This window comes from Ursus arctos, unplaced genomic scaffold (genome assembly GCF_023065955.2).
Source record: "Ursus arctos isolate Adak ecotype North America unplaced genomic scaffold, UrsArc2.0 scaffold_5, whole genome shotgun sequence".
NCBI classification, from domain to species: domain Eukaryota; kingdom Metazoa; phylum Chordata; class Mammalia; order Carnivora; family Ursidae; genus Ursus; species Ursus arctos.
The window spans coordinates 49,016,488-49,079,191 of record NW_026623067.1 but is presented as its reverse complement, the minus strand read 5'-3'; the positions used below and the strand labels follow the sequence as shown (position 1 = coordinate 49,079,191).

Sequence of the window (62,704 nt, the reverse complement as noted above, 5' to 3'; positions counted from 1 at the left end):
TTTGTTTCCTTGCTCACTTCTGGCAGGGTCTTCTCCAAAGTTGGAGTGCTGAGCTGGGGAGTTGCAGGTGGATACAGGCATGGATGCATTCGATGCATGGAGGCCTCTGGTGGGAGGTTGGGCAAGTGCCAACTGACACTAAAAATGCTCTGAGACATAAATATAACATGGGACACACTCACTTAGTCTATTCAGCAAACATTTATTGATTGGTTGCGGGAGAGCCCTGTAGCCTGGAGCTGGTTTAGTGGGAGAAATACAGATGAATATGTTTTTTAAACATATTCTAATAAATGTGTAAGTACAGAGTAAGAGCTCAGAAGAAAAGAAATGTTGTAGGCATGTGTAACGAAGGAGCCTCGGTGATTGGGTCAGCGGAGGGAAGGGATGCTGGCGCTGAGATCTCCAGTGGGGCTCCCCAGACTTACTGTGATGACAGTCATCTGGGAATCTTGTTAAAATGCAGATTCCTATTCTGAGTCTGGGGTCTGAGGCAGGGTCTGAGGTTCTGCATGTCTAGTCAGCTCCCACCTGCTGCTAATGCTGCTGGTGCATGGATCATGTTTTGAGTACCAAGGACTCTGAAGGGTGGGATACAGCAAAACACTGGGTGTTGAAATGAGTTTCACAGGGAGGGACCAGCATGTACATAGTGTGAACACTGGTTCTTCTCACCGCCTACTGAGTAATTTTTCCCTCCCTTCCATGATCAGTTCTCAGGATGTGTGTCCCCCTGCCGGCACATTTCCAGGTTACTCTTTGTGTTCACTTGAAACTACCTTTTCTAAATACTGGGGCTTTTATTTAAAAGGACATACTGAAGATATTTTTCCATTGCTTCTTAGAAGCAGAAAGAAAAAAGGGCAGAAATATGAATGTCACCTTTGATAAAACTGAAGACGAACTCCCAAAAGATAATCTATGGGGAGAGCTGGTAATACGGTACAGATCAAATATCTGCAGGAAGACTCCCAGTAGACCCGTCACGGTTGGCAGGAAAGCATTTTCTTGCATAGATGGCACCCTGAGAGGCAAAGCCAATTATCTCAGCTTTAGAATCATAGGAATGGCAGCTGTTTGTGGTGGTGAAGGGAAACCAGATCCCTGGGCCCTATTTCATCACACGAAGAAATAGGAAAAAGCAGAGTAGAATAAAAATATGTAGAAATGCCATTTTTGTCTTTCTCCTGGAGAGACAGGTGGACTAGAGGCTGAATTACGTCCTGCTCTCTAGCTGCCCATATTTGTTGGCTAGAGAGAGAGATAAAAGTTAGAATAAGTTGCATATACAACCTCATCATAACGAGTTTCTCCCCAAACCCTGGAGAATGCCTGCTAGCCTGGAACTGCTCACCTCGTTCCCAACATGAACCAGTTCTAGAGTCCAGGAAGGATGCATGTAATTGAAAACGAACACACAAAGGCAAACAGCACAGGTTTTATATAAAGATAATATAAGACAAAAGGAGGGGATCCTCACAAGAACAAGTGACCAGCAAGATGTTGAAAGTTATGACCAAATACATGACTATGAGCTAAGGGAACTTAATGAAACCATTGAAAGCAGAGCAATTGAGAACTTGGGGAAAGTAATAGGGACACGACAGGTGGAGAGGAAACAACTTGCAGAGCTCAGGAAGGAAGCAGAAGAGAAAAATAAAGCCGTCCTTTGAAATGCAAGCATACTGGAATAAACACAGAGGAGAATAGGCACTGTTGACATCAGTGATGGGTAAGCGAACAGGATTAAGAAAAACAAGCAAAAATCAACTGGAAATGAGCAAACTTAGAATGGATTAAAGAGAATGTGAAAGATATTAAAGGCGAAAGAAATGGAACATATACATTATTGGTATCCTTTAAGAAGGAACCTGGAGACAATAATAAAGTACTTTAGGAAATAAGAGATGACTTGAATCTCCAAATGAAAAGGCTGCACTATGATCCAGAAAAATTGGTACTGACACATTTCCAAGTATTTCCAAATGCTGGCCCTCAAAGAAAAAATCTTTCATTTAGGCAACAAAAAGCAAACTATTAAAAGGGAAGATCAGGCTGGCATTTTAACAAAGCAGACTACACAGTGGAACCAAAAGCAAGAGAAGGAAATCATCACATGAAATATGAGTACCAGAGTGCGTTACTTACCTGGACTCTTGGGTTGTTGCGAAGGTAACCCAGACCCAGTGTCTGCTCCTGTCACCTGCGCCTGCTAAGCTGTAGCTGCCATGCGTGAGCGCATCTCCATCCACATTGGTCAGGCTGGTGTGCAGATGGGCATTGCCTGCTGGGAGTTCTCTTACCTGGACTATGGCATCCAGGTCAGCATTCAGATGCCAAGTGACAAGACCAATGGGGGAGGAGATGACTTTGGCATCTCCTTCAGTGAGACATGTTCTAGCAAGCTGGTCCCCAAGGGCACTGTTTGTAAATCTGGAACCCACTGTCACTGATGAATTTCACATCGGCATCTGCCACTAGCTCTTTTACTCCGAGGGGCTCACCCCAGACAAGGAAGATGCTGCCAATAACTGTGCCCGAGGGTGCTACACTGTTGGCAAGGAGATCATTGACTCTGTCTTGGACTGAATTTGGAAACTGGCTGACCAGTGCACAGATCTTCAGGGCTTCTTGGTTTTCCACCGCTTTGGAGGGGAAACTGGTTCCGAGTTCACCTCCCTGCTGATGGAACATCTCTTGGCCAATTATGGCAAGAAGTCCAAGTTGGAGTTCTCCATTTACCCAGCCCCTCAAGTTTCCACAGCTGGAGTTGAGCCCTACACCTCCATCCTCAGTACCCACACCACCTGGGAGTACTGTGATTGTGCCTTCACGGTAGGCAATGAGGTCAGCTATGAAGTCTGCCATAGAAACCTCTATATTGAATGCTCAGCCTGCTCTAACCTTCACTGCCCTGTTAGCCAGATTGCCTTCCATCACTGTTTCCCTCAGATGGATGGAGCCCTGAATGTTGATCTGACAGAATTTCTGACCAACCTGGTGCCCTATCCCCACATCCACTTCCCTCTGGCCACATAGGCCCCTGTCGTCTCTGCTGAGAAAGCCTACCATCAACAGCACAGGTGACCAATGTGTGCTTTGAGCCAGCCAACCAGATGGGAAAATGTGATCCCTACCATGGCAGATACATGGCTTACTGCCTGTTGTACTGTGGGGCGTGGTTCCCGAAGATGTCAGTGCTGCCATTGCCACCATCAAGACCAAACACAGCATCGTTAGTGGATTGAAGCTCCACTGGCTTCAAAGTTGGCATTAATTACCAGCCTCCCATGTGGTGACTGGTGGAGACCTGCCCAAAGTAGGGTTGTGCACATGCCGAGCAGCTCCACAGCTGTTGGTGAGGCCTGGTCTTCCCTGGATCACAAATTTGACCTGATGTATGTCATGTGTGTTTTTGTTCACTGGTATGTGGGTGAGAGCATGGAAGAAGGAGAGTTGTTTGAGGCCCATGAGGACATGGCTGCCCTTGAGAAGGATTATGAGGAAATTGGTATGGATTCTGTTGAAGGAGACAGTGAAGAAGAGAGAAATACCAATTGCCATTCCATTCAGCCCTGCGGCATGTCCTACTCACAGCTTTAGCTTCAACATTAGCTGACAGGCATTCAAGCTTTCTGGTTGGATTGTCTTCACTTATAACTGTGATCATGTCTTCCTTTTCCATGAATACCTGTAAGATTTTCCCATCATGTTTCAAAGTAAAGACTTTAAGAAAGAAAAAAAAAATGAGAACCCAAATTTGACCAAACATATGACCATAAAAATAAATGTTAATTGTCCCACTCACCTATTAAGAGACTCACATTTACAAAGAGAGTGGAATCCAGTTATGTGTGATATAGGACATGTGTGTAAAACATTGAAGCCCATACAGGCTGAAGGTGTAGAGAGCCGGCAGACATTGCTGTAACCTGAATCCTGTCCCCCTCCCAATTCATATGTTGAAGCCCTAACCCCTAATTGCAGATAGGATTTTTAAAGAGTGATTAAGGTTAAATGAGATCAAAAGAGTGGGGCCCTGATCTAATAGAGCTGGTGTCCATACAAGAAGAGAAAGAGACACTAGAACATTGTCTTTGCCATGTGAAACAGAGAAGGTGGCAGTCTCCAAGCCAGCAAGAGAGATTTTACCAGAATGTAACACCTTTGTCTTGGATTTTCTAGCCTCCAGACTGTGAGAAAATAAATTTTTTGTGGTTAGAGTCACCTAGTCTGTGGTATTTCTTAGGGCGGTCCAAACCAACGAACATAGATTAAAAAAGCAAATGACAGTATAGTGAGGAAGAGGGAGAGAGAAAGCAGCAGTCATAACTATATGGTTGTATTCAGAATAAAAAACATTAAATTAGGTAAAAAGGGAGCTTGATAATAGTAAAAGATGGAACTCATGATGTAATTTAATGTGATTAAAAAATTGCCGTGGAAACCACAGTGCCAAACTTAAAGGAAACAGGAATAGATAGAAATGCTTTAATAATAGAGAACTTTAATTCCTACCTCTTAACTACTGACAAAGTTAAAAAAAAAAAAAGGCAAGTAAGAATATGGACTCTTTGAATGATGTAATGAGTAAGATAGCTTTTATAGATACACATTAAGCCATATTCTCAGAAACACTATACTGTCCTTTGACGTAACATTGGAACAGTCATGAAAACTATATATCAAGCTGTAAAGAAAATTGCAATCAATTCTCCCAAGTAGAAATAGACAATAATCTCTGACAATGCAATGAAATAAAAAATTAATAATCAAAATAGAAGAAAAAGCCACCTTAACTTTTGGAAACCAAAGAACACTCTTTAAATTCTTAAAACTGTAATTGTAGAATATTTGGAAAACAACAAAAATTAAAACAACATATTGGAGATAGATTTTTGGTAAAGCAGTGCTTAGAGGAAAATTCATAGCATTAAATACTTATAATTAAGAATTACATTAAGTGATTTTTTTTTGAAGATTTTATTTATTTATTTATTTGACACAGAGACAGCCAGTGAGAGAGAGACAAGCAGGGGGAGTGGGAGAGGAAGAAGCAGGCTCCCAGCAGAGGAGCCTGATGTGGGGCTCAATCCCAGCATGCCGGGATCACGCCCTGAGCCGAAGGCAGACGCTTAACGACTGCGCCACCCAGGCGCCCCACATGAGTGATTTTTAAACATCCAATACCAGAATTTATAAAACAATGTGCATTAGAGAAAATATAGTAAAACATTAATAAAGAGAAAAGCAAAAGTTAATGAATTATAAGACTTTTTTTTAAAAAAGATTTTATTTATTTATTTGACACAGAGAGAGAGACAGCCAGAGAGAGAGGGAACACAAGCAGGGGGAGTGGGAGAGGAAGAAGCAGGCTTCCCAGTGGAGCAGGGAGCCCGATGCAGGGCTCGATCCCAGGACTCTGGGATCACACCCTGAGCCAAAGGCAGACGCTTAACAACTGAGCCACCCAGGCGCCCCATGAATTATAAGAATTTTTTTTTTCTAATGATTTTTTATTATATTATGGTAGTCACCATACAGTACATCCCCGGTTTTCGATGCAAGGCTCGATGATTCATTAGTTGTGTATAACACCCAGTGCACCATGCAATATGTGCCCTCCTTACTACCCATCACCAGCCTATCCCATTCCCCAACCCCCCTCCCCTCTGTAGCCCTCAGTTTGTTTCTCATAGTCCATAGTCTCTCATGTTTCATTCCCCCTTCTGATTACCCCCCCTTTCTTTATCCCTTTCTTCCCCTACTGATCATTCTAGTTCTTATGTTCCATAGATGAGAGAAATCATATGATAGTTGTCTTTCTCTGCTTGACTTATTTCACTTAGCATTATCTCCTCCAGTGCCGTCCATGTTGTAGCAAATGTTGAGAACTCGTTCTTTCTGATAGCTGAGTAATATTCCATTGTATATATGGACCACAACTTCTTAATCCAGTCATCTGTTGAAGGGCATCTCGGCTCCTTCCACAATTTAGCTACTGTGGACATTGCTGCTATGAACATTGGGGTGCATATGGCCCTTCTCTTCACTACGTCTGTATCTTTGGGGTAAACACCCAGTAGTGCAATGGCTAGGTCATAGGGTAGCTCAATTTTTAACTTTTTAAGGGACCTCCACACTGTGTTCCAGAGTGGCTGTACCAACTTGCATTCCCACCAACAATGTAGGAGGGATCCTCTTTCTCCACATCCTCTCCAACAATTGTTGCTTCTTGCCTTGTCTATTTTTGCCATTCTAACTGGCGTAAGGTGGTATCTCAGTGTGGTTTTGATTTGAATTTCCTTGATGGCTAATGATTTTGAACATTTTTTCATGTGTCTGTTAGCCATTTGTATGTCTTCATTGGAAAAGTGTCTGTTCATATCTTCTGCCCATTTTTTGATTTGTTTATTTGTTTCTCGTGTATTGAGTTTGAGAAGTTCTTTGTAGATCTTGGATACCAGTCTTTTATCTGTAGTGTCATTTGCAAATATCTTCTCCCATTCCGTGGGCTGCCTCTTAGTTTTTCTGACTGTTTCCTTGGATGTGCAGAAACTTTTAATCTTGATGAAGTCCCATAAATTCATTTTATCTTTTGTTTCTCTTGCCTTTGGGGATGTATCATGAAAAAGGTCGCTTTGGCCGATGTCGTAGAGGTTGCTGCCTATGTTCTCCTCTAGAATTTTGATGGATTCCTGTCTCACATCGAGGTCTTTCATCCATTTGGAGTTTATCTTTGTGTATGGTGTGAGAGAGTGGTCAAGTTTCATTCTTTTGCATGTAGCTGTCCAATTTTCCCAGCACCATTTATTGAAGAGACTGTCTTTTTTCCACCAGATGTTTTTTCCTGCTTTATCAAATATTAGTTGCCCAAAGAGCTGAGGGTCCATTTCTGGGCTCTCTATTCTGTTCCATTGGTCTATGTGTCTGTTTTTGTGCCAGTACCATGCTGTCTTTGTGATCACAGCTTTGTAGTACAGCTCGAAATCCAGCATTGTGATGCCCCCAGCTTTGTTTTTCCTTTTCAACAGTTCCTTGGAGATTCGGGGTCTTTTCTGGTTCCATACAAATTTAAGGACTTTTTGTTCCAGTTCTTTGAAAAATGTCATCAGTATTTTGATCGGGATAGCATTGAAAGTGTAGATTGCTCTGGGTAGCATGGACATTTTAACTATGTTAATTCTTCCGATCCATGAGCATGGAATATCTTTCCATCTTTTTATGTCTTCCTCAATGTCTTTTAAGAGTGATTTATAGTTTCTAGAATAAAGGTCCTTTACGTCTCTGGTTAAGTTAATTCCAAGGTAACGTATGGTTTTTGGTGCTATTGTAAATGGGATGGATTCCCTAATTTCTCTTTCTTCGTTCTCGTTATTTGTGTACAGAAATGCAACTGATTTCTGAGCACTGATTTTGTATCCCGCCATGTTACTGAATTGCTCTATAACTTCTAATAGTTTGGGAGTGGCTTCTTTTGGTTTTTCCATATAGAGTATCATGTCATCTGCGAAGAGAGACATTTTGACTTCTTCTTTGCCGATTTGAATACCTTTGATCCCTTTTTGTCGTCTGATTGCTGTTGCAAGGACTTCTAGTACTATGTTGAATAATAGTGGCGAGAGTGGGCATCCTTATCGTGTTCCTGATCTTAAGGGAAAGGCTTCCAGCTTTTCCCCATTGAGAATAATATTTGCAGTAGGCTTTTCATAGATGGCTTTTATGAGATTGAGAAATGTACCTTCTATTCCTACACTCTGAAGGGTTTTAATCAGGAAAGGATGCTGTATTTTGTCAAATGCTTTTTCGGCATCGATTGAGAGGATCATATGGTTCCTGAGTCTTTTCTGGTTGATATGATGTATCACGCTGATTGATTTGCGAATATTGAACCACGCTTGCATCCCAGGTATGAATCCCACTTGATCGTGGTGGATAATCCTTTTAATGAACTGTTGGATTCTATTAGCAAGTATCTTGTTGAGGATTTTGGCGTCCATATTCATTAGGGAAATCGGTCTGTAATTCTCCTTTTTGAGGGGGTCTTTGCCTGGCTTGGGGATCAAGGTAATATTGGCCTCATAGAATGAGTTTGGTAGCTTTCCTTCTGTTTCTATTTTTTGAAATAGCTTTAGGAGAATAGGTATTATTTCTTCTTTGAATGTTTGGTAGAATTCCCCAGGAAAACCGTCCGGGCCTGGAGTTTTGTTATTTGGAAGGTGGTTTATCACTGACTCAATTTCTTCATAATTAATTGGCCTGTTTAAGAAATCAATTTCTTCCTGTTTCAATCTTGGTAGTTTATAGGTTTCCAGGAAGTCCTCCATCTCTTCCAGATTGCTTAGTTTATTGGCATATAGCTGTTGATAAAAATTTCTAATAATCCTTCCAATTTCAATGGTGTTCGTCATGACCTCTCCTTTTTCATTCATAATTTTAATAATCTGGGTCCTTTCTCTTTTCTTTTGGATAAGTCTTGCCAGTGGTCTGTCAATTTTATTGATTCTCTCCAAGAACCAGCTTCTAGTCCTGTTGATCTGCTCTACTGTACTTCTGGTTTCTGCTTGATTGATTTCTGCTCTAATCTTGGTCAACTGCTTCCTCATGCGTGGATTAGGCCTGTCCCTCTGTTGCTGTTCCAGCTTCTTGAGGTGAGAATATAAAAACTGCATTTTAGATTTTTCTATTCTTTTGAGTGAGGCTTGGATGGCTATGTATTTCCCCCTTAGGACTGCCTTTGCAGTATCCCATAGGTTTTGGACCGTTGTATTTTCATTCTCATTGGTCTCCATAAATTGTTTAATTTGATTTTTGATTTCCTGGTTTATCGAGTCATTCCTGAGCAGGATGGTTCTTAGTCTCCAAGTGTTTGAGTTTCTTCCAAATTTTTCCTTGTGGTTGAGTTCCAATTTCAGAGCGTTGTGGTCTGAGAATATGCAGGGGATAATTTCAATCTTTTGGTATCGGCTGAGACCTGTTTTGTGTCCCAGAACATGGTCTATTCTTGAGAATGTTCCATGGGCATTAGAATAGAATGAGTATTCTTTGGTTCTGGGGTGTAGTGTTCTATATATATCTAAGAGGTCCAACTCGTCGAGTATGGCATTCAAAGCCTTTGATTCTTTGCTTAGTTTTTGCCAGGGTGTTCTATTTCTGAGAGTGGAGTGTTGAGGTCCCCTACTATTAATGTATTTTTATTTATATGTCTCTTTATTCTGGTTAAGAGTTGGCTTGTGTATCTTGCTGCTCCCCTGTTGGGGGCATATATATTTATAATTGTCATATCCACTTGTTGAATACTTCCTTTAAGAATAATATAGTGCCCTTCTGCATCTCTAACTATAGTCTGTAGTTTAAAATCCAGTTTATCTGATATGAGAATTGCTACCCCAGCTTTCTTTTGAGGTCCATTTGCGTGAAAGATGGTACTCCATCCCCTTACTCTCAGTCTGAATGCATCTTTAGGTTCGAAATGAGTCTCTTGTAGACAGCAAATGGATGGGTCATTTCTTTTTATCCTATCTGCAACCCTGTGGCGTTTTAAGGAAGAATTTAAACCATTAATATTAAGACTGAGTACTGAGAGATATGCTTTTAATGATGCCATGTTGCCAGTAAAGTCTTTGTTTGTATTGGCTGTGACTTTCTGTTCTGTATCACTCTTGGGGCCTTTTTACTTTTATAGAACCCCCCGTAATACCTCCTGTAGGGCTGGTTTCGTGGTTACGAAATTGGTTAGTGACTGTCGATTCTGAAATGTCTTTATTTCTCCATCAATTCTGAATGACAGCCTTGCTGGCTAAAGGATCCTTGGCTGCATGTTTTTCTCTGAAAGAGCTTTAAAAATGCTCCCCCAACCCTTTCTCTCATTCCAGGTCTGTGTAGACAGGTCTGACGTAATTCTGATGCCTTTGCCTTGGTACATGAGAAATTTCTTTGCCCTGGCCGCTTTCAATACTGTATCCTTGGATCTAATATTTGCGAATTGCACTATGACGTGACGTGGCGTAGGTTTGTCGTGGTTGAGCTTGGGAGGGGTCCTCTCTGCCTCTTGGACACGAATGTTTGTTTCCCTTGCTAGATTAGGGAAGTTTTCAGCTACAATTTGTTCAAATATCTCTTCTAGACCTCTGTTTTTCTCCACCCCCTCGGGGATGCCGATGATTCTAACATTGGATCGTTTCGTTGAGTCAGTAATCTTCCGTAGCCAACATTCGTGGGCATGGATTTTTTTTTTTTTTAAAGACTTTATTCATTTATTCGACAGAGATAGAGACAGCCAGTGAGAGAGGGAACACAAGCAGGGGGAGTGGGAGAGGAAGAAGCAGGCTCATAGTGGAGGAGCCTGATGTGGGGCTCGATCCCATAACGCCGGGATCACGCCCTGAGCCGAAGGCAGACGCTTAACCGCTGTGCCACCCAGGCGCCCCAAGGGCATGGATTTTTTTTAAGACCATCTTCTATTTTCATTTTTTCCTCTATTAACCCATCCTCCAATTCACTAACCCTTTCCTCTGCTTCGGTGACCCTGGCTGTCAGAGCCTCTAGTTTTGCCTGCATTTGGCTCATAGAATTTTTAATTTCTGTCAAATTCGCTCTCATTTCTGCCCTTAGGGATTCTGTATTCTCAGTAACATTTTCCTTAATACTTTTTTCAAGTCTACTCATCATCTTGACCATTGTTACTCTGAATTCCATTTCTGATAATTTGGTTACATCCATATCCGTTACTTCTGTGGCAGAGGCCACAGACTCACTGTCTTTTCTTTGCTGGGGGGGGGGGCTTCTCCTTCTTGTCATTCTGATGAGGAGAGGTTGCGGGGTTGTCCAGAGCCCAAATTATTGACTGGGTCCCAGGCCATGCCCCTTGTTTTATAGGGATCTTAGAGATGTGGGCTTCTTCTTTAAAGATTTTATTTATTTACTTATCTGAGAGAGGGAGACAGACAGTCAGCAAGAACGGAACAGAAGCAGGGGAGTGAGAGAGGAAGAAGCAGGCTCCCAGCGGAAAAGCCCGATGAGGGACTCCTTTCCGGAACGCTGGGATCACGCCCTAAGCCGGAGACAGGCGCTCAATGACTGCGCCACCCAGGCGCCTCGGGTTGTGGGCTTCTTGATTTTTCAGTCTGCCTTCTGTGTTCTGGGGGAGGGGCCTGCCGCGCCAATACTCAGGCAACCCTGTTTGGTTAGAGTCTCCGTGTCCCCTGCGAGGGGGGATGGGGATGGGCACTCTCTGAGCCGGTATTTCCAGGCTTTTGTTCTCTGGCAGCTTTCCCTGGCAGTTGGCTATGCCTCTTCTGAGAGTCAGAGCAGCAGAGGCTGCATTGTCACAGAACAGAGGGATTGCGGCCCGTTCTCCACTGATGTTCTGGCCACTTTAACTCTGTTACTGTTGGTGCTGCTCAACCCTGCAGCGTCCCGGGATGTGCGCACCAACCCGGTGTCCCTGCCCTCACTTCCAGGGCCGGCGCGTCTCTGTCCTTTGTGTTTCTAATGCCGCCAGCCACCGGCCGCCCCACGCGCTCCCGGGTCTCCCGGTCTCAGTCTATGCCCGGTGAGCACACCTCGATTCCGGAGTTTCGTGAGAAGCCTGGTGGCACGCGCACCCGGTTCAGGGTCTCAGTCTGCTGTTTCGCGGGTGCCGACCGCGAGTCCGGCCGCTCCCCCGTGCAGGTGGCCCACCCGCCGCCAGCCGCCCCGCGCGCGCTCCGGGAGCTCCCGGTCTCAGTCTGGATCCCGTGAGCACACCGGGATTCTGGTGTTCCGGGAGATGCCTGGTGGCGCGCGTTCACGGCTCACCGGTCTCAGTCCGCTCTCTCGCGGGTGCCCTCCGTGAGTCCGCCCGCTACCCCGTGCAGGTGGCTGCCGCTTCCCTGCACCCAAACGCGGCGGCTCCCTCCCCCTTCCGTTTATCTTCCGATATCTGTGCACGGTTTACAGCTCCCCTCTTGGTACCTCAATACTCAGCGCTGGAGATGTTCATTTGTAGAGACCCAGATGTATCTTCCTGCGTCTCAGGCTGATTCCGTGGTTATTTAGGCTGGTCTGTTACCTATCCAGCTCGACTCAGGGGACCGGCTGAAAAAGGGGTCCCCTACTCCTCCGCCATCTTAACTCCTCCCTATAAGAATTTTTAAAATGGCAAAATTAAATCTACAAGCTGCATCTGAATAAAATATTAGAATTGTTGGCTATACTTATTTTTTGGAATTTAAAAAATTTTAATTTTAGTATGGTTAACACACATTGTTACAGTTTCTAGTGTACAATATACTGAATCAACGATTCCATATATTACTCAGTGCTCATCAGGATGAGGGTACTAATCCACATCATCTGTTTTACCCATCCCCCCATCCACTCGCCCTCTGGTAACCATCAGTTTGTTCTCTGAAGTTAGGAGTCTGTTTTTTGGTCTCTTTTTGTCCCCCTTTGTTCATTCTATTTCTTAAATTCCACATATGAGTGACATCACATGGTATTAGTCTTTCTCTGACTTATTTTGCTTAGCACTATACTCACTAGCTCTATCCATGGCATTGAAAATGGCAAGATTTCATTCTTTTTTATGGCTGAGTAATATTCTGGTGTGTGTGTGTGTGTGTACCACATCTTCTTTATCCATTCATCAGTCGATGAACATTTATTTGGGTTGCTTCCATAATTTGGCTACTGTAAATAATGCTGCAGTAAACAGAAGGGTGTGTATATCGTTTTGAATTAGTGTTTTTATATTCTCTGGCTTGTAGTAAAATATACTTAACATAAATTTGCCATTTTAATTGGCATGTAATTTAGTGTAGCATTAATTATATTCACAGTATTACACAACCATCATCATTATTTATTTTCAAAATGTTTTCATCACCCTGAATGGAAACTCTGCCCATTAAGCAATAGCTCCCCATTCTCCCTCCCCACAGCTCATGGTAAATGCTAATGTCGTTTTGTCTCCATGAATTTGGCTATTCTAGGTATTTCATTTAAATGGAATCCTACAATATCTGTCCTTTTATGTCTGGCTCATTTCATGTAGTATGATGTGCTCAAGGTTCATCCACCTGGTAACGTCGGTCAGACCTTCATGCTTTTCAATATCTGAGCAATATTCCTTGCATGTACAAATCACGTTTGTTTATGCGTTCATTTGTTGGTGGACACTTGGACTGCTTCCACCTTTTGGTTACTGTGAATAATGTTGCAACATTCTTTTATTTTTGCAAGGGGAAAGCAGAAATGGATGAAATAAGAAAACAAGAATCAAGAAATAATTTCAAAGTTAAAGGAGCTGATAGGAGACTTATTTTGTCACCCATATCCAAATAAATTTTTAAAAAACTTGGATTAAAATATTTAATTTCTAGAAAAGGTAAAGTTCTAAGGTTGGCCCCAGACGGGTCTGAAAACTTAAAGAGATGAATTATACTAAAAGAAAAAAAAAGTTAGGGGGAGGCTGCCTCTCCCAACTACAAGGTGCAAGTGTTTTCTCAGGGAAGCTCTTCTGACTCCATTGCTTTTCAAACTTTTCTAGATAAAGAAAAGCCATTGGTTTCTTTTTATGAAGTAAAGGTGATATGGGTGCCAAAATCTGCCATGAAACAACAATAAAAAGAAAGAAAACTATAGACTGATGTCTCTTGTGACTATCAACGCCAAGGTCCTCAGTAAAATGTTAGCAAACAAGATCTAGAGTGACAATAAAAGAAAAATAAAACATGGCCATGGAAGGCCAGGTTAGCTTAGTATTTGGGAAACTTACAGATAGAATTCACTACAATAATGTACTAAAACAGCAAAAGCAAAACCATGCGCTCACACCCGTGGCTGCTGTATATGTTAGAAAAGTTAAATCCATTATTGATTATAGAAAAACACCACATAAAATAGAACAAATTTTCTGTGGCCTTAATATAACATATTTATCTTTCCTCAAAAATCAGCTCACACTTAACGGGCAAATAATAGGGACATTCACATTAAATCAGAATGAAGATGTCACTATCATCACATTATTGACCATTAATATTGAGGTACTTCTCAGCATTTTAGATTTTAAAAAAATGAAATCTACAAACTGGAGAGGAGGAGCTAAGATAACCATATTTGCAAATAATGCAACTGTACCTAGAAAACAAAATTCACTGAAAGATCACTGGCAGCAGCAATCAGCAGAGAATGGAGTAGTGTGGCTTGATTAAAAAAACCAAATCGATAGTCCTTATCCATACAAACAACAACAATTGGTGTCAGGATATAATGCAGAAAAGGACCATGTGCCTAGAGAAGCTGATGGTGGAAAAAATAAAAGGGCAAGAACAGCCAGGGAAAATTCTGAATTCAAATAGTAATGAAAATGCTCTGATGAGCATGTATTATAAAGCTAAAATGATTAAAGCACCCTGGTACTGGGGCACAGATAGTTATGTCCATGGAACACAAGAGAAGATTCATTGCTTTTTGTGGATCACAAAAAAATTTGAAAACTACTCTTCTGCATGTCTTATATAAATGTTCATAAAAATGTGCGTATATACTTGTGTGTGCATAGAAGAGCTTTGGAAATATATTCAAGAAACTGTAAGAGTTGTTGAGTGGCTGGAAGATAGAGGTAGGAGGGGTGTTATATTTCACCGTATTTTCTTGTCTAACTTTTGAATTTTCTACCATTTATGGTATTATCTCTTCACAGATGTTACTCTTTTTTCCCCAAACCAAAGTAGGATACGAATAAGGTAAAAAAATTATGGAGGATGTGTCTGGAATGATGTGCTTGGATCATTCCAGGAAGGGCTCTGAGCTGCCGAACTCCCAAACCCAAACACCTTAAGAGAGACTTCAGAGATTCATACCAGCACAGACACATTGACATTAGAGTTTCATCGTTTTCCAAGTTTCTCCCCCTCTGGCCTTCCATCCTTCCATTTAGTCTCCAGTTGGAGGCCAGAGGGTGCCTTGTTTGTGGAGGCTTAACCGTTACTTCCCTGAACGCCCCTTCGCTGAAGCTGGTGTTCCTTTCCTGATAAAACCCAGTTATGGTCCAATAAACGTGATGAGTGTTTTGCAGACACTGCTTGAGGCAAAGTCCCCCGTGTTCCTCTTGATAGATTCCTGCCCTAATCCCCTTCTTTATGGAAATTCTGAAGCTGCCCACATCCCCGTCTGCTGGCCAGTCTCCAAGACAAAAGGAAGTCATCTTCTGAGAAATCACTACAATTTATTGGTCAGCAGGAGGAATGCTACAAGTGTATTTAACTTTGGTTTGAGATGGTAACTCAAACATGGGTGTGTGTATCTTGCCCTTTACGAGTTCCCATCCGCAAGGCCTTTGATACGTAGTAGCTAAACTCTCCATGCTAAGCAGGATAAATTCCAGTCTCGAAGTTCCTTTCTCATCCTGTCCCTTTGGGGAAAAGGCCATGTAAGCTAGGAGTGGCCGCTGAGTCTTGAGTCAAACATTTGCTGAGAACCTATCACAAACACAGGTCTGTACTCGGTCACTCTGCACACACTCGTACTGGGAAGGAAGAAGGGCTCCAGGATGAGGACTCGCCCAATAAATGCCCTGCCACCAGTTCCTGAAGCAAGAGGTCCTCTCTAAGAGAAGCAGGAATAAGACCTGACTTTTGACTTGGGGAACACCCAAAAAGTCCAAGCTCTCGTGTGCTCAGTTTGTGACTTTGTTTTTCTCTTTTAACAGAAAGCAATTCCAGGCCGTTACATTTGTTATAACCAACTGTGAAAGAACCTCATTTCAAAATCTTAAACCTAAAATGGGTTAAACGCCAGTTAGAAACCAGAAACTTCATCACATGAGAAAAATCACACCTGGATTTTCCCTTTCTGTTGTGTTGATATTTCACTTTAGGTCCTGATAGCCAAAGGTGCCATGGTAAGCAATCTGACATGTTTAATTTCTTGTGTTCTTTATACAGCAGGAAAGATGCTCTTCCTGAAAAATCATTTTGCTTACGTCTCTGTTCTTGCTCAGATCTACATAGCTGCCCACGCCATCGATTTCCCACAGCAGGTTATTCTAAGCCCTCACTCTCATGTCTGTGTCCTCTCCCCCTCGGAACCTTCCTCTTTATCAGCAGGATTCCTGTTTCTCTTCATCGCCACCTAGCTGTGTGGCTACGAGCCAGTCACTGGGCTCTCGCGGTCTCCTTGTCACGGGGTGTATGAGAGGCAGGGTGGAGGTGTCCCTGTGGCATTTGAAAATAAAGCCGCAGAAAAGCTTGCCATTGAGAGTAACCTGCACAGGGCGGATTTCCCCATAACTGAGGAAGGAAAGCTAGTGGTGAGCAAGCCGATTCAGGGCTAACATTGTTGCCATATGATCCAAGGAGAAACATGTAGCTTTCAAAATAGAAACAGATTTTTTTTCCCCCAAAGGTACTCCTGCATCCATCGTTCTTTTCCTCTTCATACTGAGTTGATTCCAAAATTTCAAATAGCACTAGAGGAAGGCATAAGATTTTTGTGGCTTTCCAAGGGCTGCTTTTTTTTTTCTTTTGAGTGACTTAAGGATATCTAAGTTACTTTCCAGCTTGGAAAATCATATGACCTGTGAACATGTGCCTTTCCTCAGCTCAAGAAGCCATTTAAAGCAGACTTATCTGCTTCATGCAGGCTCTGCTCACTCCCCTCTACAGCCATCGCCTCCATCTGAAATATTCGTCTTTGACATTTCTCACAAACCATGAGCCTCCTGGCTTCCCCGCCTGAGATGAACGATTCCATCTGGACTGGACCACTTCATGCAGCCTGGGAGCCTCCTTATCTGTAAGGTATGGGGGCAAACTGTAGATGAAAGTAGCCACGGTGGTAGGAACAGTCGTATTAGTAAAAAGAAAACTAAGACTTGTGTGGTGACAGCAGCTCACATTTGTTGCGCTCCTTTTCTGTGCTAAGCATTCTGTGTTCGTTATCGTACTGATTCTTCACAACAACCTGTGAGGTGGGTATTAGGATTCACCCAGTTTTTTCAGAAGGGGAAACTAAGGCAGAGGGAGGGTTGTGAAAGTTGGTGAAGATGGCAGCTAGTGGAGAAAGGCTTCCAGCGGAGGCCATTTGACTTCCTGACCCACACTTTTACCGCTGTTCGTGTTGTTTTAAACCTGTGTCTGTCCCATCTTTTTCATGAGACTCCTGGAAGGCAGGTCGTGTCTCCCTTCATACCCTGTCACAGCGCTGTAACAATAACTAAGCAAGGAACTTCTTGCTGCCATTACCTCTTAGGGGAAAAGAATTTTCAAGCAAGCTGTTAACTGGGCCAGTTACAGAATTCAGATGAATTTTCCCCAATAGCAGAGTACATGCCCCGGGCCATTGGGGTGATGTGGAAGGTTTTGAAGGTTTTGTTCAATTTGTTTCTCTTTGGCATTTCATGGCCATACTTCTAAGTGTTTGAATTGGCTAATAGGGAATCCAAATATGAAAGTTACGGACAGCTCACTTAGAGTTATGTTAAGAGCTAATAAAGATTTTAGAGTCATTTCCAACATGATAAGATCAGTGTCCTGGACTGAGTTATTTTGCTACATTAATTTCAGCTTGTTTTAATGGCCTTTGGCCTCCTGTTTAATGTCAATTGAGGCAACAGATTAATTCCCCATAAACAGTGGCTTGTCATGTCTTGTTGCTTAATTCTGGGTTTTATGAAGGACTGGGAGAGCTATTTATCAATTAAAGCAAATGACTATGTTGTGTCCTCTAAAGCCATTGGGGTCAATGACTTGCTTTAGCATCTGCAAAACTTTTTATGCAGTCGAGCGAGCAACAAAGGTATCTTGATGATGAGAGTGGTGATGATTGTGGAGTGTTAATTTTAGATTTCTTAAGAAATCATAGTCTTGAGTGTACTCCAGTTATTAAGTGATACTTGATGTCAGAGGGAAATAAATAGAAAGGAACATTTTAATAGTGTAAAATTTCTCTGAGATATTAAAGATCAAAGAAGGCCACAGTTGGATACTGCTTTCTTTAAATCAAGATGCAACATGGCACTTGGTTTCTTACTACCTATCTGGGTCAAGAAGAAGCTGTGACTCCTATCGATTCTTCACCTCTCATCTCATTCAGAAAAATTTGACAATTTCTGGTTTTACTTCTCTTTCAATCTTCTATCAATTTTGGAAAATGACTTTCTACCTATCATTTTAGAATAAGGCAGCCAAGGGGAGGAAAGGACAAGATAAGCATAGGAGTTTGTGTGGTTCCTTCCTCGCTCTGGCCATGGGCACCAGCTCTCCACTTGTTGGTTTTCTGTTGTCCTGACTTTGTGTTACACAGGTCTGGTGGATAGTGAGTAAGTACCTGAGTGCCGGAATCATGCTCTCTGTGTTCGAATCCATTGTGTGCCATTGGCCGAGCTTACCTATGAAATGGGGACAGTAGTACCTCCCGTAGAAGGCTGACATGAGCATTGATGCAAAACACCCAGACAGTGTCTAACTCCTCCGACATGGCCCCTGGTGTCCATGATGATCATTTTCTTTCCCTTTGAAGTTCTGGTTTCTTGGCCTATGATCTCTGCCTTTTTTACTATATTCTACATAATGTAGCCAGATGAATCTTCAAACAGTGCTGCTTTGATGTTGTTTTTGTTATTATTAGCTGATTAAGAAAAAAAAATTCTCTGGCTTCCCATGGCTATGAAATCAAATTTAAATTTCTCATGGTGGCATTCACGGTCTTCTATAATCTCACCAGAACCCCTGGCTTTCACTGACGTTCTGTCTTTGCACTGCTTAGGATGCTTTGAGTTGTACCCACTAGGCTGGTGAGCACCCTGGTGATTCTGATAAATGTGGCCTCAAGCACATCTTGGGCAGTGTGGCTTCAGTGTTAGCCCGCATGCTCGGTCTGCTCTATTGCTTTGCCCGTTTAATGTATACATCTTATTTCTCTAAATGTTATTTGCCTCAAGGGCAGAAACTAGGTCTTTGTATCTTTGCAGAAAAGAGTTAACGTAGCAGACCTCAGACTGCTAGCTTGGAAAGGCCTAGTGGCAAGGCTGGCTCTCGGCTGGTATCTAGGAACCCGGTTCTCTGAGTGCTCTCAGTCAACAGTTAACTGTTGGGTGTGGTGTGTTGTGTCTAGAGTTTTGTGCACAAATCTAGTCTATGCTTGAACACCTGCTTCCCCCTGGGAGTCTGGAATTTTTTAATGTGCTAGGCAGAAAGTACCTATATGACCAGTCCTCAGTAAAAAACCTCAGGCACTGAGTCTCTAAGGAGCTTCCCTAGGCTGAATCATTGCACACATGTTGCTGCATTTTTGTTGTTGGGGGCTGTGTTCTGTCTGTGACCTCTCATGGGAAGGAGAGAGCATAAGACAGTCTGTATATGGACTCCTCCAGGCTCACCCTATCTTTCCTTCTTGTGATCTGGCTTTGTATCCTTACTATAGTGCTGTATAAAATCTCAGCTGTAAGAACAATCAACTGAGTTCTGTGAATTTTTGTAGTGAATGTCCAAATGTTGGGGTGGTCTTGGGTCCCTCGACACAGTGTCCTTTCCAAAACAGTTCTTAGAGTAGGTGCTCCATAAATTTTGTGATTGTCATGAGTCTCTTAATATTGCAGATGCTTAAACAATTCAAACTCTTTTCTTTGTACCATTTCCTGTTCATTTCAGCACCTGTAGGTTGTATCTGTATATGAAGAGGCCAACATTTGTAATGTATGATAGATTCATGGCGTTCTTGCACTATCTACCAAGAATGGTTGTGGTTTTGCTTACTCATTTTCTTTTTCTTTTTTAATTTTTTATTACATTATGTTGGTCACCAGACAGTGCATCCTTAGTTTTTGATGTAATGTTCCATGATTCATTATTTGCATATAACACCCAGTGCTTATTTCAACACGTGCCCTCCTTAATACCCATCACCGGCCTATCCCAATCCCCCACCTCTCTCACCTCTGAAACCCTCATTTTCTTTTCTTTCCCCACATTTCAAGCATGGTTTAATAGTGCCAAACCAGTTCTTTTGGGCTTTTGCGATGCAGAATCAGGGGGAGAGATGGAGGGATAGAAGGAGTGAGCTTTGGGGACCAGGTCTGGAAGAGGTGTTTGGTGGGGGGAATTTGAAGAAGCGAGGTGCAGGAAAGAACTCGTGTGAAGTCAAGTCACCATCTGAACAGAAGGGGGCTTTATGAATTGTTGCCATATAGTAACCTTCCTGGTAACACTGTTTGAGAAAGGGAGAAAGTTGTTTCTGAGTTGGGTAACACTCTTAGAGAAAGGGAGAAAGAGTTGCTTCTGAGTTGTTTGTCTCTGACAGTGACCCATGCCTAAGACCAAATTATGGTTCACAATTGAAGTTTTCAGTTTTTCATAGATTTTGCTTGAGGATAGTAACCATTGCATTTGTAGTTCTGAACTCCATGTGTAAATTTTCATTAAGTTCTTCTTCTTTTTTTTTTTTTTTAGTAAGTTCTTGATGATACTAGTGATTGCTTCATTCCCAACCATTTATCGAGTACTTTCGACGTGCCAGGCACCGAGTGTGGGGAACAGAGATGAACAAAAAGAAGTCCTTGCCCATACCGCAGAGGGGATGCTGGCTTGCACACATGCATTTCCAATCCCATGTGTGGAAAACTGGTGGGAGAATATGGGAGCCCAAGGGAGAGCATCTCTCAAGCTTAGCCAAGCATCATTCCCATCTAGGTCCCATGATGCCCAAGGAAGAGTAAACGTGGTCCTTACCTAGTTTAAGTAACAACTAGAAGAGTTTAGAGTAAAGGTACATGGCATGTGTGGTGAGGAAGGAGGCTTCTAAGAGAAGGAAGGGCATGTGGGTGTGTTTCTGGAGCCTTGGCAAAGTGTCCTTGCAGCAGAATTCTCTAAGGTCTAAGGTTTAGACCTCAGCTTTTCAGGTCCAGAAACTTGATTTGGTTTCATTTGAGTTTCCTGAGAGGGTGTCTGCTGCTTAGGGGAGGAGTCCTATTAGTCACCTAATGGGACTGATGGGTCAAAGAGATTGACATGTTTCTGATGACAAAGACAACTGTCCAGAAGCCACAGTCTCATCAGCTTGATATCACGTTCTATTCCAACTGATAGACCTTATGGCAAACCAGTCAACCACCGGGTTTGCTGAGCACAGAATCAGGGCTAAAGGAGTCTATTAAATGACTCGCATGTTTCACGCTGGGGTAAAGTGGAACACGCACATCTGTCTTCTGAAGAGCCATGGCCCAAAGATGTTAAACTCAAAATCTGGTGATCAAGACTCCTTTGCGCCTGGGGAGAGCTTGAGTGAGCACGATCTACTTTTGCCTCTCTGGCCTCACTTTCCTATGATGATGTGAATGATAAGCGCTCTTTTTGTGTTAAGTCATTTTTTTTTAAGGAGATGTGTTCTTCCTTGTAGTATAAGACAAGTTCTGTTTATCTGTCAGCCATTGATTCTCTTTAAGGTGACAACATATGTCCATTCTGATTATTAATTTTAAAATAGTTGAAATTAGCCTTGGAGGGTGTTCTGATGTTCATTTTGGGGGGTGTGACAGAGGAGGGGCATCCCATAGTATCCATCATGCACCTGCAGGCGGAGGAGCCCAGACTCAGGGACCACCTTACACGTAATGCTCTTGAATGTCACTGGTTTACTTATGTTGTGCTGGTGAAGTACTTACAATTTATTTTTCTCACTGTCTAAATATCAGTTTCAGCTGCTGGTCTTTACCTTTCTTTAGCAGCTGCCTACTTGATCTCCATAGAATTAATCAGCATTAATAATTTTTGCAAATATACTGGCACTTATTAACTAGGAAGTGGCATCCCTTAGAAAAACATGCTATGCATTGGTTAAAATCATCACTTCACAGTCTGCCTATGACTTTTTATTTTATATTTATCAATACTTATTTCACCCACTAAGTGACTTGCCCAAGATCACACACCTAGTTGGTAATGGAGTTGCCACAGCTTTGCAATTCGTATTATTTTGTATGTCTATTATTGCATATTTTATTTGTATTATGTGCCAGTATCTCTGAAAGAGAACATATGTTTATTCAGTGCAGGCGTTTGTGTCTTTTTTTTTTTTTTTTTGGTACTTCGAGTGCCTAGCATGCAGCCTAGGGATGAAAAAAAAGATTTGTCAGATAAACGATTACATGATACCAATAAAAAGGACAAAAACCTTAGGTTTCTTCTTGGTCCTCATGAGATGTTTCTCCCACTTCATCACATAGAAAGAATAAAGAGCATATTCATTATTCATTCAGCACCTGTTACGCTCGAGGCAATCTCCTAGGTGCCGTACTGCGCAATGACAGTTAAGGACAAAGCGCTGTCGCAAAGATACAGAGACCATAAGGGAAAACACAGAAGTGACTAATGCACTGTAAAAGTCAAGTGCCCTAAAGGAGACACAAATGCATGACGATTGCACATCAGAGAAGGGAACTATCACACCTTGTGGGAGATTGAGAGAAGGCTTCTTGGGGTATGTGATTTGACCTGAATCTAGGAGCAACATCTGAATTTCAAAGATAAAAATAAGCTCATAGATTCGGAGGGGAGGGTGGGCCAAGAGCACAGTAGAAAAGGGGAAGGTGAATGAGTTTTGAAGTGCTACAGAAAGTCTCCCTGAGGTGGTATGTGAGGCGCAGGGCATGTCTGTGGAGGGGAATGGGGCAAGAATGGAAAATCAGGGAAGTTCCTCGGCAGTGATGGCTTGTCCAGGCTCAGGGCCTTGCACTTGGTTCGTTCACCTGTATGCTCTTTATGTAGGAGAGTGACCCTGTAGATTATTAGGTAGCAGAAGGTGGGCTGGTTTTCAGGGGCGGGGGAATGAGGCAGGAAGGTAAGTTCGAGGGGACTGCAATAGTTGAGGAACAGGTAAGGAGCAGTGAACCACGAGGTGGCAGCAGAGATGAAAAGGAAGGGGCAGTATGGTAGCCTGAGGGTAGGGCGTGGGAAATGCAGGCTCAAGGAGCCATTAACCACATGCATTTCCTACTTATCACAACTTGCTAAAATTGTCTGTATAAACACTGATCTCATCTGACTGTGAGATCCTAGAGGACAGGGCCCATGTAATGTTCATGTACCGAAATGGACGGCTGGTGTGTGGTAAATGCTTGTTGGATAAATGAATGGAAGTTGGGAGACTTGGAATGGTAATAGCAGCTGAATGTTGGTGGCAATAACATGTTTTTTTGGGGACCTGCTGGAATTTGGGGGTGTGGTCCGTTTTTCTGATGCGCTTTCTGGAAACAGATGACAGAACTAGAGAACACCTACAAGCTGATACATAAATGGGGGCGAGATAAAAAGAGGAGGGGTGGTATACCTGAGTTTAGAGAAAATCCGGTAACTTCTTCCAAGACGCCAGGAGAGCCTGAAGAGAAAGCGCAGCATGCCATCCTTCAGGGGAGCCAGGAATGTGGAACAAAGCTTGGACAGAAGGGGAGGATGTGTCGGATGCGTGGGCGGTGTTAGCCAGTGAAAGCCGGAGGGAAGGAGGAGGAGCCTAATGAGAGGCGGGAAAGAGAGGAGTTGAGCGAGCGTCCAGGGTCTGCAGTCAGACTGCCTGAGTTCAAAGGCTGGCTGTCCTCCTAATTCATTGTGTGGTTTCAGTGACTTCACTTTCCCTTGACTCAATTTCCTCTTCTGCACAGGGAGGATAATAATAATAGCTGCACAAAGACATGTGCTGCCCTCAGAACAGAGCCCGGCAGGTGGTAAGCACTGCATAAGCATTGATTACTTTTCTTAACCAAAACCCACTCTGACTACTGCGATTGTGTGGCCGTTTAATCCTTCCTAACTAAGGAGGTGATCTTGTCCTCAGGCCACAAATGAGGAAACCCGTGCAGAGAGGTTGCATAGTCTGCTCAGATTCACACAGCCACTTAGCGGAGGAGCTTACTTACCACAGAGACACTCTTCCCCAGTCCGCCGGGCGCCACCTCGCGCGCGCGCTCTCTGCTCCAGCGCACTGCCTGAGCTCCGTCCATGAGGTGAGACCACTTGGGACGAAGTTAGATTCGCGCACCGGGGACTGGGGAGCTGTGGCAGACGTTGGAGCAGGGGCATCAAGAGAGCAAAGTATATGCTGCCAAGATTCACCGGGCAGGGCAGTCTCCTAAAAGAGAGTGGGGGAAAGACCGGGGTGCCGAGGATTCAGACCGGAGATAGCTCAGGGACTGGCAAGGTGTGGCGAACCCAGAGTTGGAGCTGTGCCGCGCGAGCTAATTTGTGCCTGACGCGTGACGCGGAACTGTCCATGTGGGATGGAAGCTCACGGAAGGGGCCCGGACGACCGAGTGGAGCTTGGCGTGCCACCGTGCAAGTATCGAGTGCGGGACCCTCGGAAAACAGTGATGGTGTGAACGGTACTGAGGAAGTTGGGAGGGGAGCCGCTTCAGTAGCTGCTCCCTTCGAGAAAAGTGTGTTTAGAGGAACCAGTCCAGAGAATAGCACCTGATCATCAAAGTGGGGCGCGTTGTTATATTTAGGGGCAGTTGTTTCTGCTGGAACACCCTGGGTAGCCTTTACCTCACTTCCAGTCCAGCCCTGCCTCCTCCCTTTATTAAGGAAGAAAGCTGAGGAATGGTTCCTTTCTTCCCTGAAGTAGGATGTTTTCTGTAAACAGTCGGCATGTGATCTTTCAAAAAGGAGGTTTCTAGGGCAATTCGGTGGCTTGGTCAGTTAAGCATGGGACTCTTGATTTTGGCTCAGGTCATGATCTCAGGGTTATGGGATCAAGCCTCCCTTCCGGCTCCATGCTCAGCAGGGAGTCTGTTTGTTTCTCTCCCTCTGCTCCTCACCCGCTTGTGCTCTCTTTCTAAAATAATCTTAAAACAACCCCCCCCCCCCCATAACAAGGTGGTTTCTACCTCACGGTAATTCTCATCCACAATGAGTGAGGGGCTCTGTATTTGAGACTTCAGCAAATCAGTTCTGTTGACTTCCTGTTTTCTATTTCCGGCCTCAGCAGAACTTCCCATTGAAGTGGAAGCAAGCAGCAAACACAAAGCTGGAATTTTCTCCTGAAGTTGATGTGCCATGGGGATAAAGTAAGTTCATGGCGTGATGTGTTTGTTTCGCCCCGCTCTTGAAGTGTGTCCTTGTGCTGCTCTGGTCTTTCTACCACGGGGAGTGACCTGGGCTTGCTGTCAGCCAGCGGCAGAGCGATAGTGCTGGGTTCCATGCTCTCAGGGCCTCAGACCCACTGCTCCGACCGAGCTCTACACCAGGCCTGGCCATCACAGCAGCTTTGCCCTTTGACAGTCCCTAAGGATGGTATACTTTGGTTTATCTTCTTTAGGTTTTGTGTGACTGTTTTATCTACTAGTGTGAAAGGTCAAGGCAGGCAGACATCAGTTTTTCCTCCCCTCCCTTCTCATTATTCTCTCTTCCTCTGTTTATAATTCAAAATTATGTTCCCTTTCATTGTCTCATTGCTTCCTTCATAGTACTTTGTATGGTGGTTACTGTAATCCCTGTTTTACAGAACATGAAACTGTGGTTTAAGTGAATTGTCCTGACTGGGCCAAAATCACTCAGTTAATAATAATGCCGAGACTGAATCCTCAGTCTTCTGTCTTCAGGTGTCTCAGGCTTGCTTTTCCTCATTACGACATGGATTTTCTGGTAGACCCTGGTGTAATAAGGATGCTGATGGAAAGGAGAAGAAGTGGTGGCTGGGCTGGGAATCCTGAACAGCTCTCACCTGCCATTGAATCATGTGCCCTGATTAATAACATAGAAAATGTTAAGTAAATGTATTTCCACCCAATTCTTCATACACACAGGTCTTTGAGTCTTCTCCAGTGTCACAGACTTTAGGATAATGTGCCCAGGGGAGTCATTGTCTTCACGCAAGGAGAAAAACTACACAAGTCAGATGTGGGCCTAGTGGTGGTTGACACCTGTACTCAGGTGACCTGTGTTTCTGTGTTAGTTGTTGAGCTGAGGTTAGTAGCACAAAGATACTTTCATTTCCCTGCTCTCCAAATTTTGGCAAGGCAAATGGGTGTGGGGAGTCAGTTTTGAGTTGGGCTTGATGGTTATATGAAGACTTTAGCATATACTTAGTCCTGGAGGTGTCAAAAGGGGATTGGAATTTGTGGCTACTCGGCAGCAGCTAGCAAGACAGCTTTGCTTCTGGGAACAAATAAGAAATAGGGCAGAGGCAATGAGTGAGGCTCATAGAAGCCTTGGTTGTTCCTTTTGCCTGGCACATTGCTGGAATGATCCCGTTCGTCCAGGCTCTGGGAGGGTCCCTTTCATTTTGGAGGAGTCCTCAGCGCTATACATGTCACCAAGTTGTCCTGATAGACAATAAACTCCAAGGGGCTTTGTGTGCCACGGCCTCGGGCTGGTGGATGTTTTCCTGACGTGGTGTGTGAGTAGTCCCCAAGCCAGATGGCGCCTTGTCCTGAATCAGGCCCCTCCCTTGGCACCACAAAGCAGAAGTTCCTGGGTGGGTGGTGGTGTCTGGACACTGGCCTGGGGCCACTGCCCACATTGCTGCGAGATCCTCACTGTTCTCTCTCTGGACTCACAGATGACAGGGAGTGAATGAGGGAAGTCAAATATTGTGGCAAGGAGAGGCTGGCAAACATGCGCACGGCCAGCAGGTTTCTCACTGCAGTGGGATGCTGAGAGAGGAGGATGTTGAGATTTGGGAAGGAAGCTCAGAAGTCTCAGTCCTAAGGCAAAGTTTTAAACAAAGAAAAAACACATCTGGGCTTGAATATGGTCAAGGTTTGGGGTTGCTATTCTATGTAACTGTCTGAAGTGAATGGGGTGGGATGAGACCCAAAGGGCATCTGAAGATAGAGGACAAAGGAGGTGATAAAGAACATAGTTTCATGATTGACCAGAGGCTATCTGGTTGCCAGCACAGCCTTCTACAGAGGGCTCCTACATCTGTGTTTGGCACCCAAACAGCCGGCCAATATGTTCTCAAAAAGCCTGTGACAGAATTTTTATACACTGAATTCTGTTTTGAAGGCACAAGGGAATATTACCCCTTAAAAGAACCTCAGGGGAATCACTTTGAAAAAGCAAAGAGTCATTTTAAGGCATAGACACTCAACAATTGCTTTTGAATCTCTGAATTTTAATGCATCTGCCCAGAGTGGGGTTGGGCATTTCACCCTTCCACCTGGTTGGGATCGTTTTTCTCTTACATAGGTGGTCTGTAAAATTCTTAACTGAGCATTGTAATTAACTATTTCCCAGCTATTTTTACTTCTGATGTTCATGAGTGGGGGGGGGGGACCATTTGTTATAACAGAGTTCAAACCATATCGAAAAAGTTATTTTCTTTAAAAAAAAACTTCTTTTTCAAGGAAAGGCCTTCTCTAATAGGACTTTCGGTGACAGTTACCAAAGGATAATCCTACCAACAGAGACACTCAGCCTTTAAGTCTGGCTTTTGGAAAACGAACATTAATTCTTTTTTCTAAACAGGACACTGTGAGCTCAGTCATGTACACTATGAAAATAATTGGTGTGTGTTAGTACACTTTGTGCCAGATTTCATGCTTGTTGAAAGGTGATTGGAATCAAACCAGCATATTTAAAGGTCAACTGGTTGTTCTTAAACAGTGCAGAATTTTAACTCTTTCGTCATCATGGATTTTAACCACATGGCCATTTTAGGAAAGAGAAGAGACTGCATACTGTCTTTTAACTTCCTGACCTTTTTTTCTTAGATTTTTAAAAACTTCTCAGGGCTCTCTTGTGGATGAAAAGGGTCTGAGAAATGAGTTCTCAGCTGGTATTTGGAAATGGGTGGGAATAGATATGTAGCTCTTTTAAAACTACTAAATTTAGGTCAGGGGTCCAATGAGACAGTGCACATCCCATAAACCATGTCTAAATGTCATGTTACAAGTTCTCTCTTTTTAATAAGTACTTCTGATTCACTAGTGGTTTCTAGCCCTGTCTCTTTTTTCCCACTTTTGAACACTTTTTTTTTCTTAGCTCCTGGAAAAGCTTGGTGGAGAAACCACTATGTAATCATCAATATGTATCCCAGCCCTTTGATGTTGACTTTGTTTCTGGGTAATTCACTAGGCTTTGGGGTTTTGATGTCTTTTCCCCCAGTGATTTCAGATCCATAGGTTAAATGATTTATTTTGTTGATTTTCAGAATGCCTTCTGTCTACCAGTCTCTTTGCTGAGAGAGACTCACCTCTCTCAAAAAAGTAGGGTGACTTTTAGTCATTGGGTGCTGGACCTTCTTGTTTTCTGGATTAGGTGTCCTGGGGAGTCCCTAGAAACTGTTCGACATTTCATGATGAAGACTCCAGTTTGCAAGCTACAAAAAACAATCTTTCTTAAGGAAAAACCTCTGTGAGATTGACATTGGATGTTTCCACAAATGCCACACATGAGTTTACAGGTAAAGGAAGTTGGAGTCCAAGCACTGATACACGTTGAGTATGTGTGAAGTCTTGCAGTTGTAACTAAAGGCAAACTAAAGTTACCCTGAGAAATCAGAATCTCTCCTTGTCAAGAAGGTAATCAATATTTTTTTCTTTCTTGGTTACTTCATACTTTGCCTTTAGTTCTTCTCTCTCTATATTGTCCACAACTTTTTAGCTGTGAGACTGCTGGTTGCTTAAAAACTCTGATCGTCATTTGCCTCATCTGCAAAGTGGGAATTATCTCATCTTCCTCAGTGTTACTGTGAAAATTAAATGAGTTAATTCATGTAAAATGATTGAAACAATGCCTGGCACAAAACAGACCCTCAAATTAACTCGTTATTATTATCATTATGGTTGCTGTGAATCTAGTCTTTTTTACTAGTTGCTATGCCATATGGACATGCTTGACCTAGAGGGTTTCTTCCATTTGGGGTAGCACAAGCCCAGGAACTGAGGTTAAAGCTGCTTTCTTCCCAACTCATCACCCTGATCTTTACTGCCTAAACTCCAGCTGGAGGTTGGTGGGAGGGCATCATAAGCGAGACGGTGGTCCTGGGCCAGAGAGCTGGGAGAGCAGATTGCCAGGGTGGTTCTTGAGGGAAAAGATGTGGAGCCAGACATGGTGGCGGGATCACTTTTCAGCCACGGAGGGGAATTCTGCAAGACTGAAGCCCACCAAAGACCACAGGCAAGAAGGGTATTGCTCAGGGGTGGTTTTCAAAAAGAGACCAGTAGGTGGGAGCCAAGAGGAGAGCTGGGGAAATTTCTCCTCTGACAGCTGTCCTTTATGGTCCCTCACTCCTTCTAGTACACTCCCTGAGCTAAAAGCTCACTTGTTCTTAAACATTATCTTCCACAGACATTGAGCTCTGTTTACCTCCATGACAATGCTGTTCTCACGTGCTTCTCTAACTCCCTCATCGAAAACCTACAGTTTTCATCATTTACTAAGGTAATTCTCCTCTATCACAGACTTATTCACAAATCTAACAGATGTAAAATCTGAGCTAAAGCAAAATTGATACAGCTACAAAATACATGCTGTGGTAAATACCAAGCCTTAGAATATTAATGACACTTAGAATTATGTTAAGAGTAGTTTTCACAGCATGGTTTTTCAAATATTTTTTACTGCAACCAAGAGTAAGAAACAGATTTTCATTTTATCTTATTTTATTTTTTTTATTATGTTAGTCATCATACAGTACCTCATTAGTTTTTGATGTAGTGTTCCATGAAACAGATTTTTAAATCATAGTCTTTGTCTACCTGTACAGATACTTGGGTATGGGTATATCGCTTAAGCAAAAGTTTCATGAAAAAAATTCTTAATCTTACTTACAAAGTGCATGTAGTGCACTTTGATAATGTCTTTCTGATGGAAAATAAGGGTGTTTGTAACCTACTAACCACATAATCTGCAGTTTAAAAAAATCCTGATTTCAACTACCATCCAGTGGTTGAGTTCTTAGAGACGGTCCACATAATCATACATACAATCATACGTATGTACATATCAACCATAATGTTGTCCGCTCTTCCAGGAAGTCTATCTCAACAAAAACATTGTCTTTTTTTTCTTTTCTTTTTTTTTTTTTTTTACAGAGACAAACATTCTGAACTTTATGTGGAAATAAAGTTAGCTAAGAATAGCTAATAGAGCTCTAAAGAAAAAGAACAGGGTGTGAAGATTTACTTTCTCGGATATTGATACCGGGAATAATTCAGACCAGTGTGGTATTGACCCAAAGACAGAAAAATAGCCCGCAATAGTGGTCTTACATGTCTTCTTTTAGATATATTTCTGTGTGTTTGATATTTTTGATGCTATTGCAAATTATTTAATCTTGTAAATTTCAGTCTCTGTTGCTAGTATCAGATACACATTTGATTTTTCTATCTTGCTCAACTCTCTAATTAATTCAAATACTTGATAGGTTCTTTTGAATAACGCAATCTCATTATCTAAAAATAGTGGTATTTTTACCCTTTTTCCCCAGTCCTGTGCCCTTTGTTTGTTTGGCTTTTTCTTTTGTCTTGTTACTTTGCCTGGGCCTTACATACAGTGTTGAATAGAAATGATGATGGCAAATATCCGTTTCCCTTCCGGATCTCAAGGGAAGTTTTCAACATTACAGTATAAAATGTGAACTTTGCTGTGGTGTTTGGAGAATTTGTTTGTGTGAATATTCTCTGTTAGATAAATAGATGTTAAATTTTACCAAATGTTTTTTCTGAATCAAAATGATAGAGGTATCTCTTTCACTGTATTAATCTGGTTGACTTTACTGAATTGACAGTTTGAATGTTAAACCAACTTTGAGCTCCTGGAATAAACTGAATGTAGCTCTGATATATTACATTACTGTTAATTTTTGTTAATATTTTGAGATTATTGCATTTATCACATTAGAGAGTCTGACCTGAATTTTCTTTTCTTTTTTTTTTTAAAGTAACTTTGTCAGGTTTTGGTGTCAAGGTAATGCTAGCCTCATGAGTTAAGGGGTAGATAGTGGATATTTTTATAACTTTTCTAGCCTCATTTCTTTCTTGGTCAGTCTCACCAGGTTTATCAGATTTATTAGATTTTTCAAAGAATCATCTATTGGGTTTGTTGATATTCTCTGTTGTAGTTTTAAAAAATGTCCACTACTTTGAATTCCCCTTATTTGGGGTTTTTTTTGGGTTTTGGGGGGGCAAGCGAGGATGGAGCAGGGCAGAGGGAGGGAGGGAGGGAGGGAGGGAGAGAACCTTAAGCAAGCTCCACACCCAGGACAGAGCCTGATACGGGGCTCCGTCTTGCAACCCTGAGATGATAACCTGAGCCAAAATCAAGAGTCTGATGCTTAACTGACTGAGCCAGACAGGAGCCCTAAATTCCCCTTCTTCTAATGGCAGTGTTGTGACCCCTGCCTTCTTTTTGTCTGCTGGTGAATCTGTGATTAATTCTTTAATTTCAGGTATGTGCTTTGATGTTGTGTATGGTCGGACTTGGGTTGAATTTACCGAATCCGAGAGTCATTTTCTTTTAATGGATAGAATTCTTTTTCAATTTATATGTACTTTTGTAACAGATATCTTTGGTCTTAATTCCATTTTCTTGTTTTATATTTTATATGCTTCTGTTCTATCTCTTTTTCCTTCTTTTTCCTACCTTCTGCTAATTTGGTAAACAGAACATTTTTAGTTTGCTGTGCTCTGAATGTCTGTGTCCCCTTGAAATTCATATATCGAAATCCTAGTGCCTGATGTGATGGCTTTGGGAGACAGGGCCTTTGGGAGATGCTTCAGTCAGGAGGGGGGAGCCCCAAGGAGTGGGATCAGCACCCTGATCAAAGAGACTCCCTTTCACTGTGTGAGGACACAGCGAGAAGTCTGCCCTCTGCCACCCAGAAGAGGCCCCTCACCAGGACCCAACCCTGTTGGCACCCTGATCTCTGACTTCCACCTTCGGAACTGTAAGAAATAAATGTCCGCTGTTTACAAGCCAAAAAAAAAAAAAAAATGTCCACTAGTTCTATTCTTACTTTTTCATTTTCTTCTCTTTTCTTTGGTTTTAATTTGCTGTTCTTACATAACTTCTTGAGATAGATTGTAAAATAATTGATTTTCAGGCTTTTTTCTCATCCAGTATATACATTTAAGACTATATATATATATATATATATATATATATATATATATTCCTCACAGGTCCGATTTGGCTATATCACACAAAATTTCCTTTGCAGGATTTTAATTTTTGCTTAGTTAAAAATATATTTGAATTTTTATTGAGAATTCTTCTTTGATCCATGTGTTATTTACAAATCTGTCACTTAATTTCCAAATCTATGGGGATTTTCTATTTACCTTATTCATTTCTGGTTTATTCCACTATGGTCACTGAAAAAAAATTATATATATATATATTATATATAATATAGTATATATTATATATATATTTTATATATATAATTTAAATATATATAATTTTTTTCTTTCTGCTGTTATAAGGACTGTATTCTATATGTGTTAATAAAATAAAGTTTTTGAATCCTGTTATTTATATTTTCTCTGTAATACTGATTATTTTTCTGTGTATTACATCTGTTATAAGAAAGATGTGTTAAAATGTTCCATCATGATTTGTGGATTTATCACTTTTCTTTCTAATTCTGTGCATTTTTATATTAAATATCTTGAGTCTATGCCATTAGGAACTTATACTTTTAGAATTGTTATCTTCCTGGTAAATTGAGCCCCTTTTTATTGTGAAATATTCCTCTTTATCTCAGCTTATGCTTTTTGTCTTAAAGTCTACCTTGTGTGGTATGAATATCATAGCCTCAGCTGTGTTTGGAGATGGTGTTAGCATAGTGACTTTTCCCCATCCTTCACCCTCAATCTCTTTAAGTCCTTATATTTGAGGAATGCTTCGTATAAGCACATATCTTTTGTTTAATCCAGCCCAGCAATTTTTGTCCTTTAATTGAAATGTTAAATCTGTCTGTATCTTAAATAGTCATTGATATGTGTTTGGATTTAAATCTATCATGTTTTTATTTGTTCCCTATCTCTTCCAATTTTTAAAAATCTCCTTTTTCCCTTTTTTTCACTTTCTTTTAGTTTGAGGTTTAAAAAAAAAGATTCTTACTATCATTTACTTTTCCCTATCTATGGGCTTGGTAGTTACATACCCTTTTCTATGTTTCTAAGAGATTAACAGAAGTTGTTAATTGCATCGTTAACTCATTGAAGCCTAATATTAAATTAATACTTTGGCATCTCCTGGGCACTTCCCGAAAATACATATTTAGCTCCTTTTTTGGATCTTTATTTTTTTCTGTATCTCAGTTTTCTTTCTTTCTTTTCTTTTTTTTTTTTTTTAAAGATTTTATTTATTTATTTGATGGAGAGAGAGACAGCCAGCGAGAGAGAGAATACAAGCAGGGGGAGTGGGAGAGGAAGAAGCAGGCTCCCAGTGGAGGAGCCTGATGTGGGGCTCGATCCCTGAACGCCAGGATCACACCCTGAGTTGAAGGCAGACGTTTAATGACTGAGCCACCCAGGCACCCCCGTATTTCAGTTTTCTAGCTGTGACCTTTTTCTTTATGCCTGAAGAGTACCTTTAGTGTTTTCCTTCAGTACATGTCTGCTGCTAAGGAGTCTCTCTGGTTTTGTTTTTCAGAAAGTGTCTTTATTTTGTCTTTGCTCCTGAAAGGTATTTTCACGGGGAATAGAATTCTAGGTTAGTAATTATTACTTTTAAGCATTTTGAAGATCTTCCATTGTTTTCTGTTTCTATTGTCCTTCAAGATCTTCTAAGTCTTATCTGGCTAGGTAGAAATACAGTAGGGGTGCAAATATATAACTCAAAGGATGAACAAAAATGCATCTTGGAATTCACAGTTTTATATTCATGGCATTTAAAGTTTACAAATATTTAGCTGAAATTTTTTTTTTACCTGAACATCAAGTGCAGATGATAAAAAGAGTTGAGTGTTTGATTACTTAACATAAAGATCTTTGTTTAATGTAGAAACTAAACGACAGTCCTGGGTTATTGAAACATTCTAGAAATTGTTTTCATACCTTGCAAAAAGAGAGAAGGAGCATAAAAACTTGTAAACCTGGCTTAAATGGAATATGTGAAAGTATGCCAAAATAATGCAAAAGTACACAGGCATGTGTCTTGATCCGAAACGACTTTCAGCATCTCAGAGCGGTTCACTTTCTAAACACACACACATAACACTGTTTCATATCCTTTTTGTTTATAAAGTCAGCCTGATAGATTCTGCCTTGTATTAGCTTTCCTCATCATTTAGTCACAGTTTTAGTTTTACATGGTTGTTGGTTAGCTGTGTTTCATTGCACATTTTCATTTTTGGATATCAGTTGTTAGAAAAATTACTATGTGTGGTATCTTCCTGCTGGGCATATTGGGCCTGGAATTGTGTATTTGACTTATGACTGATTTATTCACCTAGAAAAATATTTTCTGGCTGCAATATTATCTTCCTTCAGCATTAATATAGTACTTGAAATGTGAACTTAGCTCTTACCTTTGAAATATCTTTTTCTTTTACTAAAATGTGCTATATACAATACACAGTTACAAATGTGAGTTTTACAGTAAAACAAACCTGGGTTCAAATAGTAGCTCTGTGGTTGGAGTTAAGATGGTGGAGGACTAGGGGACCCCTTTTTCAGCTAGTCCCCTGAATTGAGTTGGATAGGTACCAGAACAGCCTGAACATCTACGGAATCAGCCTGAGACGCAGGAAGATACATCTGGATCTCTACAAATGAACATATCCAGCTCTGAGTATTGAGGTATGAAGCGGGGAGCCGTGAAACCGCGCACAGATATTGGAAGATAAATGGAAGGGGGAGGGAGCCGCCGCCTTTGGGCGCCGGGAAGCGGTAGCCACCTGCACGGGGGAGCGGGCGGACTCGTGGACGGCACCTGCGAGAGAGCAGACTGGGACCGTGAGCCGGGGAACGCGTGCCACCAGACTGAAACGGAGATCTGGTGTGCTCACTGGAACCAGACTGAGACCAGGAGCTCAGGGAGCGCGCAGGGGCGGCTGGCAGCTGGCGGTGTTAGAAACACAAAGGACAGAGACGTGCCGGCCCTGGAAGTGAGGGCTGGGATGCCAGGTGTGGGGCGCACATCCCGGGATGCTGCAGGGTTGAGCAGCACCAATAGAAACAGAGTTAAAGTGGCCAGAACATCAGTGGAGAATGGTCTGCGATCCCTCTGTTCTGAGACAGAGGCTGAGATTTGGCCACTGCTGCTCTGACTCTCAAAAGACGCACAGCAAACCGCCAGGGAAAGCCACCAGAGAACAAAAGCCTGGAAATACTGGCTCACAGTGTGCCCATCCCCATCCCCCCTCGCAGGGAAGACGGAGACTCTACCCAAACAGGGTTGCCTGAGTATTGGCGCGGCAGGCCCCTCCCCCAGAAGGCAGGCTGAAAAATCAAGAAGCCCACATCCCTAAGATCCCTATAAAACAAGGGCTCACGGCCTGGGTCCCGGTCAATAATTTGGGGTCTGGACAACCTCGCAACCTCTCCTCATCAGAATGACCAGAAGGAGAAATCCCCCCCCCCCCCCCAGCAAAGAAAAGACAATGAGTCTGTGGCCTCTGCCACAGAACTAAGGGATATGGATATAACCAAATTATCAGAAATGGAATTCAGAGTAACAATGGTCAAGATGATGTGTAGACTTGAAAAAAGTATTAACGAAAATGTTAATAAGAATATAGAATCTCTAAGGGTGGAAATGAGAGCGAATCTGGAAGAAATTAAATATTCTATGAGCCAAATACAGTCAAAACTAGAGGCTCTGATGGCCAGGGTGAATGAGGCAGAAGAATATATCATCGAATTGGAGGATGGGTTAGTAGAAGAAAAAGCTAAAATAGAATCTAGACTTAAAAAAATCCACGCTCAGGAATGTAGGTTATGGGAGATTACTGACTCAATGAAACATTCCAATGTCAGAATCATCGGCATCCCCGAGGGGGTGGAGAAAAACAGAGGTCTAGAAGAGCTATTTGAACAAATTTTAGCTGAAAACGTCCCTAATCTAGCAAGGGAAGCAAATATTCGTGTCTGAGAGGCAGAAAGGACCCCTCCCAAGCTCAACCACGACAAACCTACGCTACGTCACGTCATAGTACAATTCGCAAATATTAGATCCAAGGATACAGTATTGAAAGTGGCCAGGGCAAAGAAATTTCTCATGTACCAAGGCAAAGGTATCAGAATTACATCAGACCTGTCTACACAGACCTGGAATGAGAGAAAGGGTTGGGGGGGGGCATTTTTAAAGCTCTTTCAGGGAAAAACATGCAGCCAAGGATCCTTTATCCAGCAAGGCTGTCATTCAGAATGGATGGAGAAATAAAGACCTTCCAGAATTGCCAGTCATTGACCAATTTCGTAACCACGAAACCAGCCCTACAGGAGATATTAAGGGGGGTTCTATAAAAGTAAAAAGGCTTCAAGAGTGATACAGAACAGAAAGTCACAATTGATAGAAACAAAGACTTTACTGGCAACATGGCATCATTAAAATCATCTCTCTCAATAATCAGTCTCAATGTAAATGGCCTAAATGCTCCCATAAACGCCACAGATTTGCAGACTGGATAAAAAGACATGACCCATCCATTTGCTGTCTACAAGAGACTCATTTTGAACCTAAAGATACATTCAGACTGAAAGTAAAGGGATGGAATACCATCTTTCATGCCAATGGACCTCAAAAGAAAGCTGGAGTAAGCAATTCTCATATCAGACAGATTGGATTTTAAACTAAAGACTATAGTTAGAGACACAGAAGGGCACTATATTATTCTTAAAAGATGTATCCAACAAGTGGATATGACAATTATATATGCCCCCACCAGGGGAGCAGCAATATACACAAGCCAACTCTTAACCACAATAAAGAGACATATAGATAAAAATAAGTTTAGGGGATCTCAACACTCCACTATCAGAAATAGAGCACCCATGCAGAAAATCGACAAGCAAGGGCTTTGAATGCCATACTCGACAAGTTGGACCTCATAGATATATATAGAACACTACATCCCAGAACCAAAGAATACTCATTCTATTCTAATGCCCATGGAACACTCTCAAGAATAGACCATGTTCTGGGTCACAAAATAGGTCTCAACGGATACCAAAAGACTGAAATTATTCCCTGCATATTCTCAGACCACAACGCTTTGAAATTGGAACTCAACCGCAAGGAAAAATTTGGAGGAAACGCAAACACTTGGAGACTAAGAACCATCCTGCTCAGGAATGATTCAATAAACCAGGAGATCAAAAATCAATTTAAACAATTTATGGAGACCAACGAGAATGAAAACACAACGGTCCAAAACCTATGGGATACTGCAAAGGCAGTCCTAAGGGGGAAATACATAGCCATCCAAGCCTCACTCAAAAGAATAGAAAAATCTAAAATGCAGTTTTTATATTCTCACCTCAAGAAGCTGGAACAGCAACAGAAGGGCAGGCCTAACCCATGCACGAGGAAGCAGTTGACCAAGATTAGAGCAGAAATCAATAAATTAGAAACCAGGAGTACAGTAGAGCAGATCAACAGAACTAGAAGCTGGTTCTTTGAGAGAATTAATAAAACTGACAGACTGCTGGCAAGACTTATCCAAAAGAATAGAGAAAGGACCCAAATTAATAAAATTATGAATGAAAAAGGAGAGGTTACAACCAACACCAATGAAATTGGAAGGATTATTAGAAACTTTTATCAACAGCTTTATGCCAATTAATTAAGCAATCTGGAAGAGATGGAGGACTTCGTGGAAACCTATAAACTACCAAGACTGAAACAGGAAGAAATTGATTTTTTAAACAGGCCAATTAATTATGAAGAGATTGAGTCAGTGATAAACAACCTTCCAAAAAATAAAACTCCAGGCCCGGACAGTTTTCCTGGGGAATTCTACCAAACATTCAAAGAAGAAATAATACCTATTCTCCTAAAGCTATTTCAAAAAATAGAAACAGAAGGAAAGCTACCAAGCTCATTCTCTGAGGCCAATATTACCTTGATCCCCAAGCCAGGCAAAGACCCCCTCAAAAAGGAGAATTACAGACCGATTTCCCTAATGAATATGGACGCCAAAATCCTCAACAAGATCCTGGCTAATACAATCCAACAGTACGTTAAAAGGATTATCCATCATGACCAATTGGGATTCATCCCTGGGATACAAGGGTGGTTCAACATTCGCAAATCTATCAGTGTCTTAGATTTTATCCAGAAGGAAAAATTCAAAAAATCATATGATTCTCTCAATAGATGCAGAAAAAGTATTTGACAAAGTACAGCATCCTTTCCTGATTAAAACCCTTCAGAATGTAGGGATAGAGGGTACATTCCTGAATCTCATAAAAACCGTCTATGAAAAGCCTACAGCAAATATCATTTGCTGTACAAATGTACAACAAAAAGGGATAAAAGGTATCCAAATCGGCAAAGAAGAAGTCAAACTGTCTCTCTTCACAGATGACATGATACTCTATATAGAAAACCCAAAAGAATTCACTCCCAAACTATTAGAAGTTATAGAGCAATTCATTAATGTGGCGGGATACAAAATCAATGCTCAGAAATCACTTACATTTTTATACACGAATAATGAGACTGAAGAAAGAGAAATTAGGGAATCCATCCTATTTACAATAGCACCAAAAGTCATACGTTATCTTGGAATTAACTTAACCAGAGACGCAAAGGATCTATATTCTAGAAACTATAAATCACTCTTGAAAGATATTGAGGAAGACACAAAAAGATGGGAAAATATTCCATGCTCATGGATCGGAAGAATTAACATAGTTAAAATGTCCATGCTACCCAGAGCAATCTACACTTTCAATGCTATCCCGATCAAAATACCGAGGACATTTTTCAAAGAACTGGAACAAATAGTCCTTAAATTTGTATGGAACCAGAAAAGGCCCCGAATCGCCAAGGAGCTGTTGAAAAGGAAAAACAAAGCTGGGAGCATCACAATGCCGGATTTCGAGCTGTATACAAAGCTGTGATCACAAAGACAGCATAGTACTGGCACAAAAACAGACACATAGACCAACAGAACAGAATAGAGAACCCAGAAATAGACCCTTGGCTCTTTGGGCAACTAATCTTTGATAAAGCAGGAAAAAACATCTGGTGGAAAAAAGACAGTCTCTTCAATTAAATGGTGCTGGGAAAATTGGACAGCTACATGCAAAAGAATGAAACTTGACCACTCTCTCACACCATACGCAAAGATAAACTCCAAATGGATGAAAGACCTCGATATGAGACAGGAATCCATCAAAATCCTAGAGGAGAACATAGGCAGCAACCTCTACGACATCAGCCAAAGCAACCTTTTTCATGACACATCTCCAAAGGCAAGAGAAACAAAAGAGAAAATGAACTTGTGAAACTTCATCAAGATGAAAAGCTTCTGCACAGCCAAGGAAACACTCAAAAAAAACTAAGAGTCAGCCCATGGAATGGAAGAATATATTTGCAAATGATACTACAGATAAAAGACTGGTATCCAAGATCTACAAAGAACTTCTCAAACTCAATACACGAAATACAAATAAACCATAAAATGGGCAGAAGATATGAACAGACACTTTTCCAATGAAAACATACAAATGGCTAACAGACACATGAAAAAATATTCAAAATCATTAGCCATCAGGGAAATTCAAATCAAAACCACACTAAGATACCACCTTACGCCAGTTAGAATGGCAAAAATCGACAAGGCAAGAAACAACAATTGCTGGAGAGGATGTGCAGAAAGGGGATCCCTCCTACATTGTTGGTGGGAATGCAAGTTGGTACAGCCACTCTGGAACACAGTGTGGAGGTCCCTTAAAAAGTTAAAAATTGAGCTACCCTATGACCTAGCCATTGCACTACTGGGTATTTACCCCAAAGATACAGACGTAGTGAAGATAAGGGCCATATGCACTCCAATGTTTATAGCAGCATTGTCCACAATAGCTAAATTGTGGAAGGAGCCGAGATGCCCTTCAACAGATGACTGGATTAAGAAGTTGTGGTCCATATATACAATGGAATGTTACTCAGCTATCAGAAAGAACGAGTTCTCAACATTTGCTTCAACATGGACTGCACTGGAGGAGATAATGCTAAGTGAAATAAGTCAAGCAGAGAAATACAGTTATCATATGATTTCCCTCATCTATGGAACATAAGAACTAGGAAGATTGGTAGGGGAAGAAAGGGATAAAGAAAGGGGGGGTAATCAGAAGGGGGAATGAAACATGAGAGACTATGGACTCTGAGAAATAAACTGAGGGCTTCAGAGGGGAGGGGGGTGGGGAATGGGATAGACTGGTGATGGGTAATAAGGAGGGCACGTATTGCATGGTGCACCAGGTGTTATGTGCAACTAATGAATCATCGAACTTTACATAAAAAACCAGGGATGTACTGTATGGTGACTAACATAATAAAAAAAAATAAACAAAAACAAAAACAAAACCAAATAGTAGCTCTGTTAATTACTAGTAGTGCATCCTTGGAAAAATCACTCCAACTATGCATCCTTAGTTTTATTATCTGTAAATCGAGGTTGCTAATTTCTACCTTACAATGCCATTATAAGAATAAATGTTATTATACATTTTTAAAATTTCTGTAGTATGGTATTGCCTGCTAGGTTTCTTCATAGAGTAATGTGTTTTATTGGCAGATGATATTTGATAGTAGACTGGTTCCTCATGAAAATAATAAAGATAATTGAGCATTTTATTCCTTGGAGTTTATGAAGATTTATACTTGGTGAGTCTGTGAGCCAAGGGCATATAGTAAATTCTGTATTCTTGATTTAACAAGTGTGATGGTTAATTTTATGTGTCAGCTTTCCTGGATCATAGGATACCCAGATATTTGGTTAAACCAAATTAAATTAAATTAAATCAAATTAAATCCATACTTGTAGCTGTGGATGTGAAGGTATTTCTAGGTAAGACTAACATGGAACTGATGGTAACGCAGACCCCCTCCACCCCTAGTCCACAGTGTGGGAGGGCATCATCTAGACTTTTGAGGTCCTAAATAGCACAAAAAAAAATGGAGGAAGGGAGAATTGATTCTGGCTGCCTGGCTGCTGAATTGAGACAGGAGTCTTCTGCCCTTGACTGGGACTTACACCATTAACCCTCTAGTTCTCACAGTTAAACCACTGGCTCTCTCCATATATATCTCTGTGTCTCTATATCTAGGTCCACTTGGTTCTGTTTCTCTGGAGAGTTCTGACTAACACAATAAGCATTTATTGAGTCTCTCACAATGCACTATTTGGGCTTCTTACTTCGCCTCTCATCCTGTACGCCCATATCCTTTCCTTGGAATATTCAGTGCTGCATTTTAGTATTTCTGTGCTTTTTGCTGGCGACTTTGTAAAATAGCCCCCAGTGAAATGCCAAAGTGTGGTGTAGCGTTCTTAAGCAGAAGGCTCTATTGTGTCTTGTAGAAGGTATGAATGTGTTAGATGAATTTTGTTGAGGCCTGAGTTATAGTGTGATTGGCTATGTGTTTAATGTTAATGAATCAATGAGATATATATGAAATAAGGTGTCTTAAGCAGAGGCACATATAAAACCAAGTTATGTATAGATTGGTTGATGAAAATGTGACCAGAGGCTCCCAGGAACCTAACCCTGTATTTCACTATTTACTAATTTGATGTTCTCAGCCACTTAATAGAACAGAATTAAGGGGCACCTGGGTGGCACAGTCGATTGAGCGTCTGACTCTTGATTGCGGCTCAGGTCATGATCTCAGGGTCTTGGGATCAAGCACCACAGGGCTCTTTGCTCAACAGGGAATCTGCTTGAGGATTCTCTCTTTCTCTCTCTCAAATAAATAAATACATCTTTTTAAAAAAGTAACAGAATTAATACGAATAATGAGAATCCACTGTATAAACTTTTCATGTAAGCTGAAGAGATGGCCAATGAATATGCATGTCTAGACATTTTGTAGAATTATAGCTAACCCAAACAATATGGAGCTATTTTTATTTAATTTTGAAAGATTCTGAATAGAATCTCAGTCATTTTGGTTGGTTTATTTTAGCAGTTATTTACTGGCTTATCTATCAAGTCAGGTGCAGTGGAGTTAGACACGTACCATGGAAGGCAATGAGATATGTGTTATCAGCAGTATTGACATTGATTTGTATTCCTGGAGCAGAATAAAATTGAGTCAGATAAGGTCCTGCCTGTCCCTGAACACCAAGGAACCCAGCCTAGGATGGAAAACAACCAGGGAATGTCCACAGAGCAGATAACTACAACATGTCTGTGAAGATTGATGTTATCTTGAGTTCTGAGGGTTTACAGATGGAAAGCATCCCAGAGACCCAGCGTGTGGTGAGGACTTAAGCATGTCTACAGATAGAGCTAGAATTAGAAACTAAGGGCCATGGCTGAGATTAAGTCCTTTCCTGCTAAACATGCATGTATGTGCTATGTGATTAAACTAATTATCGAGATCTCGGCTTCCCAATGAGCTCATGTTCTAGAAATTCCACTTAGGTCTGATGTTTAGAAGTCCAGTGTGAGGTAGTTCTTGAGCTGCAAGAGGCTTATTTTGCTCTTTTTGAGCATTGTTAAAGAGTTTCTTGGATTTCATCTGGTTCTCAAAGGAGTTCATGATTCTAAAATGTCTGAAAGTTGTATTAAAAGATGATTTAATATAATGAAAAACTGTTTATTACAAGACACCATGTGAAAAAGAAATGACAGCATATGTAGTGTAACCACAATGTCAGTGTATGTGGCTGGAGAATATACATTAACAGAGGTGATATCTCTTGGTAATGGAACTAGAGGTATTTCTTTTCCTTGTTTATACTTTTTTTCCTCCAAATTCTTGAAATGATTACATATGTTTTATAATGAGAAAAAATGTTAAATAACGTTTTGCCCCACTAGAGCTCTGATTTACCTAAAGGAAGTCCTATTCTTTTAGTTTGCACATTTCAGAACATCTCATAACTTATTATTTTGGCTGAAAGTTGAAATGGAAACTCAATTAACATTTGTTCAGTGACAGTCCCCTTTTCTTCCCATGGTGTCTTCTCGGCTTAAACCTTTGCACTCAGCCCCTTTTCCAACTCTTGCTTCTCTCCTCTCCTTCCCCTTTTTCTTCTTTGACTCATCTCCTATTTTTTAAAAGAATTAAATTCTGTCTGTTTATCTTTGATAGCATTAGCCTCGTTCTCTTACCTGTTGGGGAAATGAATTGTACTCTTCAGTTACTCATTTTCACATGTTAACCCCATCTCCCCCTTTTCTCCTTGTTTCTTTACCCTGGTGTTTTATTTTGGAAGACAGAAGAAGCATTTGCAAAATCGCCTCTTCCAAACCTCAGAGCCTTAGTAGTACTTTTCGTTGATTTTAAATTTTATTCTTTTTGGGATTTCATGAGTGTTTATTCCCTCCATTAGGAGCAGGTGTGTATATGCATGCACAGGTGTGCATGAGTGTGTGTGCACGTGTGTGTGGATACACGTTCTGTTCTTTCGGATCAGGAACTGTGTCATTTTTTGTCTACCCTGTGGAAGCAAGCCCTCCAGGAGTGCTGACTGCCTCTCGGCCAGTTTGGGCATAGCTTGGCGACCTTGCAGAGCGTGACGCCTGGTCCTCACACTGTATGCATAGGAGGGCCATGCCCTCATCCACCTGGTACCAACGGGCTGGCAGCCATACTTGAAAGCCTCCATGAATAAGAGGCAAATTGGGTTTTCTCTCCAGTTGCTTCCCGGCTGGCTCTGAGCAGGGCAGGCTGACCTGTAATCTGTCCCAAAGCCTGCTAACCAACAAAGAGGTACAAAGATAAGATCGTAGAACTCAATTTATGTATGCGTGAATGCAGGACTGAATTAAAATCACAATTCCAGGAGGGAGCTGAGGACCAAACTCCGGGACTCTGAGTCAAAAATCAAGGCTATGACTCACAGGATGAACATTTTTTACATGTAAATTGGAATTAAAAGTAGATATTCGTAACTGAAATAGTGTGCTATGCGTATCTTATTTCCATAAGTCTGAGGTCTGGTTCTTAGGTTGGCTCCAGGGGAGAGCCATCAGCATTGAGCCTTAACATTTTGTCTGATAAATCAAACCTATGATGAAGAGAACCAGGCAGATGTGACACTGACTTGCAGTCTGCAAACATCCATAGCTCTGTTGTAGAGTGTTCAGCTCTGCGTCTCCTCATGGAGGAAAATGTACCTGGGTATGCTTCCTGGAGCTCTTCATTCTTTTTTCAAAAGACAGAACTGAGTAGAGAAAGGGAGACTTGGTGTGACACGTGCTTTACCCTCATGTTATTTTCTTAAAACCCAAAGTCACATGGGTAAAAATTGGACTTCGTTGAACTTACCCGATTGGAGACAAGCATGCAGAGGAGGCGGGATTGCTCGCTGTGCCAGAAGAGCAGAGGGAGAGAGCCCTGTGGTGCACAGTGCTAATGCCATGAGTGGCCTTTGCCATGACTGGCCTTGGGAAATAATGTGAAAGAGTTGGTATCTTTTTCCCGCTGCCTTAGTTTCCCCTTGCTTTCTGTTTTGTGGTGCTTCCTCCCCCTTTCTCCTTCTAGTTATCAAATATCCCCTTCACAAGAAATGCTAGCTTTCAGGGATGATCAGTCAAGCACACCTTTGAGCGAATGTAAGATTTAGAATTCATTTAGATGTTTGAATTTGACATTGTATCCTTTGTTTTGGCACAAAATGTGGATTTCTTGCAAGCAGACTGGTGACTCATTTTATGCTTTTGCGTGTGGGGAGGGCTGGTTTTGGGGAGCTCCTCTGTAGCCCATGTTTCAAATCCTATCTGTATTAAGAACACAATTAGAAACTTGTGGTATCGGGAGTCTGGCTTCTCACTTAAAAGCATCCTTCCCCTCTTTTTCTCACCATGATGAATTTTAATTTTCAAGTAGGAGTCACTGTATCAACTTGAATGTCAAATCCATTTGAAAAAGAAGGTGTAGCCTGTTGAAAGAGATGGTGGAAATGATTATGTCCCAGGCTTGGAGCGCATTGAAGTTGGCGAAGCGTCTAACAGATTCAGACCATATTTAGATCTTTTTGCTTGGCGTCCCCATTTCAGTGTGGAGGAGGCTGTTTTGCAACCTGATCTTTTTTGCAGAGAGAACTGAATGGCCTGAGGGACAATGTAGCCCATGGGCAAGGGCTGCAAGGAAGTTTCAAGGCTGCTGTGTTCCCCCGCACCTCACACAAACGATGCCCCATAACTGCTTTTTGAAAAGTGTTACCTTTCACATGCCCTGCTAAAAATACATACCTAAGAAGACCTGAGGAACTTGAAAGGACTAGAGAAGCAGGCTGTGGTTGCACAGAAGCAATATGCAAGATTATGAAACTCAAAAAAGAAGATAGGAAAAAATTACTATAAAGTAAGACATATTAGCGCCTTAAGTTCCAAAGCAGCTTCTGATAACATAGCCAGAACAGAAATGAGAAAGGCATCAAAAAACCGGGGAGTCCCTAAGAAACTGCAAAAAACTATAGAAAATGCTTTAATGGCATTGGTGGGTCAGACAGAATGCCTTTATTGCCCCCACCCCCCAGACTTCTCGTCTCGTTCTATTCCCTTTTGCAATTCCCCTTCAGAAAACCTTACACGGTCACTTCTACCCAGCTGACTTGAACTTGGTCCTCTGTGTGACCTCTAGTCGCTGGCACCTCCTCGAGATGACCCACTTGCTCACTGTGTGGCTTGTCACTCTGATTATGCTCTAAGTTTACTGAGGCCAAGAAACAAGTCTTTCATATCCTTGGAGTTTCCCCTCTTGTTTCAGTACAATTGTGTTCCCAGATGGTTTTGATGAATGTTGCCTAACTCACTGGGTACTTCCAGAGTTAAAAAACAAAACAAAAATGTTACTAGATATTCAGCTTTGCTTTTAATATTAATATTTATGCCCCATGTTCTGAAAAATCTGTAGAAGAGTGGGTAAGATAAAAGCTGGAGGAACAAGTTGTAGATACAGTAGTGAGAATGCAAAATAAAAATGTCTTGGCAGAAATAATAAGGATGGTAAAAGTAATAATGATACACTTTGCCATTTCTGGAGCACTTACCTGAACATGCTTTCATATCATGAAAAACAGAGGGATAAAGGAATAGAAATAAACGCTAGGAATACCGAAGAAATGCAGAGATAAAAAAAGCAGAAGGACAAAAGAAAGTTAAGGAAAATAAAGCCAAGAAGAAAGAAATGGTGGGAGGATTTACTAACAAGTTGGAACAGTTGTTAGCTAAATCACACAGTGGGCAGAGTGTCAAATAAATATTTACAATACTGGGTTTTCATTTGTTTGTTTATTTATTTATTTATTTATTTATTTATTTATTTATAGCAGGTAGAGTGTGCTGTCTAGAGATCAAGGCATGTTTTCACTTGTTTTCCTACCGGTAGTGGGGAAGGGAGAGTTCTGGGTTCTCCACCTTTCTCTCTCCACTTTTTGTTCAGTAGGGCTTATATTGCTACAGTCCGGTTATGTGTACTGCAGATATTCCAACTGTATCATCACAAAGATCTGGAAATGAGAGTGATACTCACCTGTAGCAGCTTAGTTCAGTGATTGCACAGAAACTCATTTAGACTTGCTGCGGAGAGTACTATTGACTTTTGTTCTTTTTTTTTTTTTAATTTTTTAAAATTTATTTATTTGACAGAGAGGGAGAAAGAGACCACAAGCAGGCGGGGCGGCAGGCAGAGGCAGAGGGAGACGCAGGCTCAAGAGAGAGTCCCTTGCGGGGTTCAGTCCCAGGACCCTGCGATCATCACTTGGGCCAAAGGCAGACGCTTAACCGACTGAACCACCCAGGTGCCCCATTGACTTTTGTTCTTGTAATTTTGTCTGAAAATGCCCTCACCTTAGGAGTCAGGTCTCAAACTATTGTTGGAAATGCTGACTATATAGTAACGTATTATAAAGAAGTTTCCTGATGATGAGTGACGTTGAACATCTTTTCATGTGTCTTTAGGCCATCTCTGTCTCTTCTTTGGGAAAATGTTTATGCATGTCCTCTGCCCATTTTTTAAACTTGGATTGTTTTGTTGCTGTTGACTTGTGTACGTTCTTTATGTATTTTTTATTATTAACCCCTTATCAAAGATAACATTCACAAATACCTTCTCCCATTCAGTAAGTTGTCTTTTTTCTTTTGTTGATGGATTCGTACAAAAGTTTTTATTTTGGGATGGTCCCAAGTTTAATTTTGCTTTTGTTTCCATTACCAAAGACCTATCTAGAAAAGCATTGCTATGGCTGATGTCAGAGAAGTTACTGCCTGTGTTTTCCTTCTAGGAGTTTTATGGTTTCAGGTTTCACATTTAGGTCTTTAACCCATTTTGAGTTTATTTTTGTGTGTGGTGTAAGAAAGTGGTCCAGTTTCGTTCTTTTGCATACAGCTGTCCAGTTTTCCCAACAACGTTTGTCGAAGAGACTGTTTTTTTCCCATTGGATATTCTTGCCAGAGGGGAGGTGGGTGGGGGATGGGTGAAATGGATGAAGGGGATTAAAATTATACTTATCATGATGAGCCCTGAGTAATGTATAGAGTTGTCAAATCACTATATTGTACACCTGAAACTAATATAACACTGTACGTTAGTTACACGCGAATTAAAAAAAATTCTAGGTGAAGACAACCCAATGTTCTGGCACTGAGCAGTTCTAGATCTGGCAAAGTGCAGATAAAAAAATTCTGCCTAGGGGCTTCTGGGTGTCTCAGTTGGTTAAGCATCTGCCTTTGGCTCAGGTCATGATCTCGAGGTCCAGGTATTGAGCCCTGCATCAGGCTACCTGCTCAGTGGGGAGTTTGCTTCTCCCTCTCCCTCTCCCTCTGCCACTCCCTCCTGCTCCTCTCTCTCTCTCTCTCTCAAATAAATAAATAATCTTAAAAAAAAAAAAAAGAGTTCTCCCTGTTATATATCAGAAGCCAAGTTCCTAAAATGACCTTTATAACTGCTTTGGAGGGATGTGCTGCATATTTTAAACAAGGTGATATTTGAACAGGGTAACCCCCAGCAGCTTTCTGGAGGTGGCAAACTTCTCTTAAGTTTGGGTCTGTTTTGTTCAGAGGCTATACTCACTTTAGTTGAAGGACAGGTGACCCACAACAAAATGTCAGAAGTAGTGAATTCTGGAAAGCAGGTCAGAAGAAAGATGCAAATGATGGTCAAGGTAATAATGCTCATGAAATCCCTGGGAAGTTTTGCCTGTATCCAAATGGGAAGAGAGATTCTCCTGAGTTAGATTTGCTTCCTGTTAACCGTTTCAGCATGGAGAGAAAGTTTTATTTTAAAGGCCTCCTTTGCTGCTGAAATAGTGAATCAGCTATTTCCAAGGTTCAGAGACCAACACTCTGGTTTTGGCAAAAATTCTACCTTTTACACCTCAGGTTTTCAAATAGAGTGGAGAACCCTTTCCTTTGGGCACTTTGAGGACCTGTGGGCTGGTTCTAGCTGTGGCCCTTGGTAGCTGCAGTCACTGGACAGTCATTTAATCCCCTCCATCCTCCGTTCCCTCGCCTGCGGGAAGGCAGGGTTCTATCAGTCCTGCTTTCTCATAATCATCCTTTCCATTTCTAAATGCCTGCCATATGTCAGGGACCTGGTGTGCCTTTGGCACCTGTTATCTCTAGGTCTTTCATCACCTCTGCAAGGAAGGGAAAACTACCATTCCTGTTTTATAGTTGAGAAGGCTGAGGCTCAAAGCCTTTCAGTAATTTGAGGTCACACAGCCACCAAGTGGCAGCGCCAGCATATAAACCTTCATGCTATGTTCACAGAGTCCTTTCCCAGTCCTCCATGAGGTTTTGAGGTTCGTTGAAAATGTCATTTGTGAAAGTGTTTTGAAAATAGTGAAGTTTTGGGGCACCTGCGTGGTTCAGTGGGTTAAGTGTCTGCCTTCGGCTGGGGTCATGATCCCGGGGTCCTGGGATTGAGCCCCACATCGGGCTCCCTTCTCAGTGGGGAGCCTGCTTCTCCCTCTGCTCCTGCCCCTTACTCGTGTTCTCTCTCTCTCTCACATATAAATAAATACAATTTAAAAAAAATAATGAAGTTTCTTATGAATGCATGGTATTATTACCATTATTATCTGGATGGATATAAATTAGTAAATGTGAATTTATTAAATTCCTTGTAGGTGCTTAGCACCAAGTCAGATATCATTTTGGATAGTCTACAGAAATAAGTATTTTATTAATGTAGTGCTGTGTAAGTTATATTAGAAGTAAATCTTAAACATTTCTAAGTGTTATTGCTTTCATCCTTGGACTCAGGAATTAATTTCTTTGGAGCCTTTGTGGAGATAAAAGAAAAGCACCAGACGGGCTAATCTAAATTAAATGAATGTGGCAAGAAGCAGAAACTGATTGCATATAGCCCAATGTTTAGAGCCAGCAAATAAAGAACTCTGGAATCCCTGGAGATGAGAACTCATGTGTTCGCAAATGTCCTTGACCGACATAACCTCTCCCATCTGGTTCTTTATTTTTTTTGAGTCTTTTATGACCAATAGGGTTGCTGGAATTTACTTGCAGAGTCTGTCCTTGATTGAGGGGTATCACACTTCCTGTGTGATGACTGGGAATCTATACAACTCTCCTAAAATAAGCACTACGTTTTGGAAAGAATTTTCTCTTATGGGAAATATCCTTTTCCCAAAGAGAGCCACCCGCATGAGATCACTTTTTTTCCAGGGAGGAAGCTGAGGGGAGCCAGTTGGTTCAGCGGCCAGGAATGAACTTTGGAGACAGGTTAACATTTGAGACAGAGTCCTCCAGGCTTTCCCTTTGGTCTTTTGGAAGAAATGCTTAAAGTCCTAAAGAAAGTTAATGGAATTCTTTAGAAGAATCAGTGGACCCTTATTGTTTTTAGGCAGATAGCAAGACCCACCTGGGAAGGTCCTTGTGTGGATTAAATGGCACAGTGCATCGGCAGCTCCTGGCCCAACGCAGTCATCTCTGTTCAAGCCTAGGCCAGTTTTTCAGATGTGCTTACTCAGTTCTCCAACTCTCAATGTGATTCATTTCTTCTTTTAGGCCATGGGATGTCTGAACAGATAGCAAACATGGTTTTGAACTGAGAAAAGATGGAGAGGCCTGTCTTGTTTAAGCCTCCCTGGGGTCTGTGATGGGTGGAATATAGTCTTTGTTGGAGTTGGTAAAAGCTTCAAGCTGGGACCAGCAGGAGTACTCCACAGAAGGAGCTCATGTCACTGGAGAGCTTATGGCTGCTTCTCTTTGGTCCCCTCTGGGGAATGCGTGTGGGGAAAAAAAACCCATGCGTTTTTCCACAGCTGAGATAGGATGACACATTTTGGCCACATTTGGGTCTCCACTAGGCTAAGACAGAAGCCCCTCTGGGAGGATAGGACCACCATGTGACCAGGCTTGGTCTTCTTTTGCTCAGAGTGTGGATTTCGCTGAGTCTGAATAGATGAGCTTCATCAAGCTAAGCCAATAACACAAGTAGTATTTGTAAGAAAAAGCTGGATACTTGAAGAGGGGGACCCTATTTTGCTGTTTGGATTTGGTCACTTTCTTTCTTTCTTTCTTTCTTTTTTTTTTTTAAAGATTTTATTTATTTGACAGAGAGAGACAGCCAGTGAGAGAGGGAACACAAGCAGGGGGAGTGGGAGAGGAAGAAGCAGGCTCCCAGCGGAGAAGCCCGACGTGGGGCTCGATCCCAGAGCGCTGGGATCACACCCTGAGCCGAAGGCAGACGCTTAAGGACTGCGCCACCCAGGCGCCCTAGTCACTTTCTTTCTTGAGCAGAGAAATAAGAGGGCAGCCCAACATCGTCCCTGTCGTTCTCTAGCTACGGCCGGTCAGAACCTTGCCCAGCCTCGCAGCTAAAATGCTGCCCAAACATGTTGTCCAGGCCCCTCGTGCCTAAATGTCTGAGCCTATTGTCCTAAGGCTTTCCAACATAATCCTGCGCTAAGGGGAGGCAGAGCCTGTGTTTTAGGCTCTGGCCATTCACCTTGGGCTATGCACTGCTTCTGGCCAGTATCCTCCAGTAAAATGAGCTCTGCCCACGGAGTCAAGAGACTGCCATTTGCCAGTTGTTTTCAGACAAGTCCCTTTTTGCCTGTGACCCTCAGTTTCCTTTAAGCGAGGGCATCTCTAACCTGAGCCTCAGCACCAACCATCGAGCCTGTGGTCTGCCCCTGCCTGGGGTATGAATGTGTCTGTGTCCTCCCTCCCTCCCAGCTTCTGGTTCTGGGGATGTTCCTCCAAACTGTTCTTGGCCCCTCTTCTGTTCTCCAAATTTCTGTGTGCAAAAGAGCAAGATTTAGTTTGAGTAGATCATTTTTTTTTATAAGATAAACAAATGCCGATTAAGTCAGGGGGTGACCTATTTCTGAAGCAGAAACTGAGGAGAAGTTGATGGCTTTCTGTCCTTTCGACTTAACCAGTTTTTCTTCTTGGAATATGTTTTATGGAACTCGACTAATGATCCTGGCAATGTGTTACCAAAGTTTTCTTGGCTCTAGATCAAAGTGTCTGATACAGCGGCAGGGACGGTGAGAAAACAAGAGGCGGGAGAAAGCATTTGTGATGAATTTTGGAGTCATACTGTCATAGAAAAGTAGAAGGAGGATAGGGATGATTAATTTCTGAAAGAATTACAAATGACCAATACATAGGGAAAAACAAAGTCTAGTTTTACTAATAATGAAATAAATGCAAAATAAAAACAGCAATGCTCTTGGTGACCCCTGTCATTTTGGCAGAAATGTAAATGGTTGGTCGAACCTGATGTGCCTATGAGTGTGAAGAAATGGGCGCACTCGTGCTACCAGGAGCTTCCATTGGTTTAGATGTAGGAAGAGCCTCAGTTACATACCTTTTGGAGGGCAATTAGTTGATGTGTTCTGAAGTAGAAAATGAAAATCTAAAAAGAAAGTAAACTCCCTTTGTCCAGCAATTCTCAGTTGAGGAGTTACTTAGGGGATAATTGCATAAATGTAAAAATAGGTTTACAAAAGTGTATTTACAAAGAAGAGTAGAAATAACTTGAATGTTCATCAGTAGGGGACTGGTATAATCAATTATAGTAAATTGCCTTCTAGGAAATCCTGTGTAGTCAATAAAAATGATGTTACAGAGCTTTCCATATGATGAGGAGAGTTACTTAGGGATACAAAGCAGGTTATAAAACAAAATAATCCTATTTATGTAAAATTATATTAACAGGAACATGGGAGGTTTTCATTTAAATCTTAATAGGTAGGATTTGAAGCTACTTTTATTTCTACTTTCCAGCTCTGACAATTACCAACTCTGTGTCCTTAGAGAAACTTATTTAACCTTTCTTACTCTTGGTAAAAATGGGGCTAATATCAACCTCCAAGAGGTTGCTGAGGGAATAAAGCAATAAAACACATTTCGAGCACCTGGGATGGAGTAAGAAAATACTTAAATTTTTTTTCCATTCACAGTTTCTATTTTACTTTCACTATATGAGTACAAACAGCTGTTGTTCCTCTGCCTGCGATTCAAAGCAAGAAAGCTAAGTGAGGTTTGAATAGCTTCCATTGGTTTAAATGCAGGAAGAACCCCTGTTACAAATCTCTGGAACAGTATTTTCCTGTCAGAAAAAGGCCATATTGAGTCATTGTTTCCTGAAGCCAGGAGAGGAGCCTGAGTGATGCTGTCAGACAGCCTAAAATAATATTTCATTCTTGTCATCCTTACGTAGTTTAAGACCGAGTGATTTTGGATAGATCCAGTTTCCCTCTTGGTTTTGGAAGAACAAAGCTTTTGTTATTTATGCTCTTAAACAACAGAGCTTTGTCCTATCCTCAGGAGCATGCAAACTAAACAGATTTCCTGAAGGACCGTCCTATTTATTGTGAGGAGTGATTCCAAGTGTAAATAGACACAGAGAGCTCCAGCCACCTGTGGAGGACCCATATCAACAGCAGAGAGAAAGAGCCAAGACTCACAGAACACACCAGCCAATCAGGTTTGAGGTTGACTTTTATATTGTGTTAAAGTTGGTGGACTCAACCATTTCAAAACTCCCTGTTTACATACGGCCTGCTTTCCTCCAAAACAATTAACCTTGTATCTTTTCTGTGTCGGAAGCAGAAAGCTCAAAGTGCCAGTATGGGGAGTGTTTTCACTTTGGGAACTCCGGGTCCATAGATAGTAGCTTCAGACTCTTCTGTGTTATCTTTTCAGAGCTGTGGATCCTGTGGAATGGGGGGTGGTAATTGGAGCTCAAGAGGTTTCCTCAATGGCTAACAGATCTCTAGAAGCGTGCACAGTAGACTACCTTGGTCTTAATTTCTCTTTCCTTGTATGAAACCAGCCCCTGCTTGCTACCACGCTGCCATGCCCATGTGCACTTCTCGTTTAGAAAAAGGTCAAGTCCAAGTTGAGTATATAAGGTTGGGATCAATTCTGACAGTTAATAGTTATAGGTAGTAAGTGATGAGCCCTTGCAACACACCAGGCTTGGTCTTAACAGGTTTGCCTGCACTCTCTCGATGTTTCTTAACGAGTCATGCATGGACAACCAGGATCGATTCTAGACCTACAGGAAGAGCATCTTGTGGTGGGAGTCAGGGGTCGGCCGGTGGAACAAACACCTTCTATAATTCTGCACATGAAATTCAACAGCCACTGTATTATTTTATAATGCTCATGGAACTCAAGGGCAATCTGCTCTTCTACTCCCCTGATTTCTGTGCTTAAATTCTTATGGCAAAAAAAGAAAAAAAAACTTATGGACCCGGAGACGTGGAGCAACCTATGCTTCCTTTAGTTGCTGGTGATCACAAAGATGTCTCCGTAGCCAAACTGCTTTTGAGGCACCAGTCATTTACCTTTATCGTGAAAGGGTTAGGTCTTCATTGGTGGTGGGCTGTGCCCTGGATGTAGAGAAGACCCAGAGACCATGGAGGCAGGGCTGCCGTGAGTGGCTGTGTAGCTTGTGCAATCTGCAGATGTAAGTGGTGGCTTTGCAAGGAGGAGTGAAAACTCGGCTTTCCCCTTGGCCCAGATCTCTGCATGTAGGGCCGGCCACTCTTGAGAGGAGCAGGCAGTGGGTGGTGTGCTCGTGGGGTTCCCAGGGCCTGGAAAGCCCAGTCTGCCTTCTGCGTGTTTTGACCGTCATGCTCCAAGGGGCCTGAAATGTTCAATGTGGTTGTTTCTTTGGTTCTCAGCTTTATTTCTGGAAAGTCCTTATTAAAACAGAGTGTCACTTGGAAGATAACAGACACATTTAATCATACGGGCACCAACTGTTTTATTCTGGCTGCTCGGGGGATGGCACACAAAACATTTTTTTTTTTTTTTTTTTTTTTTAATGGGAGCAGAGGAGGGCAGGCTCTTTTGTGGAGGAAGCCAGGGATATTGGAAAAGCTTTTTTGTTTGTTTGTTTTTTTGGTGATTAGGAGAAAGCGGAGGTGAAGTGGGAGAGACAAACTGGACCTGTGTCACAATCCTGAAGGTTACCGTCCAGGTCACCATTTACTACACTTCTCTATCCCTCCCATCCTCCTTTGTTCAGTGTCCAACGCCAGGTGACTGTCCCTCCAGTCAGCGGCCTAGACTGCGGTGATGCCCCACGTGGCAAGGAAGGCCTCAGGGCTCCAGTGGGCCCAGGAGAGATACTTCATGTCCTGAACCAGCATAGGGAGCAGGGGGAGATGATCCCCCACCTCTGAATCTGAGACCCCTGGCCTCCATATTCCTCTGCGAGGAACAGATCGTTAGAATAATTGAGACTTAGCTCATTCAACTCTCTGCCAGCCTCCATACAAAGCTTTCACTTATGCAATAATTTCTGGCAACCATGGTGGGTTTCCTTGAGTTTCTTTCTTTCTTTTTTAAAAGACTTTTTTATTTATTAGAGAGTGCACAAGCGCGTGTGCTTGCCCAAGTCGGGGGAGGAGCAGAGGGAGAGAATATTCAACAGACTCCCTGTTGAGTGCAGAGCCTGACGGTGGAGCTTGATCTCACGACCCATGAGATCATGACCTGAGCTGAAACCAAGAGTCAGATGCCCAACCGACTGAGTCACCCAGGGGCTCCCCTCTGAGATTCTTTATCAAGTTGTTGAAAAAGACCAGAGATGATTCTCTAACTTCAGCAAAGAGTTTGTGGGTCTATTAAGCCTTAATATTTGACTTTATTTTGGATTTTGCATAAAGTGCCCCAAATTTAATTCTTAAAGCATTTTTTGCTAAAATAAAAATGTTCCCCAGTTTCCCTACTGCTTAGGTCTTTTAGCGTTAGTTCATGTGGTAAGTTGTACCAATTCATTAATTTACTCAGTAGGCAATAACCACCTTCCATGGAGAGGAGGTGGGTAGAAAGAGGCTCATGGGGAGGGGGGTGGGGGTGTGAGGAAGGGCAGGAAGATAGAGGGGTACACCTGTACAAGCGCAGCTGGGTGAGAGAGACAGTATGTGCTCCCTCAGGAACTGTAAGCAGTTAGATGTGACTGGAGCAGGGGGCGAGGGATGGGGGGTGGTGTGGTTATGTAGCAATGAGAGGGGATGGGGCAAGACCACTTATGAGTGAATGAAGGAAGAAAGGAAGGAAGGAATCATTGAGTTTAGAAGTACACAGTCCTTCCCTACAGTGGCTCTTCCCTCTCCAAGTCAACTCTGTTTTTTTCCTCTGCACCTTCTTCATGAGCGGGTTGAAATCTCAGTTAATATCCTCCTGCTCTGAGAAATGTCCCATCACAGGGAGGAAAGGAGATAATTAGCTTCAGTGTTCTCTCATATTTAAGCTGAGAAGTCGGCACCAATTCTAGACATGGTTCATGTAGTTGGATAATCAGCACAGCTGTTCATGATAGGTAACTCTCTTTTTTCCTTCCTTCCTATCTTTTTTCATGAGGGTTCCATGACTGAAGATTAATGGCTTCCATTATTTTTTTGCCTTCATGTGGGAATCTTTAAACTATCCTGAACTTTGTACCAACTATCGTATGAATCACGTCTGCTACAATTACCCCTATCTGTGTCATTTCCTAGGTTAGCATCCTGGTGTGACACACTGGATGCAGGGCTGGGTTAAAAGTGTCAGGTGATAACCAGGCAGAATGCTGACAATTAACAGTGATTGACATGCCTCCCAGAGTTGTTATCTTGTAGGCCTGAAGACAAAATCCTATTTATAAATATTGCCCGAAATGCGCTATGTGATGTTAGTAGATATATTTCAGCATATCTAGCTGTTGAGTAATTCACCTCCATGTCGGCTATTGTGTATGCTTATCCCAATGACCTTAATAATGAACACTCAACGTGTGAGAGGCTTAGTTCTCAGCATGCATCGTCTGTTGAATCTTCACTGCAACTCCAGGAGGTAATGACTGTGTGTGGTACCATTTTACATGTGAGGGAACAGCTGTTAGGTAACTTGCCCAGGGTCCACAGTTAAGTCAGAGCTGGTATTTGTACCCAAGCGGCCCAGCTCAGAGTCTATGCTGGGAACCTCCATGTTATAATACTTAGACTTAACTTGAAACAAAGAGGTGGTTTTAGTATCACATATTAGGAATGCACATTTTTCTCTTACTAAATATAAGTAATTGCCATTTTTTGGTATATACAGTGTTGTGTGGAGTTTGAGAAACTTTGACAAACAGTAGGGCCAAAGAAAACTTGACCCTTCTTTTGAGATCTCGTGACCTAGAAGATGAGTTTTGACTATGTATGAATGAAAAAGGTTGTTGGCTTATGTTAATCTTAAGTGTAACATGTTTTTAGAATCTTCTTTGTATGTGTCCATACATTCGTGTTCTGACGACAGGCTGAATTAAAAAAAAAAACCCAAAAACAAAAATGTAGGCTCCATCACTTCATTGGCTAAAGCTCCTTTTAGAACATCAGCAAAAAAGCCACTAACTACAAATTCCCATGTGCCAAGAGCAAATTTGAATTTGAGATATCAGGTGCCCACATCAAGTGTTCCGTTACCTGAACCAAGAACATGAGCCTCTTCCCAGTGATGACCACAGAGTTAAATTTCTAGTACCTGTGCCTTTTTATTTAAATGCAAATTTTATTTTTTGCTTTGTTAAAGCGAGACAAGCCTTGCTATCACTTTTCTAAGCAACTATTTCTCTCTCAGTTTACATCCTAAGATGCTGGCTCTTAGTTAGCATTTGAGGTACTAGCAGTTGCCAGTCAGCAAACGAGTCCTGAGATTTAGGGTATCTTGAAGGGAGTCCAGCATTATGAAAAGAAGAGGGCTTTCTATGCACATTACCTGGAGTGGGTTCATACCCTGTTCATCTGAACTGGCTTGACACACTAGCATGGCGCGTCTGAGTGCTTCTTACAGTTACCTCACGAGTGACTCCTTTGGCTACATAAATCACGGGGTCAAGCAAATTAGCTTATGGAAGTAGAAATCGTTCTTGGCCCAGGTTGAGGGATACTTTTCAGTCAAGCGTAGCTGCTCTGATATTTGAGATTTGCTGACAGCTCTTGGTTAGGAAAAAGGTTTGCATTCCTAAGCTATTTTTCCTTTATCGGGACCATCTTAATTCTTGTCTGTGAGGTTGTGATCCAGGAAACAAGTAAGACCTGAATTCAGCTGTTTGGGTGACCCTTGAATGCCATGAACTTCTTAGACAGTGCCTGATATCCTAGCCAACACTAATTGGTGGTGATGACAGGAGAGAGGGTCTCTAGCCAGAACCTGCTGATAGAAACCCTGGTGAGCTGAGAAGCATGGTTGCTAGAAGCAGACTCTAACACATTGTGCACTGACATCTTGAGGCAAAAGAAGATGATAGTATTGGTATGTATGTTTTGTAGTTTCTTCCTCCTTGGCATTGTTGTTAATAGGGCAAAGAAACAATTGCAAACAGCATGATTAGCTCAAGTTGATCACTGTGAGGCAGCACTTTCTTTGTTACAGGGTGAGGGTTTCCCTGCTGTGTGACTGCTCCCACTAGGAAGTATCTAAATTCCCCCAACATTGCCAAGTACAAGTAACATGTCTCAGGCTATCATAGTGGATTAAAGTTCCAGGTTGGGATGGCAGTGCAGAAAGCTCTCATCATGAATATGTTTTGGGGCAAACATTACCTATAAACAGATGAACAACTTGAAGTAGAATCAAACAAAATGCTTGACTGTTGGGGGTCAGTCTGTAACTTAGCTCTATGTTGACACAGAGAATGTATAGAAGCTGTGAAAGCTTCTAACTGAGAGACTTGCTAGATGCTTGTTGGCCATTGTTTTGGGTGGTGAGATGGCTGTGTCCAAAGTTGTTGGAGGTGAAGTCTCCCTCTGGGAAATGTTGGGACAAATACATGTGAAATGACTTAGGGGCCTCAGTTTAGAGTATTCTTGGCCTTGTCTGTTGACACATGGAGATCTGGACAGGGACTTGGAGGGGATTTTAATGAAATTTTATTAAGGGAATAGGAAACGGAGTTCTGTGTGTTGAGGATTCAGTGACAATATTAACTTAAGGGCCTGCTTTCCATGTTAGACTGGACAATCCATGTTATTTTAGAGGAAAGGGAACAACAGTTTCAGCAAACTGGCTTCCTTAGAAGTTTTGGTTCTCACCTAGTCATCGTAGGCAACAGCACTGTCAAATAAATCAATGTTTAATAAAATAAAAAGTTTGTGCTGAGGAGAAATATTCTTCCCAGGCAAGTCACAAATTGGACAATTCAAAGACCAAACCTTGGGGGTGGGAATTGCCAACGGATGACTTTCTCTGTTCTCTGTGTACTGGTATGTTTTTCTTCTTGTGTCAAATCTCACGTTGAATTCAGTCAAACAAACTGCAGCATCGTGAAAAGATCAGGGCTCTCTATCCACATTATCTCAAACAAAAAGTGCATGAATGTCTCTTCTGTTCCTGTTGTTTGTATTTTATGACAAACAAAGTCAGTCTTCCTTCCCCACTTCTTCCTTTGGGAACACATAAAACTGACAGGATTTGAATATTGTAAAGATTTTGTTGTCCCTTGGAACGCATAATGATTGATTTTGTTCTTTAAATGTGTACTACAAAGCTTTTTGTTGTTGTTGCTGATGTTACACTTGGAACAAAATTTGTTGAAGACAAATGATTTGCTGAGGATTTGGAAGCATTTGTCATTAGGTGAAGTATGTCAGGCATCTAAGGGTGTGGTGTTTGGATTATGTGGAATGTCAATTCTTCCTCCCCCCCCCTTCTATTTTAGTCACTTCACAAATGTTTCCCACAGATCCTTTAATAACTACAAATTTAGAAGTTTGGTGTAACAAGTAGTTGCTGTAACTAACACTTCAGAATGTAATGGGTACTAAGGAAAACATAGCCAAGGGAACAACAGGGCCACGGGAGCTCTGTCAGCTCTGTCTGTTGCCATTCTCTGCCCCCTCAATCCCACCAAGGTACGTTCTGGTACATTCTCATGTGGCCTCAGTGCCAAGGGCCAGAGGAGCTGAGCAGTAACCTATCTTCCCAATTTACTCTCTGAGCACAGTTTCCTTTGAGATAGGAAAAGCATTTTATAGTGTTCATGAAATGCCTCTCTTCTCCCTGCCTCAGCGCCCTTTATTCTTGTTTCTGTGGTGGGGGATGGGGGGGCGGGTGGAGGGTGAAAAGGCTCCCTGTGTGAAAAGGTAGGGCTAAAACTGTTCTGGAAAATGATCTCTCTTCCTTCACAGATGATCATTTTGGTTTCAAGTGTGTTTCAGTGACATTAAGCCTCCCCCTCCTCAGACTTAGTAGCAAATGATCATATAAAAGACGAGAGTGGCAACAGGTAAAATAAAATAGGAGCACCCCTTGTTGCCCAAGGGACTTCATGTATATAATTTTGACTCAGCCTTACTCCTCCTAAAAATAAAAAGGTGAAAATTACCTCAGGCTTTGCTGCCGTAGCTGTCCTTGGATTTCTGGGGGGTAGCTTAGTCTTCTAATGCAGGCACGGTTGGGATTGCCAAGCCAGACAAGATCTTGCTCCTGATCTAGTCCCATTTTTCCAGGTCATCTGCCCTCCTTCCCTCTGACAGCGAAGCTGTGATTTTTCTCTGGCCTCGCAGGGAAAAGTGATTCCAGATAAGCAGACGATTATGTGGAATATCTCATCCTTGTTGTTCTAGTGCAGCCCTTTCAGCTTTCCAGAGCCAGTTAGACTTGTTATGAGGAGCTAAATGATTGGCTGGATCTGGGGCTCAGTTTCATAAATTATAGCCCCGTGTACGAGAAGCACAAGTCCTATAGTTGCTCTAGTGCAGAGTTCTGCCAGCTCCTGCTTTAAGGCATATGTAGTCCTAACTGAGTTCTAACACGGCCTTGGATGTTTCTGTCCTAAATAGCTGACATTGCATCTTCAAGACTGTGTGAGTAATCCTGACTCTTTTTTTTTTTTTTAACTCAGTAAATTAATTACATGCCCCGAGAGGGAGTGATTGTAATTAGAAAATACTGACTTAGCGGATGATTCATTTTCAAGGTGCTGTACGATATGTATCAAGTTCAGTGCAATTAATCCTAAAGCTTGTAGGACCCGGCAGGGTTATTTGAGCTTTGTGCCATGGGTCAGAGGTGAGCTGCCTTTTCAGGGAGGTTGTGCAGTGCATTTGTTTGCCCTGTTTGCTTTCTGGGATCAGTGAGGTGATAAAGGTCCAACACGAGCAGGTTCAAACAGGCTGCTGGTGTCAAAGCAACGTCTGAGAGAACACTGAAGTCTGTCAAGTTTCAAGATTTCCCACCCCCACTGTCCGAACCCGTGAAGGAGCAGCCAATGTTAGCAGTCCTTTTGGGGACACAGGTACACAGCAGTTGAGCACAGAGGAAGGAGAAATTTACAGTTACGGCAGTAATACTTTTCTTCGCTGTCCTCTGAAGCTGACTTAAGATGCAATCTGTGGGTAACTGGAACATTTTTATATGTGCAGAAATGCTTCTCGGTGGTTCTGTTTCTGTGGTGGAGAGCTGAATGAGAAACCCTAGCTTGTTTTGAAAAGCCTCAACACAAGTACATTAAATACACACAGACATAACCATAACAGAAGAAAGTATGTGGATTGGAATTTGTGGTTGAAGCAGATCAAATTATCCCAGGGAAGCCGTTGTTAGGTTTGTATAATTGCAGGGGTTGGGGGTTGGGGGGGGTGACTTCTGTTGCTGACAAGGTTTGAGAGAAAGCTGGAGCGGATTAAAATGAGAAACTAGAAAACATCCGCGTTGTATTACTTTTTATAGCATACACTGTAGTTAATACCGAGTTAATACTCCGTAGTTAACATGGAGTTAATACTGAGCATCGACTGGTTAGCATAAGCGGTTTACTTTATACTTTTAAATCTTTACTGATTTTCCCAGCCTTCCCTTAAAAAAGGGCTTTTGCCTCTGAAGTTAGTACTTAGAAATAATTTTTCTTCCTTTCCCATAATTTTTATACTTTTTTTCAATACAGCACAAAACTAGGTAATTGATAATTTGGGGTTGTTTTCTAGTTTGCTTTTTGACTAATTTTTTCCCCCTTTAGACTTACAGAAACAAATGTGGATATTTGTCATAGGTATAAACCTTGAGCGTAAACCATTTGAACAGTTTTTTAAAATCATGTGTTCCTGTGGCAAATAAAACCTTCCAATTGCTGTAGTAATTGCTTGCCAATTTCTATAAAAATATTATTTATATACTCAAGAGCAGTTTATTTTTGGTTGTAGCTATTTAAATGACTGACATGATTTAGCTGGTAAGGGAGGAACATTAGTTGTGTTTTTGCAAAATTTTATGTTTAGATCACACTGAAAACGCAGTTTTTTAGAAAATATTTTCACCTGCTGCAATTTGAGCTCTTAGGTCACATCAGTGGATAAGGTTCATACAAGGAAAGAAAAATCATCAACCTAGAATCCTTTTTTGTATCCACCAAATGTATATGAAACAGTTTTAAATAAAAGCAGTTCTAATATATTCTTTGAGAATCACATTTACATTATGAAGACACGGTCTGAGTTCCTTTACAGAGATAGAATAGCGAGTTCATTTATTGAGTTCCTGTAACCATAGACGCAAATGCTAATAGTTGATTCGCTCATTGTTCTACATTCCTAACTGACTGTGCTAGTGGAAGAAAGTGGTGCATCTGTGAAAGGAATGTAATCTCATCCCTCAGGGTGGTTCGGGTCCCATCTAGACTAAGAAGTGGTGGGGGTAGAAGCTGCTTTGTCTGGCCTGGCTTCTGACTTCCAAAGTGGTGTCCCTTCTTGTGGTCGGGTCCCTCGCACCTTTTCCTGCCTTCATTCTGTATGTTGACGTGCTTGGGCTCTTATGAAGATGAATCAAATAAAAAATGATGGATGCTTAATTACTAAACTTGAATAAGCAGCCCTTGTAATTCAGAAGGTGTTTCGAGAGGTGTTGAGGGCTCAGGGAAATAATGCTGGGTGTATACTAGGAGTACTGACATCTTGCGTTGGTACTTTCTGAAGGACTTTAATCGCTGCAGTTCTCCTTGAGATGCCAGGCTCACATCTCTGTCTTGGGAGAGGGCAGGATATTAAGAAAAGTGAGAGTAGAGGGTTGCCAGGTGCCCAGTGGACATAGGGCTGTGAACAAGGCATTGTGAAAAAAGGAAATCTCTCCAGTACAATGGTGGTAGCCTATCCTTCTTGTCTCCACTCTTCTTTATTTTCTAAAGCCGTTTTTGCCTGACCGTGGAAGTTC

At 41.8% G+C, this 62,704-nt stretch overlaps 1 long non-coding RNA gene and 1 pseudogene across 1 annotated transcript; both read left to right on the top strand.

The window, feature by feature from the left end:
* Nucleotides 1-2,228: 2,228 nt before the first annotated feature.
* On the top strand, nucleotides 2,229-3,603 carry LOC113254933 (tubulin alpha-1B chain-like; annotated as a pseudogene).
* A 12,549-nt stretch (nucleotides 3,604-16,152) lies between these two features.
* LOC130542719 (uncharacterized) lies at nucleotides 16,153-29,366 on the top strand. Its single transcript, XR_008957456.1, has 4 exons — nucleotides 16,153-16,787; nucleotides 24,961-25,039; nucleotides 28,236-28,380; nucleotides 29,268-29,366. It is a non-coding gene; the product is annotated as an uncharacterized LOC130542719 (long non-coding RNA).
* The last annotated feature ends 33,338 nt before the right edge of the window (nucleotides 29,367-62,704 follow it).